General features: G+C 41.7%; 1 protein-coding gene, 2 long non-coding RNA genes and 1 other non-coding gene across 4 annotated transcripts; 3 read left to right on the top strand and 1 right to left on the bottom strand.

Moving 5' to 3' along the window:
• Positions 1-6,064: 6,064 nt before the first annotated feature.
• On the bottom strand, positions 6,065-20,716 carry LOC144579229 (uncharacterized). The gene is made up of 3 exons (XR_013526341.1): positions 20,584-20,716; positions 9,849-9,960; positions 6,065-6,202 (listed from the first exon to the last, which is right to left on the bottom strand). It is a non-coding gene; the product is annotated as an uncharacterized LOC144579229 (long non-coding RNA).
• Positions 20,717-29,127: 8,411 nt separating this feature from the next.
• On the top strand, positions 29,128-61,536 carry RNF149 (ring finger protein 149). The gene is made up of 7 exons (XM_002757429.6): positions 29,128-29,689; positions 43,228-43,478; positions 44,939-45,007; positions 47,579-47,661; positions 51,097-51,193; positions 55,803-55,995; positions 60,822-61,536. The coding sequence occupies exons 1-7, from the start codon at positions 29,230-29,232 to the stop codon at positions 60,863-60,865; spliced, it is 1,197 nt and encodes a 398-aa protein (XP_002757475.4). The 5' UTR covers positions 29,128-29,229; the 3' UTR covers positions 60,866-61,536.
• Positions 61,537-61,682: 146 nt separating this feature from the next.
• LOC128929566 (uncharacterized) lies at positions 61,683-66,790 on the top strand. Its single transcript, XR_013526340.1, has 4 exons — positions 61,683-62,506; positions 64,016-64,273; positions 65,464-65,548; positions 65,969-66,790. It is a non-coding gene; the product is annotated as an uncharacterized LOC128929566 (long non-coding RNA).
• Positions 64,062-64,177, top strand: LOC118147615 (small nucleolar RNA SNORD89). Its single transcript, XR_004734056.1, has one exon. It is a non-coding gene; the product is annotated as a small nucleolar RNA SNORD89 (small nucleolar RNA).
• Positions 66,791-72,089: the final 5,299 nt, after the last annotated feature.

Below are 72,089 nucleotides of genomic sequence, written 5' to 3'. Positions count from 1 at the left end.
CTGGCTCTTGAATGTTGACTGGGTAAACAACGAAATGAAGGCAGAAATAAAGAACTTCTTCGAAACCAATGAGAACGAAGACACAACGTGCCAGAACCTCTGGGACACATTTAAAGCAGTCTCTAGAGGAAAGTATATAGCAATAAGTGCCCATATGAGGAGAATGGAGAGATCCAAAATTGACACCCTATCGTCAAAATTGAAAGAGCTAGAGGACCAAGACCAAAAAAACTCAAAACCCAGCAGAAGACAAGAAATAACTAAGATCAGAGCTGAGCTGAAGGAGATTGAGACACGAAAAACCCTTCAAAAAATCAATAAATCCAAGAGCTGGTTTTTTGAAAAGATCAACAAAATAGACAGACCACTAGCCAGATTGATTAAAAATAAAAGAGAGAACAACCAAATAGATGCAATAAAAAATGATAAAGGGGAAATCACCACAGATTCCACAGAAATTCAAACCATCATCAGAGAATATTACAAACAACTCTATGCGCATAAACTAGTAAACCTGGAAGAAATGGACAAATTCCTGGATTCCTGTGTCCTCCCAAGCCTAAACCAGGAGGAAGCTGAAACTATGAATAGACCAATAACAAGGTCTGAAGTTGAGGCAGCAATTAAGAGCCTACCACACAAAAAAAGCCCAGGTCCAGACGGGTTCACAGCCGAATTCTACCAGACACACAAGGAAGAGCTGGCACCATTTCTTCTAAAACTATTTCAAACAATCCAAAAAGAGGGAATCCTTCCCAAATCATTTTATGAGACCAACATCATTCTGATACCAAAACCTGACAGAGACCCAACAAGAAAAGAAAACTTCAGGCCAATATCCATGATGAACATAGATGCAAAAATCTTCAATAAAATATTGGCAAGCCGATTGCAACAGCAAATCAAAAAACTTATTCATCATGATCAAGTAGGATTCATCCCAGGGATGCAAGGCTGGTTCAACATACGCAAGTCTATCAACGTAATTCACCACATAAACAGAACCAAAAACAAAAACCACATGATTATCTCAATTGATGCAGAGAAGGCATTTGACAAAATTCAACAGCCCTTTATGCTAAAAACCCTCAATAAACTCGGTATCGATGGAACGTATCTCAAAGTAATAAAAGCTATTTATGACAAACCAACAGCCAATATCATACTGAATGGGCAAAAACTGGAAGCATTCCCTTTGAAATCTGGCACTAGACAAGGATGCCCTCTTTCACCACTCCTATTCAATATAGTACTGGAAGTTCTAGCCAGAGCAATCAGGCAAGAAAAAGAAATAAAGGGTATTCAAATAGGAAAGGTGGAAGCCAAATTGTCTCTATTTGCAGACGACATGATAGTATACCTAGAAGACCCCATTGCCTCAGCCCAAAAACTCCTGAAACTGATAAGCAACTTCAGCAAAGTCTCAGGATATAAAATCAATGTGCAAAAATCACAAGCATTCGTCTACACCAATAACAGACTTAAAGAAAGCCAAATCAAGAGCGAACTGCCATTCGCAATTGCTACAAAAAGAATAAAATACCTTGGAATACAACTCACAAGGAACGTAAGAGACCTCTTCAAGGAGAACTACAAACCACTGCTCAACGAAATCAGAGAGGACACAAACAGATGGAGAAACATTCCATGTTCATGGTTAGGAAGAATTAATATCGTGAAAATGGCTATACTGCCCAAAGTAATTTACAGAATCAACGCTATCCCCATCAAGCTACCATTGACTTTCTTCACAGAACTGGAAAAAACCACCATGAACTTCATATGGAACCAAAAGAGAGCCCGCATAGCCAAGTCAATTCTAAGCAAAAAGAACACAGCGGGGGGCATCACACTACTGGATTTCAAACTATACTACAAGGCTACAGTAATCAAAACAGCATGGTACTGGTACCAAAACAGAGATATAGACCAATGGAACAGAACAGAGGCACCGGAGGCAACACAACATACATACAACTATACAATCTTTGATAAACCTGACAAAAACAAGCAATGGGGAAAGGATTCCATGTTTAACAAATGGTGTTGGGAAAACTGGCTAGCCATGTGCAGAAAGCAGAAACTGGACCCCTTCCTGACACCTTACACTAAAATTAACTCCAGATGGATTAAAGACTTAAACATAAGACCTGGCACCATAAAAACCCTAGAAGAAAATCTAGGCAAAACTATCCAGGACATAGGAGTAGGCAAGGACTTCATGAACAAAACACCAAAAGCATTGGCAACAAAAGCCAAAATAGACAAATGGGACCTAATCAAACTCCACAGCTTCTGCACGGCAAAAGAAACAGTCACTAGAGTGGATCGGCAACCAACAGAATGGGAAAAAATTTTTGCAGTTTACCCATCTGACGAAGGGCTGATATCCAGAATTTACAAAGAACTCAAACAGATTTACAGGAAAAAAACAAACAAGCCCATTCAAAAGTGGGCAAAGGATATGAACAGATACTTTACGAAAGAAGACATATGAAAAAATGCTCATCGTCACTGATCATCAGAGAGATGCAAATCAAAACCACATTGAGATACCATCTCACGCCAGTTAGAATGGCGATCATTAAAAAATCTGGAGACAACAGATGCTGGAGAGGATGTGGAGAAAAAGGAACACTTTTACACTGTTGGTGGGAGTGTAAATTAGTTCAACCATTGTGGAAGACAGTGTGGCGATTCCTCAAGGCCTTAGAAATAGAAATTCCATTTGACCCAGCAATCCCATTACTGGGTATATATCCAAAAGACTATAAATCGTTCTACTATAAGGACACATGTACACGAATGTTCATTGCAGCACTGTTTACAATAGCAAAGACCTGGAATCAACCCAAATGCCCATTGATAATAGACTGGATTGGAAAAATGTGGCACATATACACCATGGAATATTATGCAGCAATCAGAAATGATGAGTTTGTGTCGTTTGTAGGGACATGGATGAATCTGGAGAACATCATCCTCAGCAAACTGACACAAGAACAGAAAATGAAACACCGCATATTCTCACTCATAGGTGGGTGATGAAAAATGAGAACACATGGACACAGAAAGGGGAGTACTGAACACTGGGGTCTATTGGGGGGAAAAGGGGAGGGCCAGTGGGAGGGGGAGGTGGGGAGGGATAGCCTGGGAAGAAAAGCCAAATGTGGGTGAAGGGGAGAAGAAAAGAAAGCACACTGCCATGTGTGTACCTACGCAACTGTCTTGCATGCTCTGCTCATGTACCCCAAAACCTATAATCCAATAAAAAATTAAAAAAAAAAAAAAAAATTAAAAAAAAAAAAAAAGATTTCTAAAATTTTTCCAAAACATCTGTATTTATTTAAATAATTAAACTCTCAAATACTGTTCTGAAAATAAAGCCTCTCTGGAATAATTTATTGATGCTTATTTGATTGCTATAACAGAGTCAATTATAAAATTTGAGTTGTAATGATGTGATTGTGCCATGTAATGCATGTAGAATGCAAAATCTGTTTTCAAAACTAGATCTATTTAATCAAAGACTATTTCATTCCTGATATGATTTGTGTGTTTGATTAAATGACATTATGATATGAATATATAGTCTTTTTATGTCATACTACAAATTACCATTGCTAGATTTCTAAAAAAAAAAAAAAAAAAGACACAACTACAGAGAATCAACAGTTAATTTTCCAATAGAAAAGAAAGAATTAGGCCAGGCACAGCGACTCACACCTGTAATCCCAGCACTTTGAGAGGCTGAGGTGGGTGGATCACCTGAGGTCTGGAATTTCATACCAGCCTGACCAACATGGTGAAACCCTGTCTCTACTAAAAATACAAAAATTAGCCAAGGGTGATGGTGGGTGCCTCTAATTCCAGCTACTCATGAGGCTGAGGCAGGAGAATCACTTGAACTTGGGAGGCGGAGATTGCAGTGAGCCGAGACTGTTCCATTGCACTCCAGCCTGGGCAACAAGAGTGAACCTCAATCTCAAAAAAAAAAAAAAAAGGAAAGAAAAGAAAAAAGTAAAGAAATAATTAGCTGAGTTACTTTCGTTGGTTTCTTAAGGCTCTGAGTAAAATGCACCTAATTTGCAGACTTGAAAATGCCAGTGTAGCCACACTTTGGTATTCCTACTCTTGAAATGTTTGCCATTTTAAATGTCGTTGTTATTCCTAGAGTTCAGGGCTAGGAAAAAGCCCCATCCCACTGATGAAAAAACATGCACAAGGGGTCACACATATAAAGTGTGGCAAGAAATGATATGTGCCCATGAGGTCAATCCTGGGTAGCTTCCACAGACCACCTGCCAACACCCTGGCTTCTCCAGGATATTCTTGTCCTCCGCTTAGGGTGACCAAATGGCTTGATTCATCTAGGAATGGGGAGGTTCCTGGAACGTGGGACTTTTGGCCATAAAGTCAGGAAAATCCTAGCATACTGAGAGAGGTTAGCAACCCCCTCAATGCCACCTTAGTCTCCCACATCCTGGGCCACCCCCTGGAGCAGGCCATCTCCAGGGCGACTGACTTCTGATCACACACTCAGACATCTCCATCTGCCTTTCCAGCCTTTCTCCCCTGCCGCCAGAGCACTTGATCAGGAAAGTGGCCGACAGCAGGATGGAATTGCAGTGGAGAACATAGCCAGGCCCTGCACTCAAGACACATATGGTTTCTAAACAGTAAGTAAACAAGCACGTTTGGACCCCAGGTCATTGTTCTGTAGATTCAGTGCCCCGTCACTTCAGCCAGTATTCTCACTGTTTTCATCAGAACCACATGGCAAACTCCAGCCTGGATAAATTCAGCACTCATCTCTGCAGCTGAATAACATTCACAAGGATTGCTTCAGCCTTAAATCCAAGGGCTGCCATCCCTGACTAGGCTCTGCCTGTCGCAAGGCTGTCCCTGCAGCTGCCTTCCGCCCTCTCCTGTGTGCTCCCAGAGACCTGGGCTCTCTCCAATGAGCACTCACTCCCTCAACTCCTTGGAGAATTTCTCCAGTGGTGACAGCCCCTTCCTCCTCCTACCTGCCCTGCTGGATGGTTTTCTGGGGCTGGGTTACTCTGCCTGGATGCGGGCAGGAGCAGGTAGAGACAGGTGTGATGCAGGCTCATCCCAGGTAGAGACAGGTGTGATGGAAGAAGGGGAAACAAAGGGGAATTAGGGTGTTTTTTTTTCTTTTTCTGAGATAAAGTCTCGCTCTGTCACGCAGGCTGGAGTGCAATGGCATGCTCTTGGCTCACTGCAACCTCTGCCTCCCAGGTTCTAAGTGATTCTCCTACCTCAGCCTGCCGAGTAGCTGGGATTACAGGTGCATGCCACCACACCTGGCTAATTTTGTAATTTTAGTAAAGACAGGGTTTCACCACATTGGTCAGGCCGGTCTCGAACTCCTGACCTCAGGCGATCCACCCACTTCAGCCTCCCAGAGTGCTGGGATTACAGGCGTGAGCTACTGCACCCGGTCATTTAGGGTATTTTCTAAGAGTGGCTAGGGCAGGAAGGAAGGTACTGCAGGCAGCAGGTGGATGTGACAGCTGCAGCAGGGGACCTAAGCCCACAATCTGGAAGGCTCAGCATTGTCCACAGAAAGACATATGAATGCCTAGTTCCAGAGAGATGACAGCAATGACAAGGCCAGGCTGAGGCTGTGGCCACGGACGGTGGAGGTGACTGACTGGGAACATGGTGCCTGGGGTGAGCCAGATGCAGGTCACAGTGAAGGTGAGGAGGAGGGGGCAAGGCCAGCAGGGAAGAGGAAAGAGACTGACTGGGAGCCATGGGGGTGTGGGAGGGTACTGCCATCCTGCTTGTCAGCTATTGCTGAGAGCTACCGGCCTGAGTTTTCAAGGAGCTGGGTTGTTTTGTGTTGCTTTCCCAGAGGAGTGATCTGTAAAGCACGAACACAGCTTTATAATAGACTAACTAGCTTGAATCCACTGTTTCTTAGCTTTGTGAATTTCGGGAATGAGTGAATCCTTCAAATCTCAGTTTTGCTTTGTGTAAAATTGGATAATTATTATTGCTATACCTGGCATGCTATAAAGGTTACAGACATGGTGGCGTTATAGGACTTCTCATTTGCACATCGTATAGATGACATCTGTCCACGTGTCAGCCTTCTTAGCAAGACTAGGAGCCGGAAGAGGAGCTGACTTTGCACACGGCCGTTTCTGGCTTCAAGTAGGTGCTCAGCAAATGTCTAGAAAGAAGGGACGAGTTCGTTTTCTGAGGGCTTTGGTCCAGAGCCCCTGCCCAGGTCTCCGTGGGTAGCCTTGCGGACACGCCTTTTTTTTTCCTCCTCCCCCGTGACTCTCCTCCCTCGCCTTCTTACCCGGCCTCACTGAGGTCTCCCACCCGCCTAACCACTTCCAGATTAGCTGCTGAGCCTCCCGGAGGTTCTGACCCAACTCGTTGGTTTGCAAGCCTGGCAATTTTCACTGCAGCCAAGGCAAAGGACCATTGCGCCCCCTGGTGGCTCCATCTTGGAAGCCTCGCCTTTCCCGGAGCCTAGCATCCTGTCACGAGCTAGGTGCAGACAGGAACCGCATCTAGTGTTCACATCCGCCTTGCAAGAAAGAAATGCTTCAGTTTTTCACATGGGAAACCTGAGGTTCAGCAAGCTCACAGATCAGCGCTCTGGGCTCCCACGGCCAGGGAGGAGGCTGAACAGTTATTAAACCCAGGACTGACTCCAACCTCCTTTCTCCTCTCAGTTTCCAGAGCGCTTTGGAGGTTTCCAGAGCGCAGTCAGACCTATGTTCCCCTCCTGGAGTTTTCCTTCTCTTCCTTCCGTTCTCAGCACCCCACCCTCTCCTGCTCCGGACAGTGGCCAAGACCAGGCTCCATCTGCATCCTTCACAAGCCGCGTCTTCCCTGGTCCTACTGGCGACCCTGTGAGACAGGTCCTCCTACTCTCGCCAATTGCCAACTCAGAATCACAAGGCTATGGTCCATTGTGAGCCTAAATTCATGCTCTGAACCACCACCCAATAGTCTTACCCTGGAGTATTTATGTATTTTTTGGTATTCAATTGTGATTGACATTTTGATTTTAATTCAATGATACAAGAACCGTAACTTCAGTGTGGACTCATGATGGCCTCTCGCCAGGCTGGGGAGCTTGGACCCCGCCCCGGCTCCTCCCCTTCCTTTCTTAGGTGTTTTGCTTTGCCAGCCCTACTAACCTCTCTATAGCGAATCCCCTAAATTAAACCTCTGTTTGAAACAGTGTGTCTGTTTTCCTGTTTGGACGCTGACGACATGCCTCCTAACAGACATTTTCAGCACATTGATCTCTTAGTTTCTCGTGGAATGAAAGCATTTGTTCTATCATGACATTTCATATTTCGTATGTCATCTTATTATATTTTAATTATTTCTGAAACCAGGCTCTGGATCTGTCTTAATATGAAAGCTACTTTTAATAATTTTTTTTTTTTTAACTGAGTCTGGCTGTGTCACCTAGGCTGTAGTGCAGTGGCGCGATCTTGGCTCACTGAAACCTCCGCCTCCCGGGTTCAAGGAATTCTCATGCCTCAGCCTCTGGAGTAGCTAGGATTACAGGCGCCCACCACCACGCCCGGCTAATTTTTCTATTTTTATTAGAGACGGGGGTTTTACTATGTTGGCCAGGCTGCTCAAGCTCCCGGCCTCCAGTGATCCTCCTCCTGCCTTATGCTGATATTACAGGCGTGAGCCATCGTGGCTGGCCAAGATACTTTTGAAAGAATCATGTAGTTGACCTGTAAAAGTACTTGGGTACAAAAAAAAAAGGTACAAATGTTTTGGGTTTTTTTTTTTTTTGGTTTTTAACAGAAAAATTTTTTATTGTATTTATCGATGGTGTATTATATTCTGCAAAGCAGCTGGTGATATTTTTATAAAGACCCAAATAATTCTCCTTCCAGGCACTTTGTTGAGAAAGTTAAAATCAAGTCAAATTGAAAAAGGAAAAATCTTCCCTGCCAAGAATCAGGCTAACCTAACAGACACAGACAAAGGCAGCTGCAAAGGTAACTGGAAACAATGTTTCTCCCAGGGTCATGCTACATCCCTAAAATGTCACCAACCCAGTTCTGAGTGATTTCTGCTTCCTGCCTCAGTGAGAAACCTTGTTGTAAAGTCTTAGGCAGTCAGAACCTTAGCTGCTAGAAATCAAATCAGTAAAAATGAAATGAGGCCAGGCGCAGTGGCTCACGCCTGTAATCCCAGCACTTTGGGAGGCCAAGGCAGGTGGATCACGAGGTCAAGAGATTGAGACCATCCTGGTCAACAAGGTGAAACCCCGTCTCTACTAAAAATACAAAAATTAGCTGGATATGGTGGTGCGCGCCTGTAGTCCCAGCTACTCAGGAGGCTGAGGCAGGAGAACTGCTTAAACCCAGAAGGCGGAGGTTGCAGTGAGCCGAGATCATGCCATTGCACTCCAGTCTTGGTAACAACAGTGAAACTCCGTCTCAAAAAAAAGGTACTGATTTTGGTGGGCATGGTGGCTCACACCTGTAATTAGGAGGTTGAGACAGGCAGATCACAAGGTCAGAAAGTTCAAGACCAGCCTGGCCAATATGGTGAAACCCCATCTCTACTAAAAATTTAAAAATTAGTCAGACATTATGGGACACACCTATAGTGCCAGCTATTTGGGAGGCTGAGACAGAAGAATCACTTGAACCCGGGAGGCAGAGAATGCAGTGAGCCGAGATCACGCCACTGCACTCCAGCCTGGATGACAGAGTGAGACTCCATCTTTAAAACATTTTTTAAAAGATACTGATTTTAAAAATAAACCAGGTAGTAAAAGTTAAACAAGAAAACAGGGGAGCAAGTGCATTTTAAAATGTACAAGGGGGACAGGTGTAGTGGCTCACGCCTGTAATCTCAGCACTTTGAAAGGCCGAGGCGGGTGTATCACCTGAGGTCAGGAGTTTGAGACCAGCCTGACCAACATGGTGAAATCTCATCCCTACTACAAAAACTAGTTGGGCATGGTGGCGTGTGCCTTCATGTTAGAGACATGGACAGGAATGTCTCCCAGCAGTCTCTCAGCTACTTGGGAGACTGAGGCAGGGGAATCACTTGAACCCGGGGGAGCAGAGATTATAGTGAGCCAAGATCTCACCACTACACTCCAGCCTGGGCCACCAACTAAGACTCCATCTCAAAAAAAAAAAAAAAAAAAAAAGAAAAAGAAAGAAAGCTGAAGTTCCAGGCTTCTGAAGGGCAGAAACAGAGCAACTCGGTTTATACAGGAGCCCAGGGAGTGACGCTCTAGGGTTCTGTCCCCTGCATTATTCGTCAATAATTTCCAGTTTTGTGCTGCTCCAGCTCAGGTTCAGAGAGAGGGCCCTGCTTTCCACTACATTGAGTTACTCACCTAACCTTTGACCAAAAAAAAAAGGAAGCACTTAGTGCTGTTCATCAAGACTAGTCCTGTGTGGAAGACTATTTCCACAAAGCAAAATAGTCGTGCTTGTACCAGAAGAAAAGGAAATAGGCCTGGCCAGGAATGCCTAGCAGACACCCACTACACTGAGCTCACTGGCCTGATCCTGCTGGGTGGAGACAGGGAGACTTGCAAACGTGCTAAACAAGGGTTACGTTCTCCCACTGATCTCAGAGTAGGTTTAGATAGCAGGGCTCCAAAGCTGGTGCGGAAGCCTAGCCCTTCTCAGCTTGATCCATCTCTGCTTCCAGGCCAACTGCTCTAGGGGAGTATCTATTTCTGAGTCAGAGGGAAGGAGAATTGGGTCTGCAGACGTACTTGCTTGTTTGTGAATGATGTTTTGCTGATTTCCAAATGCATAAGCCTATGCTGTTGGCTATAGCAATGCTATGGAAACTCTCACCTGTCATCAGCCTCTCAGCTTCTGGGTTCTGATGCAAATGTTGTATGTCAGTCCAAGTCCTCCAAGAAGCAGACTCCAAGATGGAATGAAAAGGGCAAGGACTTTATTATGCCTGTGAGAGATAACAGAGAGGAAGCTGGGAAAGGTTGAGAGCAACATTAGACCCCATGCAAGTCTGATTTGAGTGAAGGAGAGAGGGCAGAAAGACTGGCTGGATGTGTCCTAGATGCTTATGTGAACTAAAGAAGATTTCACAAGGCCAAAGGAGAGCCTTCAAGCCAAAGCAGGCCATCAGAAGTCCCCATCTTCCAGGAACTGCCTTAAAATACCTGGCTAAAGTGGCCGGTCCTTAGCTTAGAGCAGCCAGAGCCCTGGTCATTTATGCCCCTGTAGTTTGAGGTCTGTAATATGCCTTCTATGAGCACAGCAAGTTCAAACTCACTTAACCTTAAGAGTATATTCTGTCCAGTAATATGAAATTCTGAGAATTTAGGTCTGTAGACTCAAATATTCATATAACATCTAAATAATTTTTAATTTCATCTTACACCTTCCTCATGGCATCTTTGCTTTGTTTGGTTTTTGTCTGTTTTTGTTTTGAGAAAGGCACCTATCTTTTGCTAAAATATAAAATATTTATGAATAGGAGCTCTAGGTTCTATATTTCTTTACTTCAGCCTTAGCAATGTAGAAAGGTAGTTTCTGGAAGAAGCATAATTACAGAAAATTGCCTCTGATCCTGATGCTAATGCCCAGCTGTGCAGCTTTAGAACCTGTTTTAACTCACCCATGAGTTGCTATGCCTCCCATGAACTGAATTCACACGACTAGTTTATACACCATCATGACAATTTATTAATGTTAAAAGCAGATAAAATCTTTGTAGGGAACCACAATTGTGGCCTTGGTGTCATACCTGTTAGGTTTTCAGGCAGCCAAATTAGAGCTCAAGATTGCAAGATAAGCATGGCGATTTACGAAAGAGGGTGGAGAGCTTTTATGGATCGCTTCTGTGGCATAGACCAGGCAGGGTGAGCATCTGTAGGCAAGGGGAGAGGAATGCAAGGTTCTGGGGCCTTCTTTCTGGCTGGTGCTGACAGGTTACTGACTCAGCGTTAATAATAACACTGCTTCTCTCCTTCTAGTATCTCCTTCTGCAGTTAACAAGCACTTTAATCTTGCTGCACACTTCATTCATTTGTTCAATAAATATGTATAAAGCATGAGTGTGGGTAATTGTCTTGGGTATTGGGAATACAGTGATGAATAAGGCATGAGCCTACTTTTTATTTACAGAATAATGTGAAATATCCAGATGGCTGACTAGTTGTATCTCAGGGAGGTCCCACCATCCGCTTTCTCTATTTCACGAGGGTAATGGCACCAATTGTTTGTTTGTTTGTTTGTTTTCGAGACGGAGTTTCGCTCTTGTTACCCAGGCTGGAGTGCAATGGTGCAATCTCAGCTCACCACAACTACCGCCTCCTGGGTTCAGGCAATTCTCCTGCCTCAGCCTCCTGAGTAGTTGGGATTACAGGCACGCGCCACCATGCCCAGCTAATTTTTTGTATTTTTAGTAGAGACGGGGTTTCACCATGTTGACCAGGATGGTCTCGATCTCTTGATCTCATGATCCATCCACCTCGGCCTCCCAAAGTGCTGGGATTACAGGCGTGAGCCACCGCGCCCGGCCGGCACCAGTTGTTTATACTGCACATTCTGGAATTTAGACTCAGGGGAGCTCAGTGGTCTTCAGAAACCTGTTTACCCATTTCTGGAGGACTCCTTGTCTCATTCCTGGCAGCTGTTTTGCTCCTTCCCTGTTCTCTAATCCTAACACTTGCCCCATCTTAGTTTCTGGTGACCTCACTTCCCATTCTCCTGAGAAGAGAGAGTCGCTTGCCCAGAACACCCTCAGCTTCTCTCTGTACATCAAAAATGTCTGTGTCCACACTGACCTTTTCATCCTTTTACCTTGTGTCGAAAAAGGAAATATACTTCCTTCCTCCCAGAGTCACCTCTGTACGTCAACCCCATCCTTTTAGCTTATTTTGCAAACTTGTCCCCTCAACCACTTCCTCTAATCTCCAGTCTCAATCTTCCCTTACCCTGGTTTCTTCTTTTCAGTCTACAAACATTCCTGTCTTCCACTCCCCAACAAAAAATACACTTCCCTCAATTCTTCTGCTTCCTGGAATTATTGTTCTTGCTTCTTCTCAAACAACCTAAAGTGGTCTACACTTATGACCCCCAATACTTAGGCCAATACCAAGACGCTGCAGCACACGACATTGTTCCCATTGCCTTCTTAGCCTGTCCTGCCTTGGATTCCATAAAGCTGTACTGTTTTTTTTTTTTTTTTTTTTAAGACAAAGTTTTGCTCTTGTTGCCCAGCCTGGAGTGCAATGGCTCGATCTTGGCTCACCGCCACCTCCACCTCCTGGGTTCAAGCGATTCTCCTGCCTCACCTTCCAAGTAGCTGGGATTACAGGTATGAGCCACCATGCCCAGATAATTTTGTATTTTTAGTAGAGATGGAGTTTCTTCATATTGGCCAGGCTGGTCCCGAACTCCCAACCTCAGGTGATCCACCCACCTCAGTCTCCCAAAGTGCTGGGATTAGAGGCATGAGCCACCGTGCTCAGCCTAAAGCTGTACTCTTTAGGGTCTTCTTCATTGAACATTTATCTGCCATTGTCAGTGGCTCCTTTTCATTTCATTTCCCTTCCCAGCCACCACTCCTTCTTTCCCCACCCGATTGCCACAGTTCTCTCCTGGCTAAGAGTCTCTTTTGTCTGTAGTCTCCACCACTGCTAGTTTAAGTCCTCATGGCTCCATAATCATCTCTGTGCTTTTGCTTCTCAAATTAGGATTGTGAGGGTTTACCTTTCTTTGAAGTTGCTGACCTACATTGTCTCTGCAGCAGACTTGGATGTCTTGCCAAGCACCTCAAGCCAAATTCATCATCTTCCCACCAAACCGGTTCTTCCCGCTGCCTTACCTAGCTCAGTTTTTGTACCATCATTATTTTCAGGCATCTTTCTTTTCCTTTGTGCATATTTGAGCAGTTTTCAGGACCTGTAAGTGTTGCCTTGATCATCTCTCCTTACATGCTGTCATTCCTTTCAGATTTCTTTCAGGACACCAATTCAGTGCCTCATTATTATTTAAATAGCATCCTGGTTAGTCGTGTCCTTCACTAATCTTTTACTCTTTTGCTGCCTTCTCAATGTTATGAGGTTTATCTTTTATTTTTATTTTATTTCTTTATTTTTGAGACAGAGTCTCGCTCTATTGCCCAGGCTGGAGTGTAGTGGCATAATCTTGGCTCACTGCAACCTCCACCTCCCAGGTTCAAGCAGTTCTCCTGCCTCAGCCCCCTGAGTAGCTGGCATTACGGGTGCCTGCCACCCACACCTGGCAAATTTTTGTATTTTTAGTAGAGATGGAGTTTCATCACTTTGGCCAGGCTGGTCTCGAACTCCTGACTTCAGGTGATCCACCTACCTTGGCCTCTCAAAGTGCTGGGAATATAGGGGTGAGCCACTGTGCCCGGCCAGGTATATCTTTTAAATCAGAGTAGAACCATGTCATTTCCTGGTATTAAAAAAAAAGTCAATAGCTCCCTATTATCTACCAAATGGAAGAAAAACTCCATGGTATAGAATCCTAGTCCTTTGTAATGTGTCCTCAAATGCTTTCTGACCTTGCCTTACTTGATTTAACCTGTGTACCCTATTTTTCATTCAAAATTGACTACTTACTAGTCTCAAACACAACCCCCATTTTCCCACATCCAAACCTTGGCTTATTTTGTGTCTTAGCTCAAATGCCTTTCCTTTTCATCCTGGCTACCCCATCAAAATCTTAACTATCATTCAAAGTTGACTTCAAATTCACTGCTTCCAAGAAGCAGGGCCCCATTTTTCCATTTGGAAGCTCTCATTGTTTGGAGTATCTTGTGGTACTTAGTACAATTTACCTAATAACAGGACACACTAAAATGAAGGTCTTATCTCTGCTACTCATTTGTAAATAAGCTTGTGTCCAATTTCTCTTTGCATCTCCTCATTCAGTGTTTCAGACGCTCAAAGTATGTTCTACATCATTAAGCACACTGTTCAATTCAGCTGAAGTTTTTTTTTTTTCTTTACTTTATATCAAGGCTATTTGGATGAAGTCAACAGTGAATTGATGTACATTCTGGAACAAGCTCCTTATCTCATGGCAGATTAGTACCAAACATTTCATTGACTGGCACCAGACCACAGTTCACATGTTAAGTAGTATTCCCTTAGGAACAGTACCTCTCAATAGATGTTTTTAGAAGATTTATTTTAGGTTCACAACAAAATAGAGCAGAAGGTATAGAGAGTTCCCATACCCTCTCTGCCCTGACACAGGCCTCCCTGACTATCGACATTCCCCACCAGAGTGGAACATGTGTTACAAATGATGAGCCTACATTGACACATCATTATCACCCAAAGTCCATAGTTTATATTAAGATTCACTCTTGGTGTTGTATATTCTAAAGGTCTGAACAAACGTATAATGACACATATCTACCACTATAGTATCATACAGAATATTTTCACTGCCCTAAAAGTCCTCTGTGTTCCACCTACTCTTCCTTCTCCCTAACCCCTAGTAACTATTGGCCTTTTTATTGTCTCCATGGTCTTCCCTTTTCAAGAATGTCATATAGTTAAAATAATACAGTAGTCTTTTCACATTGGTTTCTTTTTTTTTTGAGACGGAGTTTTGCTCTTGTTACCCAGGCTGGAGTGCAATGGCGCAATCTCGGCTCACCGCAACCTCCGCCTCCTGGGTTCAGGCATTTCTCCTGCCTCAGCCTCCCGAGTAGCTGGGATTATAGGCACACGCCACCATGCCCAGCTAATTTTTTGTATTTTTAGTAGAGACAGGGTTTCACCATGTTGACCAGGCTGGTCTCGATCTCTTGACCTCATGATCCACCCGCCTCGGCCTCCCAAAGTGCTGGGATTACAGGCGTGAGCCACTGTGCCCGGCCTCACATTGGTTTCTTTTATTTAGCAACATGCACTTACATAGCCTCTATGTCTCTTCATGACTAAAGAGCTCCATCTCATAATATTCCATCATCTGGATGTACCACAGTTTACTTATCCATTTGCCTACTGAAGGACATTTTGGTTACTTCCAAGTTTTGACAATTATTAATAAAGCTGTTTGCTATAAACATCTATATGCAGATTTTTGTGTGGACCTAAGTTCTCAACATCTTTGGGTAAATACCAGAGGGCACAATTGCTGGATCATATGGTAAGACTATGTTGAGATGAGAAAGGGGAAGAAAAACTAATTATAGAAATAGTGGCCAAAAACTTCCCAACTGGATGAAAAACATTATTCTACAGATCCAAGGAGCTAAACAAAATTCCATTGCTCTTTATGAGGATAAACTCATAGAGATTTACATATAGACATATTATAATTAAACTGTTGGGAAACAGAGAGGATCTTGAAAGCAGCAACCGAATCTTGAAACCAATAAAGAGCAGTGACTTATCACTTCTCTTTGATCCTCAATAAGATTAACGGCAAATTTCTTATCAAAAACCATGGGGGCCAAAAGGCAGTGGGAAATGACATGTTCAAAATGCTGGGAAAAAAAAAGACCACTAACCAGAATTCTATGCCAGCAAAACTGTACTTCAAAATGTAGGAGAAATTAAGACTCTCCCAGATGAACAAAAAAGTAGGAGAATTTGTTGCTAGCAAATCTGCCCTTGTATTTAGAAATACTAAAGAAGATGCTTCAGATTGAAATGAAAAAACATTAGATAGTAACTCTAATCCATGCAAGAAATAAAGAACACTGGTAAAGTTAACTACAGAGGTGTGTATAAAAGACAGTTAACTGTATTTTTTGTTTGTAACCGTATTATTCTCCTGATAGATTTTTAAACAACCACATAAAACAATACATATAAAATGGTGTTGATGGGCTCGTAATGTACAAAGATATAACTTGTATGACAATTATAGCAAAAAAGGAGGGTGAAAGAAGCAAAACTATAAAGAAGCAAATTTTGTATTCTTTTGAAATTTAGCTGGTATTATTGAGAACTAGATTGATATAAGTTGTTACTTGCAATCCTTAGGGCAATAAGTAAGAATATAAGTCATATATGTAGATAGCAAGAAAAGTGACAAGTGAGTTAAAGTTATGGACTAGAAAATATCTACCTAACACAAAAGCCAGAAAAACATGACATTTTTATAAAACAAACAGCAAATTGGCAGATGTGAATCCTACTTTATCAGTAATTACATTAAATGTAAATTTAAAAGGTCGATGTTTCTTCCTTCAGTTCTGTTGGGTTTTGCTCCATGTATGTTGGGACTCTGTTGTTGAGAACAAGTCAACAATAACTGAAGACTTTGCCAGGCACCGTGGCTCATGCCTGTAATCCCAGCACTTTGGGAGACTGAGGTGGGCAGATCACTTGAGATCAGGAGTTCAAGACCAGCCTGGCCAATATGGTGAAACCCCATCTTTACTAAAAATATAAAAATTAGCTGGGCACAATGTCATGTGCCTATAATCCCAGCTGCTCGAGAAACTGAGGCAGGAGAATCACTTGAAACCAGGAGGCAGAGGTTAGAGTGAGCCAAGATCGTGCCACTGCACTCCAGCCTGGGCGACAGAGCTAGACTCTGTCTCGAAAAAAATAACAGTAATAACTGAAGACTTCAATACCCCACTTTAAATAATGAAAAAAAAAAAACAACTTAAGAGAAGACTTGAATAACACCGTAAACCAAGTAGATCTAACAGATATCTACAGAAGACTCCACCCAACAACAGCAGAGTACACATTCTTCTCAAGTGCACAAATAATGTTCCCAGAATAGACTGTATGTTAGCTCATAAAACAATTGAATTTTTAAATTCAAACACATTTAAAAGTATTAAAATTACTGGCTGGGCGTGGTGGCTCATGCCTGTAATCCCAGCACTTTGGGAGGCCGAGGCAGGCAGATCACCTGAGGTCGGGAGTTTGAGACCAGCCTGACCAATCTGGAGCATCTCTTAAAAAAAAAAAAAAAAAAAAATTACATAAAGTATGTTCTCCAACCACAATGAAATTAAATTAGTGCCAGAAGTAGTGGCTCACATTTGAAATTCCAGCACTTTGGGAGGCCGAGGCAGCTGGATCACTTGAGGTCAGGAGTTTGAGACCAGCCTGGCCAACATGGTGAAACCCTATCTCTACTAAAAAACACACACACACAAAAATTAGCCGGGTGTGTTGGTGTGTACCTGTAGTCCCAGCTACTCAGGAGGCTGAGGCATGAGAATCACTTGAACCTGGGAGGCGGAGATTGCAGTGAGCCAAGATCATGCCACTGGACTCCAGCCTAGGAAACAGAGCAAAACTCCATCTCAAAAACAAAACAACAACAACACCAAAATTAAATTAGAAATCCACAACAGAAATTGCTTAAAAGTTACAATTTCAGTTTGGGAAAATGAAAAAGTTCTGGAGATGCATAGTGGTGCTTGTTGCATAAAAAAATGAATGTACTCAATGCCATTGAGCTGTATACCTAGAAATGGTTACTATAGTAAATTTTACGTTATGTAAATTTTGCCATAATTAAAAAAAAAAATCTTAAAAAAAAAGAAATCCACAACAGAAAGTAGTTTGGGAAATTCACAAATATATGAACATTTAAAAAACTCATTCCTAAATAACCAACACATCAAAGGATAAAAAAACAAGGAAAATTAGACAATACTTTGAGATAAATTAAAATGAAAAAATACCAAAACTTATGGGATACAGCTAAAGCAGTACTTAAAGAGAAATTTATAGTGGTAACACCTTTATCAAAAAGAATATCTCAAATCAATAACTTAATCTTTCACCTTAAAAAACTGGAAAAAGAAAAGCAAACCAAACCCAGAACAAGCAGAAGGAAGACCACAACAAAACCTAGACCAGAAATAAACTAGAGAATAGGAAAAAACAATAAAGGAAATAAATTAAGCAAAAGTTGACTCTTTGAAAAGATGAACAAAATTGACAGAACTTTAGTAGACTGTCCAAGAAGACAGTCCTCACTTTATTAAATCAGGAATGAAAGAGGGACGTTGGCCAGGTGCAGTGGCTCATGCTTGTAAACCCAGTAGTTTGGAATGCCAACATGGGTGAATTACCTGAGGTCAGAAGTTCAAGACCAGCCTGACCAACATGGTGAAACCCCGTCTCTACAAAAAATACAAAATTAGCTGAGCATGGTGGTGCATGTCTGTAATCACAGCTACTTGGGAGACTGAGTCAGGAAAATCACTTGAACTCAGGAGGCGGAGGTTGCAGTGAGCCAAGATTGTGCCACTGCATTCCAGCCTAGGCAACAAGAATGAAACTCTGTTTCAAAAAAAAGGCCCGGCGCAGTGGCTTATGCCTGTAATCCCAGCACTTTGGGAGGCCGAGGAAGGTGGATCACAAAGTCGGGAGTTTGAAACCAGCCTGACCAACATGATGAAACCCTGTCTCTACTAAAACTACAAAAATTGGCTGGGCATAGGGGTGCATGCCTGTAACCCAGCTACTCAGGAGGCAGAGGCAGGAGAATCGCTTGAATCTGGGAGGCAGAAGGTGCAGTGAGCTGAGATCGCGCCACTGCACTCTAGCATGGGTGACAGGACGAGACTCCATCTCAAAAAAAGAAAAAAAAGAGGCACATCACTACTGACATTACAAAAATAAAAAGGATTATAAGTGAATCTTATGAGTAATTATATGGTAATATATTAGATAACCTAGATGAATCAAATTCTTAGAACAACAAATATAACACAGTTATCTACACTAGAGAGCTATATTTATTTACCTGTTCATAAACACATACTTCCAAAGAGTAAATGAAAACTACAGAAGGAGATAGCTGCATCTTGAATATTGGCAGATGAGTGTGTCACATGTCTTCTTCTTTTTTAAATTTTTGTTTGGAGAGCTTTGCGGCTACAACTGATTATGTAAGATAAATGAAGTACAGTTGAAGAATATTGGCTTTTCTTTTAAACAACCTCAGGAGAGTGGCTCGTTAAATAAGTATAAAGGGATATGCTACGTGTTTCCAGGAGAGCAGTGCAGTCCACAAACTTGAGGAAATGGAAGAATTTCTCACTGTGGTGGGCTGTCTTTATGTTATAGGCTCTGCAAAGACAAGCTACAATCACTTCATGACCTGGTAATAGGAATGTACTAAAGAACTTATAAACTGCAGCCTGCACCTGCAGATAATACCTTAGCCCCTGTTTATGGGCTTCCAAAACCATTTATAAATCTGTGTATTTATGGGGTTCGTAGGATTTCATAGCTTGCTTTTTCCACAAGGATAAGAAAGGGTTAATACAAATGTTTCGGTAAACATGTAACTTCATAATTTTTCATCATCTGGTAAATTTTTTTTCCATATACTGAAGTTAAATTTTCAAATGGTAGTAAGGCTAATTTTTCTTTGATCCATTTTGCAGTATTTGTGAGAGAGTCACATTTTAAACAGAAAATACTAGGTACGTTAAAGTCCTGGGAATTAAGATCTTTGGTACTTGAGAAAGATGCTTGATTCTTCACCAAATGTTAGAAAAGATCTTTGAAGACTGAGTGTAACATGAAAGCCCAGTCATATTTTGAATTCATTAACAAATAATATGTTCTTGCTAAATACAATAGCAATGTCTCAGAAAATCCACTTGCATTTACCTGGCCCTGCATTTGTTCAATAAGACACATGTGGCTGTGGCTGGGTGCGGTGGCTCAAGCCTGTAATCCCAGCACTTTGGGAGGCCGAGATGGGTGGATCACGAGGTCGAGAGATCGAGACCATCCTGGTCACCATGGTGAAACCCCGTCTCTACTAAAAATACAAAAAATTAGCTGGGCACGGTGGCATGTGCCTGTAATCCCAGCTACTCGGGAGGCTGAGGCAGGAGAATTGCCTGAACCCAGGAGGCGGAGGTTGTGGTGAGCTGAGGATCGCGCCATTGCACTCCAGCCTGGGTAACAAGAGCGAAACTCCGTCTCAAAAAAAAAAAAAAAAAAGACACATGTGGCTGTTAAGCACCTGAAATGTTGCTAGTCCAAATGGAGATGTGCTGTAGGTGTGACACATGGAATTCCAAAGACTTAGTATAAAAACTTGCAGGGCTGGGTGCAGTGGCTCATGCCTATAATCCCAACACCTTTAGAGGCTGAGGCGGGTGGATCACTTGAGGCCAGGAATTCAAGACCAGCCTGGCCAACATGGTGAAACCCCATCTCTACTAAAAATACAAAAATTAGTGGGGTATAGTGGTGCATGCCTGTGGTCCCAGCTACTGCCACTCAGGAGGCTGAGGCACGAGAATAGCTTGAACCCAGAAGTGGGGAGATGGGGGTTGCAGTGAGCTGAGATACTCTAGCCTAGACAACAGAGACAAAGACTGTCTTAAAAAAAAAAAAAAAAGAAAGAAAGAAAAGAAAAAAAGAAAAAGAACACAAAAACCTTGTAAGTGATCTCAAATTTTTTTATATTCCTTACATGTTGAACTGTTTTTGCATAAATCTGGATGAATAAAATACATTATTAACATTAATTTCCTCTGTGTTTTTTTTTTAGCTTTTTTAATGTGGCTACTCAAACATTCTAAATTATATATGTGGCTTATCTTGTAGGTATTTTGGACTGCAAATACCTAGTCTTATCTATCACAGACTACATGATGCATCCGCTGGAAAATGCTGGAATTGGCATCACAGACTTGCAGGGACCCCCCAGGAATGGCTGCAGACGTTTTCTTCCTGAAAATTCATCATAGAGAACTTGCGGAATGCAATTCTTCATCATTTTTTAAATGCTGGCAGTGTTCAGAAAGTTAGAAAGTAAAAACAAACAAACAAAAAAACAGGCTACTATGTAAAAGGGTGTCCAGGCCTGGGTCTCATTATAGTTTGATTTCACCCCTGTAAAGGATGTTTGATAATGTTCCAGCTTATGGCCTAATGACAAACATTATCAAATTACCCCCTTACATGCTTTGGTGCCATATTTACAGGCTCTTCCATTTGTACTCATTTCAAACAGAGATTAAAAAGTTGAGAGGCCTGCAGGCACTCCTGACCCATATTAGAACCTGGTCCATACTCATCTAGGCCACTGGAGACCTAGATGAGCCTGGGGATACTCCTGCTTCTCAGGAGCCACCCTAGATTTTCTGGTTTTAATATAAGCCAATTGAAGTCGACTTTGGGGCCTCTCTGCCAATCCGTCTGAGAGATCACATGCCTCGTGCCTTTCACGCACTCAACAAAATAGCCTAGAAAAGATCCATTCTTTGTACCTGCAAGTGTCCCTCACCCTATATTCCTCCCCCAATATACACCTACTATCCCAAACAGAACAAAAATTTTGTGGACCTTTCCAGGTTTTTGTTAGGATTGTAATTTTTTTTTCTGAGATGGAATCTCACTCTGTCCCCTAGGCTAGAGTGCAGTGGCATGATCTTGGCTCACCAAAACCTCTGCCAGCCAGGTTCAAGTGATTCTCCTGCCTCAGCCTCCCAAACAGCTGGGATTACAGGTGTGCGCCACCTCCAGCTAATTTTTGTATATTTAGTAGAGATGGGGTTTCACCATGTTGGCTAGGCTGATCTCGAACTCCGGACCTCAAATGATCAACATGCCTTGGCCTACCAAGTGCTGGGATTATAGGCATGAGCCATTGTGCCTGGCCAGAATTGTAATATTTATTTTATTAGCAATAAAATCATGTAAGGACATTAAAGAAAATGTCTGAAATAGAGAAAATAATTTGTATTTTATTTGTTTATTTATTTATTTAGAGACGGAGTTTCGCTCTTGTTACCCAGGCTGGAGTGCAATGGCGCGATCTCGGCTCACCGCAACCTCCACCTCCTGGGTTCAAGCAATTCTCCTGCCTCAGCCTCCCGAGTAGCTGGGACTACAGGCGTGCACCACCATGCCCAGCTAATTTTTGTATTTTTAGTAGAGACGGGGTTTCACCTTGTTGACCAGGATGGTCTTGATCTCTTGACCTCATGATCCGCCCGCCTTGGCCTCCCAAAGTGCTGGGATTATAGGTGTGAGCCACTGCGCCCAGCTTGTATTTTATTTTAATTTTTTTAAAGGGAGGGTCTCGCTCTGTCACCAGACTGGAGTAACAGCAGCGTGACCACGCTCACTGCAGCTTTCAACTCCTGGGCTCAAGCAATCGTCCTGCCTCACCTCCTGAGTAACTGGGGCTACAGGCATACACCACAACACCTGGCTAACTTTTTACAATTTTTTTGTAGAGATGGGGTCTCCTTGTATTGCCCAGCCTGGTCTCATACTCCTGACCTCATGTGAGTCTCCTACCTCAGCCTCCTAAAGTGTTGGAATTCCAGGCATAAGACACTACATCTGGCCAATTTTTAAAATTTATAATAAAATAAAACTAAATTCAGAAAAATTTTCACTCAGAGCAATTTCAACACCCAAAGTGACCACTATTAGCAATTATATGATAGCATATAATTTTCACACACATGAGTTCTGTGAAGGTGTACTGAGTACTAGCTCAGCTGGGAGTCCTCACCCAGGTGGCGCTGAAGGGAAATGAGAGGCAGACACCCAGATAGAACAACAAAGTGGGCCTATGGGGGTGTGGAGGGAAGCCAGCAGCCTACTGAGCTGAGAGCCTCAGGGGGTGACAGCTTTCCAGGCTGAAGGCCCCAAGCAGATTCTGATCCACATAGTTATGCCCTCCTAACAGGTGATAATTATTAAGAAACAGGTTTATCCGCCTCCCACTAACTGCAAACTAAAAGGTATTCTCCACATGGGAGCCATGGGGGCAGGGTAAACTTAATGTTTCTCAACAAAGGTAAATGTGTGTGTTTTAATATTTTAATATTTGATAACAATAAGTTATCATTCATTCAACCCTATGCTCATCTGAGTACACAAATCCAAAAGCCACACTCCCTGTCATCATGAGGGCCCCCTGTCTAGGAAAATGAGTTTTAAGCCTTTTTAGAAACTTCTTTCTTCCCAGTTTCAACAAAATGCCAGTATGTATACAGTCTACATATAAATCAGATGAGTGATGTTTTATTAGTAGAACCTAATTTCCATTTGGGAATATTTATTTTGAAATACTAATTTGTTTGTTCTCCCCTCTATGCCCATATCATCCCACAGCCAGTTCAAGCAGGTGCCAGGTTTGATGGTCTCCTGACCCAGGAAGATGCGCATAGTGGTCAGCAGGAGCGGTTCTAAGGCTCTTCCAGCCTCTGAAGAGGGCACAGACAGTGTCATGGAAAGGAAGACTCTCTAACGGCGCTGCAAACTCATTAGCAGTGGGAACAACCGGGCCTCCCAGACCTCTGGAATCAGAATGTCTGTGAGTGAGATTGAGGAACCTTTTATAACAAGTTCTTCAGGCCATGAGTATGCACATTAAAGTGTGAAAACCATCAGGTTAGAGGAAGGATTCCAGAGGTGGAGGGGTGAGCTCACCTTTAGGGCGAAGAACGAAGAGACAGAGTAAGCCCCCTGGACACATGAGGCTCCAGGTCTGCACCCGAGGGGGTGTTACAATCTCAGGTGAGGTGGCACTCAGGATCCCAGCCCAGCAAAGCCTTTGCCTGCCACATGCTGCCGAAAACAGGCCAGGAAGCAGTCCATGGACAGTGGGACTGGCAATGTGTCCACTGGGGCTGCTGATCAGAAGCCCCTGCCAAAACCCCCAGTCCTGGCCTCTAGACCCCATGGGGGCCTACCACCTTTTGAGGGACCCCTATACTGACTGAGACACCCAGCATAGGATGGATCCCACAGTTCAGTTGTTTTGTTTTTTTTTCTTTGAGACAGAGTCTCACTCTGTCTCCCAGGCTTGAGTGCAGTGGTGTGATCTCGGCTCATTGCAACCTCCGCCTCCGGGGTTCAAGTGATTCCCATGCCTCAGCCTCCCAAGTAGCTGGGATTACAGGCACACACCACCATGCCTGGCAAATTTTTGTAGTTTTAGTAGAGACGGGGTTTCACCATGTTGGTCAGGCTGGTCTCAAACTCCTGACCTTGTGATCCACCTGCCTCGGCCTCCCAAAGTGCTGGGATTATAGGTTTGAGCCACCGCACCTGGCCTCAATTTATTTTTATTAAAAACAAGGTGGGCAAGCTGTAGTCCCAGCTACTTAGGAAGCTGGGGCAAGAGGATTGCTTGAGCCTGGAGTTTGAGGTTGCAGTGCACTATGACTGCACCTGTAAATAGCCACTGCAGTCCAGCCTGGGCAACACAGAGGAAACAGCAACAAAATATACCACCTCCCAAAAGAATAAGGAACTGGAGAATTCTTGTATAGCTGAGATTGCAAACTGAGAATCTTCCTCCCCACATGTATTACAAGGTTAATAAATGGGACAACAAACTATTTTGTTGAATACAAAATTCTTCATTTGGAGGTTGTGAATGACATGTGCCATTCTGTATCAGCCTCACCCCCTAAAGCACTTTTTTATTGGAGGCTGTTTTTGCATATTATGAAGGTAATACTGTGTTCAGCATGAGGATGTAAGGAGCCAAATACAGAATGTGGGAAATTATACAGGAAAAAGCATCCAATTTCTTAAAAAACTGAAAAGAGGCCGGGCGCGGTGGCTCACACCTGTAATCCCAGCACTTTGGGAGGCTGAGGCAGGTGGATCACGAGGTCACTCTTTATCTCTACTAAAAAAAAAAAATACAAAAAATTAGCTAAGCATGGTGGCGTGCACCTGTAATCCCAGCTACTCAGGAGGCTGAGGCAGGAGAATTGCCTGAACCCAGGAGGCGGAGGTTGCCGTGAGCCAAGATCATGCCATTGCACTCCAGCCTGGATAACAAGAGCGAAACTCCATCTCAAAAAAAAAAAAAAAACCTGAAAAGAAAAAAAACCTATAAATAAAGGAAACTGGAGGGACCTATCAACCAGGTGCAATGTGTGAATCTTGATCCAAACAAACTAAATGTAGAATAACATTCAGGAGTCAATCAGAGGAAATTTGTGTGCTCACTGGATATTCAATGATATTAAAGAACTGTGGTCATTTTTTTTAATGTGACAATAATATTGTGTTTTTATGTTTTCACAGAGTCCCTGTGCTTTAAAGGTACATATTAAAATGTTTACAAATAAAATGATATAATATCTGGGATTTCCTTTGTCAACCTTAAATCATGAGATTCAGAACATATAGTTTATAGACTTTATTCAAGTGCAAAGCTTGAGGATGGTCATACAGAAACAGAGTCCAAATGAGCAGGGTCAGTGTTGCAAAGTAGAAAAGTTAAGGTTCTGGCCGGGCGCGGTGGCTCAAGCCTGTAATCCCAGCACTTTGGGAGGCCGAGGCGGGTGGATCACGAGGTCAACAGATCGAGACCATCTTGGTCAACATGGTGAAACCCCGTCTCTACTAAAATTACAAAAAATTAGCTGGGCACGGTGGTGCGCGCCTGTAATCCCAGCTGCTCGGGAGGCTGAGGCAGGAGAATTGCCTGAACTCAGGAGGCGGAGGTTGCGGTGAGCCGAGATTGCACCATTGCACTCCAGCCTGGGTAACAAGAGCGAAACTCCGTCTCAAAAAAAAAAAAAAAAAGAAAAGAAAAGTTAAGGTTTTACTTGTTTAGGTAGAGACAGGGAAGTTTTAGCAGGATCACAATATTTTCCATATCAGACCAGTGCATATGTTTGCTACGTTCTAAGGAGGATTTATTTATTAATTTACTAGTCTGTGAAGAAGGGCAAAAATCTGCAGGGGGTCTTACCTCTGGTGCTGCTTGGTCTTCTCAGTTACTTACAGGAAAAAGGGCAGAAGTTGCAGCTGCCATGTCATGTGACTCAGGTTGCCCAGCCACGTTCCTCTCAAGGCTCAGAATACTATCAAGTTCCAACAACTTTAAGTTTGAATTATTTAATTTCATACCTTCCAGATAATCCATTGGAGGAGATAGAAGGGGCCAGCTATATACTTTAAATCAAACTAGCCATGAGTAGATCTGCAGCCACCTTCATAGGTTTAACAAGAATTCTGGATAGAAATATGGTTATAGGTAAGCATTAATCAGGCTGCACTTTGACCTACAAGTCATGTGGCAGTAGACATTGATCATTTGTAGCTCTGTTGGTCCTATTGATACGACTTCTAACGTTAGGGTCAGAAGGCTTTTTGTTTGAGAAATGTGTATGTTTTTGAGATCCCTAATTCCAGGGAAACAACTGACGCGAACCGATTTGAAGACCCCCACAGAGGAACAGAATCATCATGAAAATACAATTTCTTCAGCTCCCTATCCCATGATTTTACTCTGTACTCTTTAACTAATCAATGACCTCCACACTTTAGCTCACTCTAAAACTCTTAAGGACCCTAGGCCCAAACTCCTCTGGGAGATGGATTTGAGGTTTCTCCCATCTCCTTGTTCAGCAGCCCTACAATTTAGCCTCTCTCTGCTACAACCTGGTGTATCAGTGTATTGACTCACCATGTGCTTCGGGCAATAGACCTATTATGGTTACGGATTATTGCTGAAGCTAAGTTACAAGTGCATAAAGTTTCATTATACCAGTCTCTCTGCTTTTGGAAATATCTGAACATTTCCACAATAAAATGATTAAAAGAAAAGATAATGACACCTCTTGCCCCTTTCTCCCCCTCCCCTGACCAAAGAGTTAGAGAGAAGGCTTATTATTCTGGGACAGTGCGGAAGGGGAATTGACAAAACTGGGTGGCCCCTGGCAGCCAGTGTAGGGAAAGAAGGTCCTGAAGGTTTGAGGTAGTGGTGGCAAGTTTGGATCAGGAGAAAACTGAGGCCTGGAGCTGGTAATAAAAAACAAAGACCAAGAAACTGTGCTGGACCTAAGAACTCAACAGCTGCAAGGTCTGTTCCTATTAGCCTGCTGGACTTTGCTCAGCAAGCCTGTAACCAATCCTGAGGACTGAAATAACTCTGGAATAGTTGAAAGAAAAAAAAGAAAAGGCCGGGCATGGTGGCTCACGCCTGTAATCCCAGCAGTTTGGAAGGCTGAGACGGGCGGATCATGAGATCAAGAGATCTAGACCATCCTGGCCAACATGGTGAAACCCTGTCTCTACTAAAAAACAATACAAAAATTAGCTAGGCGTGGTGGCACGATCCTGTAGTCCCAGCTACTCGAGAGGCTGAGGCATGAGAATTGCTCGAACCTGAGAGGCGGAGGTTGCAGTGAGCTGAGATGGTGCCATTGCACTCCAGCCTGGGTGACAGAGTGAGACTCTGTCTCGAAAAAAAAAAAAATTATCAATTCCACACACAACATTGTGCTAGGTCAGGTAGGCTCATGCAAAGAGCGAGGACACAATCCTAGCCCTTGTGAAGCTCACAACATTAAAAGAAGGCCAAAACATTGGAAAGCAGTATTGCTGGTACAGCATGAATGTACAAACATAATATACACAAGCAACATGGAAAACTAGAGGAGCACCCAAGTTTGCCTGTAGTTACCCAAGGCAGATTTCACTGAAAAAACAGCTTTTGAGTCAACACATGAAGACTAACTGTTTACTGGGACAAGAGCCAGGAGCAGGAGGTCACTGGAGGAAGAAGTAAATGAATTTGCAAGACCTAACATGAAATTGCAAACACACATTTTTTGGGAACTACAGTATTTGTTTTGCTGGAGCATAAAGGGTGGTGATGGAGGGGTTCCTAAAACCTGTTTCAGCCTGCATACACCACGATAATTTAAGCCTGGGCCTTTTGGCCCTTTTAAAATTCAGTTTCCTGGTGGGAAAGGAGAGGAGATCCAACTTCATGGAAAATGTATGGGTTGTGGGTCAGGCTGCATTTTGGATCACAGAGGCAGTCCAAGAAAGACAGTAACAAAGAGGAAATGGAGAGGGTTTAAGGCCCAGTGAAAACATGTGGTGCAGGCCGGGTGCATTGGCTGAGGCCTGTAATCCCAGCACTTTGGGAGGCCGTGGTCAAGAGTTCAAGACCAGCTTGCCCAACATGATGAAACCCTGTCTCTAATAAAAATACAAAAATTAGCTGGGCGTGGTGGTGCGCCCCTGTAATCCCAGCTACTTGGGAGCCTGAGGCAGAGGAATCACTTGAATCTGGGAGGCAGAAGTTGCAGTGAGCAGAGATCATGCCACTGGGTGACAAGAGTTAGACTCCATCTAAAAAAACAAAAAAAAAACAACGAAATAAACACGTGGTGCGGCAGCAACAACCTACTTTCTACAATTATAGACCCTTAATGCAGGAAGATGAGTCAATCAGAAATCAGTGCTCTGAACTGCCTGACACCAGTAGGCTTTGTACTCAAAGCAGTTTTACACGGATTCTGTATCACTGGCTATTCTTGTCCAAACAACAAATCTTTTTCTCCTTTTTGTTGACATAAAACCTAAGTGCTCATTTAGGTAGTCTAATGCCTAAATGAGCATTTAGGATGTATGTCATCAGTAGTAGGTATCAGACTACCTAAGTAAGCACTTATGTTGTATGCCTCTGTTTATTCAAAATTACATATTTTATAATACTGTAACAAAAAGGGTTGTTGTAAATATACTTGAGAAGCTATAAGGAATCAATTATCATAATATTGGTAGCAAAAGGCAACTGGATAATGTGTGCGTAGCTTTGGATTTTTTTAAATATAAAATGTATTTGGATTTTTTTTTTAATTGACAGTCTCACTCAGTCGCCCAGGCTGGCTCACGGCAGCCTCGACTTCCGGGGCTCAGGTGATCACCCCATCTCAGTCTTCGGAGTGGGAACTATAGGCGGGCGCCACCAGGCTTGGCTAATTAACTTTGAAACTATTTAGACAAGGCTTCTGCCAAGTGCCTTGCACAGTAAACTCTCCACAAACATCAGTTTCAGTGATTTTACAGAACCACGGTCCCACACCTGCTTTCGGGGAAGCTTCCCGTTTCTCTGGAGTTACTTCACCTCACTCCGGGGACGCTAATCGTCCTATTGCGCAAACTCGGCCCCTGGCCCCAAGGGGTCCGACCATGGCGCAAGCTGTGGGGTAGGCTGCGCGGCCCGCCTCGGCCCAGGTGCGCCAGACTTCTGAACCGCTCGCGGTCGGAGGCTGGGCGGCGCTTACGCCTGCGCACAACGCAGCCGGTCGTGCGGAGGCGGGGCCAGGTGCGGCCACGCCCTCGGCAGCTCCGCTAGCTGCGCGTGCGCAGCGGCCCCGCCCCGCCTCAGTCTTCCTGGGCGGCAGTGTGCGTCCGCTTGTCTGCATTTCTCTGCTGCACCGCACTAGGGCGTGAGTTTGGCCCCTCCTAGTCAGCTCTGTGGAGCTACCATGGCGTGGCGGGGGCCCGATGCCGGCGTGGGGGCCCGCAGCGCACTGGCTTTGGCGTTGCTCGTCCTGGCCCTGTGCCCGCCCGGGGCCCGGAGCCGGGCTCTCGAGTGGTTCTCGGCCGTGGTGAGCACCGAGTACTTGGACCCGCAGACAAACATGACGGTGTGGAGCGTCTCGGAGAGCGGCCGCTTCGGCGACAGCTCGCCCAAGGAGGGCGCTCAGGGCCTGGTGGGCGTCCCGCGGGCTCCCGGCGGAGACCTTGAGGGTTGCGAGCCCGACACGCGCTTCTTCGTGCCCGCGCCCGGCGGCCGAGTGTCTGCGCCCTGGGTCGCCCTGGTGGCTCGCGGGGGCTGCACCTTCAAGGAGAAGGTATTGGTGGCGGCGCGGAGGAACGCCTCGGCCGTGGTCCTCTACAACGAGGAGCACTACGGGAACCTCACCGTGCCCATGTCCCACGCGGGTGAGCGGGCCAGAGCGCGGAGACAGGAGGGGGACTTCTGCGCGGCAGCCGAATGGCGGGGTCTTCAGGCTTGGCTCTTAATCGCAGGCCGCTAAGCGGTCCTGGCTCTACTTTCAGACCTCTGGCTTTTGGAACTTTCAGGGGAGCCCTCGTTTGCTCTTTGCGGCTCCCCTAGTGCTGTTGGGAGGGGGGCAAGTTTGTAGACAAGATGCGATCTTCGCCTTTGGTCGATAGGGTGAAGGAAGTACTAAAGACGTTAGAATCCACAGAAGGAGGCTTGTGGTTCTAACAGGTGGGGAATCTCATGATTCCTAATCATGGGCCCCTTTCCGAAATTCACCGTTTCCCAAAGTTGGGGGGGTGGGTAGGAATCCACGCTCTTACCCCAGCGCGCTTCGGGATCGGGTTGTTCTTTCACCAGCATAAAGTGTTGGCTTGCTGGCACTCTGGTTTCTTCACTTTTTTCAGTCATGTCTTAATATTCTAAACTCTGAGTCAGAAAATCTGGATCTGATTGAGTCAGTAAACCTTGACCTATGCTTTCTAGTGACTAGCTAAATTTAGGGTTATAACACTGGCTCTATGGCCAGTCAAGTTCACCGAGTCTTGAGTTATGATCAAATTTTTAAAATTACTGTATTCATTCAAGAAAAGACCTTGCTGCTGGGCACAGTGGCCCACGCCTGTAATCCTAGCACTTTGGGAAGCTGAGGCAGGAGGATCGCTTGAGGCCAGGAGTGTGAGACCAGCCTGGCCAACATAGTTGTTTCTACAACTTTTGTAGAGACCCACATCTCTACAAAAATTTTAAAACATCACGTGGGTGTGGTGGGGCCTGCCTGTAGACACAGGTACTAAGGAAGCTGAGATGGGAGAATCACTTGGGTCCAGGAGCTCGAGACTGTAGTGAGCTGTGATTGTCCCACTGCACTCCAGCCTGAGCGACAGAGCAAGACCTCAAGGAAAAAAAAAAAAAAGACTTTACTATATGCTAGGTGACCGACCTTTCCTACACATACCATTCCCCAGGGCAGCCGGTTGTATCTTCAGGTAGTAATCATAGTTTAAGTCTGCAAAATATCCTTGAAACTAAGTTCCAGGTAAAATAACCGGTACACAGAGAGTTAACATATTCTGTTATGTAAGATAACGTCACTTTATGCATCACACACAACTAGTTGACTCATTCTCAGCTTTATGTGGTTAAATTTTTTTTTTTTAAGTTTCCACTGCTACTAAGTCAGGCATCATTTTTCCTGTACTTTCTGTTTTTTGTTCTGTTTTGGCTTCCTGAATGCAAGTTCAGGACCTAACAGTAAATTGAAGACAGAAAAATAACCTTGAAATTGCCTATTTTGTGACATGATGGGAAAGATAGTTGAGAGACTTAAGAAGTAAGGACTGAGGCCGGGCGCGGTGGCTCATGCTTGTAATCCCAGTACTTTGGGAGGCCGAGGCGGGTGGATCACGAGGTCAAGAGATCGAGACCATCCTGGTCAACATGGTGAAACCCCGTCTCTACTAAAGATACAAAAAATTAGCTGGGCATGGTGGCGCGTGCCTGTAATCCCAGCTACTCAGGAAGCTGAGGCAGGAGAATTGCCTGAACCCAGGAGGTGGTGGTTGTGGTGAGCCGAGATCGCGCCACTGCACTCCAGCCTGGGTAACAAGAGCGAAACTCCGTCTAAAAAAAAAAAAGAAGTAAGGACTGTTAGGACAGCTCTTTCAAGACGATTGAGGGAGATGCAGAGGAATGTGCAGAAACTGGGAATACGGGAGGGTGGGACCGAGTTGGTAGGGTGTGTTTGAAATTGGGTGGGAATGATCTGCTAGAGTCTTCCAGAAGGCAAGAAGGCTGGGTTCAGAACACTGGAGGCTTGGCCACAGGTGGTCCAAGGACAGTTCCTCAGTTGCAGCAGAAAGGAGGGTGTGGGAATGAGAGCAGATGTCCATGTGGTGGCATTGGGCTAGGCACCACCTTAGGTGCAGTTATTCCAATGATTACAGATCTATTTAATTGTCATGGTACCCAGGCTGTGTTTCCACAAGACTGTCATGAAAGATCTTGTCCGATTTGACATTGCACTCCAGATGCATCCTGTCAGTAGTGTTCCCCACTTTAGCAGTTCTGTCAAAAAAAAGAGGTTAGTTTGCAATGATTCTCTGATGCTGGGTCCTTATACACCCATCTTAATGTAGACTTTTTTTTTTTTTTTTTCAAATGGCAGGTTCATCAGCCTACAGTTTTCCAAATCTACTTACTGCATTTTTTATAATAGCATTAAGAGACACCTTTTCAGGCTAATAGCACTTGTTCGGCTTATATTATTGACATGTAATTTATCCAGGCCCAGAAAAACACCTCTGATGTTCATGTGAACTCCATTTCTTGGGGGTTTCTGTACCCATAATTGGTGTCCATTCTAGTCTTTTTAGTGAGAGAATAATTCTGTTTGATAGAAAAGACCAACAAAACAACTTAAAGATACATGAGGTGTCCAGTCTGCAGACAGCTCACACAGCTTAGTGTTCTGCATAGAGTGACTCACTCTTCCCAACAGTCTTTAAGGTAGGTATTTGACCATATAGTACATACAGATGAGAAAACTGACACTCAGGGAGTTTAAATGACTAGCCAGAGACAACACAGTCATCTAGGGCCAGGTCATTCTTTGTTTTCTCTCTCTCTCTCCCCTTCTTCCTCTCCGTCCCCACCTCCCCACCCCATGTGTGTCTCTGTGTGTTGGGGCTGTAGTTGTCTTGTAGGTGGTTGTCATTGTAGTATATCTTAGCTGCATCCTTGGCCTCCACCCACTAGATTCCAGTTCTGACAATCAAAGATGTCTCCAGATATTGCCAGATGTTTAAAGAGTCGGGAAGGGGCCGACAAACTCATCCAACATTTTGAAGCACTGGCCTTAATGGGAAATTAGTTTGGTTATTAGTGTGACAGATCGATTAAACAGAGCAAAAGCTGGAAATGCAATCCACTTAGACTGCACTGCTAGTCTAAGTAGAACTTAAGGGCCAGTACTGAGTGGTGACTGCAGAAATGAAAAGACTCTTACATAATGTGGCCCCATTGAGTATAATGGTACAATGTATTGTGACTTTTTGAGAATGGAATTAAGTCACAAGGTGACTGTGTACAGACAGCCTTGAGGACAGCTCAGACTTAGGTTTCTGTATTTAGTCAAGTGTGACTAGAGCCCAGAAAAACCACTGATTCAGTGGTTCTCACTGTTCTATGTAACGTTGGTTTTCTATGAAACAGATAGAGGTGGCCTGCCTATAAAATTTAATACTGCTAGTCTCTTCTCAAGTCTCAGGAGAAATTTTCCAGTTTTTCTGAAATCTATCACTTGGCTCTACTACAATCCAGTACGCGACGCTTTTTGGATTTAAATCAGTATTTTATTGTGGCTCTAAAAAAGTTGTGACTTTAATTTTCTGTCAGAACAACTGTAAGGACTGTTAGTAATGCCCAAAGTCAGTTCTGTTTGCTTTGGCAGACATATGCTCAGCAGCCACTTGGGGCTAAGTATTGTACCTGCTCAGGGATAGAAATGCCTGAGACACAGGCCTGCCCTTGAGAGGTTTATGGTCTAGTCGGAGTGATACACAGAACTTTCCAGACAATATGGTTTGGACCTTATATCATTCTAGTATGCACAGGTGCTTAGGAGGCATGATGGAAAGGCTTTTTGTTGTTGTTTTTTGAGGCAAGTTCTTGTTCTGTCACCCAGGCTGGAGTGCAGTGGCATCATCTCAGCTCATTGAAACCTCTGCATCCTGTGCTCAGGCGATCCTCTCACCTCAGCCTCCCAAGTAGCTGGGACTGCAAGCATACACCCCCATGCCTGGTTAGTTTTTGTACTTTTTGTAGAGATGGGGTTTTGCCATGTTGGTCAGGCTGGTCTTGAACTCCTGAGCTCAAGCGATCTGCCTGCCTTGCCCTCTCACACTGCTGGGAGCGTAAGCCACCCCACCTGGCTAAGGAAAGGGATTTAATGCAGATATTGCAAAGGTATCAAAGTTAGTTTGACCAAGGTGGTGGAAATTAATAAATGTCAAAGCATTACAACAAAAACTTTTACAGAATATTGGCCTTAAATTAACATACATATGTTTGTTAACCAATAGGCTGATCTTAGCTGGGCGCAGTGGCTCATGCCTGTAATCCCAGCACTTTGAGGGGCCGAGGTTGGCAGATCATGAGGTCAGGAGTTCAAGACCAACATAATGAAATGCTGTCTCTACTAAAAATACAAAAGATAGCCGGGCATGATGGCGCGAATCTGTAATCTCGGCTACTCAGGAGGTTGAGGCAGGAGAATGGCTTGAACCTGGGAGGCAGAGGTTGCAGTGAGCCGAGATGGCACCACTGTACTTTAGCCTGGGCAACAGAGCAAGACTCTATCTCAAAACAAACAAACAAACAAACAAACAAACAAACAAACAGTCTGAACCTTTAGCTGAAATCTTGGCGTGGTCTTTTAAGAATGGCAGTTTCATTTTTAATAATTATTTACTGAGTGCCAAGTATTGGAAAGGCTTGGAGCTATCTTTAGGAATCTGCCAGAGTTGGAGTGGGTGGCAAGGAGGTTTCAAAGATGTGTAAGAAATCCCTCCCATTGATTAAAGGTATAAAAATAAAATTAAAAAAAAAAAAATCCCTGACCTTTAGAGAGTTCACATATTGAGAGGTGTGCATTTTGTATTTGCAGAGCAGGGTAAATAGTCTTTTATGAATGAATAATGAATTCTTGATTACCCGTAATGCTACAGTGTCACAAATGATCTAAAAATTTAAATTGAATTAAAAATGTATTTTGAATTTAAAAAGTATTTGATGGCTCACGCCTATAATCCTGGCACTTTGTTATTTTTTTTTTATTTTTAAATTTTTTTTTTAAACGGGGTTTCACCATATTGGTCAGGCTAGTCTCGAACTCCTGACCTCAGGTGATCCGCCCGCCTCAGCCTCCCAAAGTTCTGGGATTACAGGCGTGAGCCACGGCGCCTGGCTAATATCCCAGCACTTTGGTAGGCTGAGGCGGGCGGATCACCTGAGATCAGGAGTTTGAGACCAGCCTGGCCAACATGGCAAAAACCCCATCTCTACTAAAAAAAAATATAATAAAAAAATATTACCCAGGGGTCAAGGCACGTGCCTGTGGTCCCAGCTACTCAGGAGGCTGAGGCATGAGAATAGCTGAAACTGGGAGGCAGTGATCTGAGATTGTACCACAGTACTCCAGCCTGGGTGACAGAGCGTGACTCCATCTCAAAAAAAAAAAATGTATTTTTGTGCTATAGGAAGACAGAAGTGGCATCTCATAGCCTCATAGAGGGTGAGATTAGTTAGGACACTTCCCAGAAAGGTTGAGTTTTTTCCGTTTGGTTAGTTTTTGGGTTTTGTTTTTGTTTCAGAGACAGGGTCTCAGTCTGTTGCCCAGGCTGGAGTACAGTGGCATGATCATAGCTCACTGTAGCTTTGCCCTCTGAGGGTCAAGCAATCCTCCCACCTTAACCTTCTGCATAGCTGGGACTACAGGTGCATGCAGCCACACCTATTTTTTTTTTTTTTTGAGACGGAGTTTTGCTCTTGTTACCCAGGCTGGAGTGCAATGGCGCGATCTCGGCTCACTGCAACCTCCGCCTCCTGGGTTCAGGCAATTCTCCTGCCTCAGCCTCCTGAGTAGCTGGGATTACAGGCCCGCGCCACCATGCCCAGCTAATTTTTTGTATTTTTAGTAGAGACGGGGTTTCACCATGTTGACCAGGATGGTCTCGATCTCTCGACCTCGTGATCCACCCGTCTCGGCCTCCCAAAGTGCTGGGATTACAGGCTTGAGCCACCACGCCCGGCCCACACCTAATTTTTAAAAATGTTTCTTAGAGGTGGGGTTGCCCAGCTGCTTCCAAACTCCTGGACCCAAGCTGTCCTTCCACCTCAGCCTCCCAAAGTGCTGGGATTACAGGCATGAGCCACCACACCTGGCCAAGGTTGAGTTTTGAAGGACAAGTTAAAGTCAATGGGGAAGGTATTTTGTATGTGGTGGGCTAGAGGTGAGTGGGCTAGAGGACGTTCTAGGTGGCAGAATTTTGCAATATTGCAAAAGGCTGAAGGTCTGAGATAAAGCATTTGGGAAAGCTGCAAAAGAGTTCTTAACATTGTCGAGTATTTTAGTATTCAAAAATGCAAAATATTTTTGAGCAAGCCAAATTGTCTAAAACATAATTTAAAATTCTATGCCAAAAGGAGAATTTCACTTATGTTAGGGTCCTCCTAACTCACCCTAACCAACCATAAAAACGTTTGTTTTGCGTTATGGCTTCAGATTTCCATGATACTTACATTTATATTGATGAATTCACCAAATTCACCTGCTAGGGAATCGCCTTACTGGGAATTCTCCTTATTGGCTCATTTTCACTATAATAGCACTAGAAGATGAGCCAGTTTTTCAGATTGACTCATTTATGTAGAAGCCTTTTTTTATGAGCCATTACTGCTTGATGCTAGGGCTACAAAAACTAATAAATAAGAACAAGTAGTACTTGTCTAGTGAGGGAGACCTATAAATAAATTATAGTAGGTGTGCAGAAAGAGGTATCTGAGAGGCAGATGGTGCTGAAAAGCCTTAAGTTGAGCTTATGCTGAACCTTAAAGATTTGGCCAGAAAATCTGAGAGGAGGGGAAAAAAGTAGAGTGTTGCAGTTAAGTTACTGGGAAAAAGAAAACCTGGAAGTTTATGGTATTCTCTTTTTGGAACTTTAAAATGTGATTTCTTGCTGCCTGAATTAGTTTTCTAGAACAGAAATCTAATCCATTACTTTAAATGTTTCAGTAGCTCCCATCTCCTTCAAGAGAATGTTGAAATATACTTTGAATAGATTTCTTGGGAAGAGAAATAGTACACTAGACTCATGTCATCCAGAAGAATTTTAAAGCTGCTGACCAAGTCAGAACTTTTTTCCTTTTTTAAAATTATTATTATTTTGACAGAGTGATAAGAGGAACACAGAAATTTGAAAAGAAACAGAAGTAACACAGCTTTAGTTTTTGGCACAGAAGAAAGTTAAATTATGTTACGGGTAATTTGGTTTGTTAAAAATACTATCTTTGAGGTGGGACATTGTGGTACCTACCTGTAATCTCAGCACTTTGGGAGTCTGAGGCAGATTGATTGCTTGAGACCCCTGGGCAACATGGTGAAACCCCCATCTCTACAAAAAGTACAAAAGTAAAAACTAGCTGGCTGTGGTGGTGCAGTCCTAGCTACTAGAGAGGCTGAGATGGGAGGATTGTCTGAGCCTGGGAGGTCAAGGCTGCAGTGAGCTGTAATTGTGCAGTTGTACTCCAACCTGGGCAACAGACTGAGACCCTGTCTCAAAAAAAAAAAATCCAAAAAACTATATTTGGTATTTATTGTTGTTCAGCGAGTAGATTTATGGTTATGTACTATGTGCAAAGATACGGTGCTAAATGTAAAACAGAAATAAAACAGGAATTGCATTCAAGAAATTTTCCTGTCTAATGCTGAGGTGTATAAGTTCTTTTGGGGAAGAGGGATTGTGCAGGTGACTTTTTTTAGTCAAGCAGTATTGGTGACAACGTTAAGGCTTGAGGAAGGAAATGATAACCTTTAAGGGCTTTTCCTGTCATCCCAAGTCTTTCAGTTTCTGTGAAGAAATGCAGCCATTTATTTTGGAAATAAGCTGTGATTTGGTCTCATGTGCCAATTAAAGCAGGGTTGTGCACAATAACTTGAGCAGCTTAGCTCTTTAGTATTGGCCAGAGAGGCAGTGATGCAGCCAGAGGCGAGAGTAGGGCCCGCAAGGTGCATGTGCCTGGCACCTGTTGGGGTTGTGCACATACTGACCCCTGACCTAATGTTTTTACCCAACTGCCCAGCCTCCAGTTTGTCCCCAGAAATGTTCTGGAAAAGCAAATCCCAGGGTCTTCATTCCAGGTTTTGTTAATTTAAATTAATTCCCAGAAACAGTCTTGCTGCTATGATTATAATGTAGTAAACTGTTGAGCCTTCATGCTAACCAGGTTATTTTTTTGTTTGCTTTAATAGAGACAGTGTTTTGCTATGTTGCCCAGGCTGGTCTCAAACTCCTAGGGTCAAGCAATCCACTCACTTTGGCCTCCCAAAGTGCTGCGTTTACAGGCATGAGCCACTGCATCCAGCTAATGCTAGGAATTTTTTAAAAAATAATTTCTTTTAACTCAGTGAACTAAAATTAATTTCCTAGGTGAGAAATTTCAGATTGATACTGCAGGTGTTTTCTGCCCAGTGTCCTGATACTTCTGGCAGTATCCCTTCCCCCACCCCCAGCCTTGAGATTGAAGGTGTTGAAGAACCTTTTTAATCTCAGTTAATCTTCTGTCTCCCACTCATCTGTTCACTTATTCAACAAGATACCTTTGCATGTATCTTAGTCACCAGCCCAACTGGGCTGGTCACCATCCTAAATATGTTTTGTTCTGGTCTGCAGTCTAGAAACCTTCTTTTCCTTTTCTTTGTAAACGTTTTCTCTCCTTTAAGATTTGGCTCCGGTGTGCCTCCTGGGGAGATTTCCCTCCACTCCAAACAGAATTGTCCCCTTACTTCTGTACTGTAGCTCTTTGTTACTCTACTTGCTTATTGAAAAAGTGCTGGTCCAAAATAGAGGCATTCTCATCCCCATTTTGTAGCTGCAGAAGCATTCTCAGCAAGCATGGATTTGTCCAGCCCCCTGGCAGTGGGTAACAGGGACATTTGCACCCAGGTCTGTCTGGCTGCAAAACCTATGATCCTATGAATGGGGGTGGGGAAGGGACGCTACCTTGGACCTGGGTCTTCAGGCTTTAGAACTGGCTCTTTCAGGTGGTATGTGACATTGAGCAACTCCCTAAGATTTCTGAACACTCAGCTGTAGAATGATAGTGTGGCCTTTTCCTGCTTCACGTGAGATATAAACGTGAACATGTTCTTCCTTGTTATCACACAAAGAACGTGGTATCACCACCAGAAATCGATTCAGCTGTCATCATAGCATAGTTTAGTTTTTCTGTATAAAAGCATTTAACTGAGATGGGAACATGAGATTTCTTTGTACTATTATTTCTACTTTGTATGTGCTTGAAATTTTCCATAAAAGCAGGTTTACAGAAAAGACTTCCAGCTTGCAAAGTGCCGTATAATTATAACAGCTATAACCATCGTAATTGTTTCTATACATGTCCTTCTTAACTACTAGATGTTTATTTTCCTGACTGCAGAAAATACCTTCCTCCTCGTTGTGTCCCCTGGTGATGACATGGTTGGTTATGTGGGTGATACAGAAACTACAGTTCTTGCTGAGGGACCCTTTTAGACAGGACAGCTCATCAGATCATAGGATCAGCTTCTACACAGGGACTACCTTAGAAGGGTGCCCTTCTGGTGTTTCAGTAACTAAATTCCAAAGCTTGAGATCCACAGTGGATTTGCTGCGGATTAAATTTCTCTTCACAAGAAAATAGTGTTAAATGTGGTTTTAGTGTAATGTCAGGGAACATTCTTTATATACCCTTTAAAGTTATTTTTTTTGTTTTGTTTTGAGACAGAGTCTTGCTGTTGCCCAGGCAGGAGTGCAGTGGCATGATCTCAGGTCACTGCAACCTCCGCCTTCTGGGTTCAAGTGATTCCTCTGCCTCAGCTTCCTGAGTAGCCGGGATTACAGGCATGAGCTACCATGCCCAGCTAATTTTAGTAGAGATGTGTGTGTAATTTTAGTAGAGACAAGGTTTCACCATGTTTGCCAGACTGGTCTTGCACTCCTAATCTCAAGTGATCCACCTGCCTCAGCCTCCCAAAATGCTAGGATTATAGTCGTGAGCCATCTCACCTAAAAGTTATTTTTTGAATAGCTAATATGTGCACATGGTACAAAATTCTTACTGTGCAAATAAGACCTGCTCCCCCCAACCCCGACTCCATTCTGCATCCCCTAGCGCCTCTCCCCAGAAATAGTCATGGTCTCCAGTCTCTGGGATAGCCTTCCAGAGGGTAGTATGTGTTGATAGGAGCATATAGCTCTTTGGGTTTTCTTTTTTTGGACAACATGCTATTCACACAGTTTTATATGATATGTGTTTTTTATCTTGAGTACTATTAGTACTTACAGAGCTGCTACTTCAACCTTCATACACATAATTTATATAGCTGTTTTCCTTTTGGTAGACATTTAGATTGTGATAGCAAGAACTTAGGAAAAAATATTGGCAATAAATCATTTTTATGTTTATTTAATTTTTTAAAATTATTTTTGAGACAGAGTCTTGCTCTGTTGCGCAGGCTGGAGTGCAGTGGCACAATCTCAGCTCACTGCAGCCTCTGCCACTGAGGCTCAGGTGATCTTCCTGCCTCAGCCTCCCAAGTAGCTGGGACTACAGGCATGTCCCACCACACCCAGCTAATTTTGTGTTTCTTTTAAGTAGAGATGGGGTTTTGCCGTGTTGGCCATGCTGGTCTTGAACTCCTGATCCGCTGCCTTGGCTTCCCAAAGTTCACAGCCTTTATAGGCGTGAGCCACTGTGCCCAGCCAACAATAAAGCGTTATAGATACCTCATTGGGTACATCTGTACAATTAAGTTCCTGGACACAAAATTGCTGGGTCAGAGAGACATGGACATTTAGAATTTTTCCAATGCCATTGACTTCCATAGAAGAGTGTAGTAATTTATTCACTCCCCCAGTGGTGTGCGAGAGTGCTGATTTCTGCCTGCTTTTGCCAATATAGCATATCAGACTTTTTGATCTCACTCTTACAGGAAGTGTTTTAATTTGTTACCAAGGAAGACTTTTCATGTGTTTAAAATCCCTTTTGCAGGGAGTGACTGCCTGTGGACACAGGGTTTCTTTTTAGGGTAATGAAAACATGGAATTAGATAATGTTGATGGTTGTACAGCCTTATGAATCTGCTAAAAATCACTGATTTGTACACTTTAAAAGGGTGAATTTTGTGGTAGGTGGATTATATCTCAATAAAGCTGCTATTTTATTTTATTTTAAGGCAGAGTTTCGCTCTGTCACCCAGGCTGGAGTGCAGTGGCGCAATCTCAGCTCACTGCAGCCTCTGCCTCCTGGGTTCAAGCAATTCTCTTGCCTCAGCTTCCTGAGTAGTTGGGATTACAGGCACCCACTAGCACATCTGGCTAATTTTTGTATTTTTAGTAGAGATAGGGTTTCACCATGTTGGTCAGGTTGGTCTCAAACTGGTCAGGTTGGTCTCAAACTCCTGACTTCATGGGATCCTTCCACCTTGGCCTCTGAAAGTACTGGGATTGCAGGTGCGAGCTACCACACCCAGCCTAAAGCTGCTATTTAAAATAGCCATTTGGCCAGGCATAGAGTGGCTTATGCCAGAATTCCAATACTATGAGAGGTTGAGGTGGGAGGGTTGCTTGAGGCCAGGAGTTCAAGGCTAGCTTGGGCAATGTAGTGAGACCCCATCTCTACAAAAAATGAAAAAAATTAGCCAGGTTTAGTGGTGTGTGCCTGTGGTCCCAGCTACTCTGGAGGCTAAGGTGGAAGGATCACTTGAGCCAAGGAGTTCGAGGCTTCAGCGAGCTAGGATCCCACCACTGTACTCCATCCTGGGTGAGAGCAAGACCCCATCTCTTTAAAAATAAAAACAAAAAGCCTTTTTAATTTTCTTTTATGCAAATTAATTTCATTTTCTCTGTTTTTCTGTTATTTTTATAGAATATTAGTTTTTTTTGTCCTTGTTATGTTACATTTATTTTTTCCAAGTTGACCATTTGCTCTTTTTGTTTGTTTTTTTGTTGAGATGGAGTCTTGTTCTGTCCCTGGACTGCAGTGGTGCCATCTCGGGTCACTGCAACCTCTGCCTCCCAGGTTTAAGTGATTCTCCTGCCTCAGCCTCCTGAGTAGCTGGGATTACAGGCATCTGCCACCACATGTGGCTAATTTTTTACTTTTAGTAAAGACGGGGTTTCGCCATATTGGCCAGGCTAGTCTCGAACTCCTGACCTCAGGTGATCCGCCTGCCTCTGCCTCCCAAAGTGCTGGATTACAGGTGTGAGCCACCGCACCTGGCCAACCATTTGCTCTTTTGACCTTTGTTTTGCTTTTACTCATGGAGAAAATTTTCATTTTTATATAGTTAAAAAAATTTTTTTTAAGAACCTCTGAGGTGGCTTTTATATATTTGGAGAAGTTTTTCTTCAACGTGTATTTTTTAATTCCCATGTTTCTTCTGGCCATTGTATGTTTCATATATATATATATATATGTTAAAATATTTGATTTTAGTTGTAATTTATTTTGGTGTAAGTTGTGAGAAGTGGATGCAGCTTTCTCCCGGCCCCACCAATGATACCCAGTTGCCCACGTGATTTTTTAAATAACTAATTTTGCCTCATGAATTTGGAATACTGCTTTTATCATGCACTAAATTCTTTCGTGTATTTGGCCCTATTTCTGGACTTTTATTTTGTCTTATTATTCTGTGGGCGTCCCCATATGCTACAGCCACAGTGTTTTCATTAATCTGTAAAGACCAGTCCAGCTTTCACTGTTTAAAATGTTCTGATTATTTTATTTTCCTTCTAGGTAAACTTTAGAAGCAATATTTTTAGTTCTTTCTGAATCCTATCAATATTTTATGATTATTGCATTAATTTGTAGCCAAATTCATGTAAAATTTTTTATTTTCGCCCTTCCTTTCTGTGTCTCTTAATTTTTGTCTTATGTCTGCTTATGCCTTCAGAGCAGTGCTGAATAATAGTGATCATAGTAGAAATTCTCATGTTGTCTCCCTGATTTTAGTGAACATGCTTTAGGCATTATATATTAGTAATCCTAAGTAGAATGGTCTGTATAGTGTTTGGTTTGCTTTTTGTTGAGATGCAGTCTCACTCTGTCACCCAAGTTAGAAGTGCAGTAGCATAATCCCAGCTCACTGCAGCCTCAGCCACCTGGGCTCAAACAATTCTGCCTCAGCCTCCTGACTCATTTTTTTCTTTAAATTATTTATAGAGACAAGGTCTCGCTTATACAGGCTGGTCTCCAGTTCCTGGCCTCAATTGATCTTCTCATCTCAGCCTCTCAAAGTGCTGGGATTATAGGTGTGAGCTATCACATCTGGCTTGTATGGTTTTTTTGTTGGTTGTTTATCACCATATTTGGTTTTATTACCTTAGAAGTAATTTTTAAACTTTGTTTTTAAATCTGCTATGGAACAACTTAAATATCATTGGTATTACTTGTTCCTTAAAGATTTGGTGGTAGACTTCACCTATAAAACTGAACGGTGCTCTAGCTTTGTGGGGAGGAATAGTTCTTAGGGATTTATTCTACTACCTCTAATGTAATCAGTTTCTTTTGGAACCAGGTTTGGTAACTTACATTTTCCATGGAATTTTTCTAATGTATTTACGTATGTAGATGAACATAGTACCCTTATATTTATTATAATGTTCTTTGTATTGTATTTTGTGTTCTTCACATTTGATTTCTTTGTTCTTCCCTACAGGAACAGGAAATATAGTTGTCATTATGATTAGCTATCCAAAAGGAAGAGAGCTTCTGGAGCTGGTGCAAAAAGGAATTCCAGTAACAATGACCATAGGGGTTGGCACCCGGCATGTACAAGAGTTCATCAGCAGTCAGTCTGTGGTGTTTGTGGCCATTGCCTTCATCACCATGATGATTATCTCCTTAGCCTGGCTAATATTTTACTATATACAGCGTTTCCTATATACTGGCTCTCAGATTGGAAGTCAGGTAATGATGGATAACCCTGAATTTTGCTTTTTAAGAGATAATTCATAAATATGCCCCATGTATATTGTTAGAAGTTACATTTGACCATATGCTTTATTTTTACTTACATTATTTAAGTATTCACATGACTTTTTAAATATAACTTTTTAATTGGATGATGTTAAATTTTTTGTTTTGTGGGGAATTAGATAGTTTTAAATATAGGATTAGCTGGGCACGGTGGCGTGTGCCTGTAATCCCAGCTACTCAGGAGGCTGAGGCAGGAGAATTGCCTGAACCCAGGGGGCGGAGGTTGCGGTGAGCCGAGATCGCGCCATTGCACTCCAGCCTGGGTAACAAGAGCGAAACTCCGTCTCAAAAAAAAAAAAAAATATGTAGGTTACTTTTTGCACATTTGGTTCCTGCAGGAACCCTCTTGGTCCTTTGTCAGACATAACAGAGTGATGAAAAGGCCTGAATTGGCCAGGCATGGTGGCTAACACCTGTAATCCCAGCACTTTGGGAAGCCAAGGCGGGTGGACCACAAGGTCAGGAGTTCGAGACCAGCCTGACCAACATGGTGAAACCCTGTCTCTACTAAAAATCCAAAAAAATGTTAGCTGGGCATGGTGGCAGGCACCTGTAATCCTAGCTCCTCTGGAGGCTGAGGCAGGAGAATTGCTTGAACCTGGGAGGCAGAGGTTACAGTGAGCTGAGACCACACCATTGCACTCCAGCCTGGGAAACAGAGCGAGATTCCATCTCGAAAGAAAGAAAGAAAGAAAGGGAGGGAGGGAGGGAAAGGAGAGAAAGGAAAGAAAAAGAAAAGAAAGAAAGGGCCTGAGTTAAGGGTGTTACTGTCCTTAGGTAGCCCTCATTCTCTGACGAGGTGAGAAGCAGAGAGGAAGTGGGGGCATCTCTGTCTCTATCATGGAGCCACAGTAAAGCCATTAATCTCTCTCAGTGATAGCGAAGAGAAGGGCCATCGAAGAGCTAGTGGCTCCCCAAGGGCAGACAGACCTTTTGAATGTCCCACGTATTTCTGTCATTGTGGAAAGTTGACTGTTTTGTCTTGAGGATAAGAAAGAGGACTTTTCCTTTTAGATACTTGAATAGATGAGCATATGGTACCCTTATCCTCAGCTCCTTACTTTCTTGCCAATATTTAAACATAAGAAGTGGTTTCTTCTTCAGACATGGAATTAAAATCAGTGCTCTTCGTCAAAGCACCTCTTAATGTTACATATGGCTATTCTGCTTATTAAGACTTAAGTGGCTTTTGTTTTGAGGCTTTTTTATTAAGTTGGTGCAAAAGTAATTGGTTTTTGCCTTAAAATGTTATTTTCAGTGTAGTCATTTGACTTTGCCTTTTAAATGAAATTTTTTTTCTGTATGCTTATGTGTATTATGTTTGTGACTTTTAAGAAGAATTGTGATTAAAATTTTTCAATAACAATTATATTAATATTTTCCTACCCAAGAGCCATAGAAAAGAAACTAAGAAAGTTATTGGCCAGCTTCTACTTCATACTATAAAGCATGGAGAAAAGGTAATATTTTCATGGTTTTTCTTTTGTTTTATGGTTTAGAGAATATGCTGTACATGTTTATTTTAAAGAAGGATTGGCAGAAATATTTTGCCATTGAAAGAGCCTTCTAGTCCTGCACTGTCTAATATGGTAGCCACTAGTCACTGTGGCAATTTGCATTTAAATGAATTAAATTTAATTTAAAATTGAGCTCCTCACAGGTAATACTTCAAGCACTTTAGGAGCCACAGTGGTTGGTTGCTGCGGTACTGGACAGCCTGGACATTTTAGCAGCGAAGAAAGTGGTACTGGTCAGAGCCAGATAGCTAATAGCTTCAGTTCATTTCTGTTAAATCTGAGACTATGTGTCCACTCCCTGGGGTCCTTTAGTTACAGGGAGAAAATGTTGCCATTTGTGGAGAAGGAGAGAAAAGATGTTTTTAAAACTACTTTTGGAAAAACAAACGTTTTGACATGGCCAAGCTGAGACTTAAAACTTTCAAAATCACACCAGAATTTTAAAACATTTTTGAAATAGGACAAATCCTGAATCTAGAAGCTCAGATTCTTGGAGGATAGGTGCCTTAAAAGGAAAACTGTTGCTAATGCGTAGTGTTTATTCTTTTCATAGTTCTGTGAAATGTTGATAATTGTGTTGACTTGCCACTATGACTTGGTTCAGCTATTTTGATTTTCATGTTATCTCCATAAATAAAAAATCTGTTTCGCCCTCCAATCTCTACTCCCCTTCAGAAAGAAAGAGTACTTGCACTTAGGTATCTATTCTTTGACCTTAAAGGATTAAAGCAAAAATAACACATTAACTTACAGACCTTTGATTTTTTTTTTTTTTTTTTAATTTGGAATTGATACTAATGGGGCTTTGAGAATTGTATTGGTGGCTACCATTCCTTTGCTGACTCTCAGATTGGAAGTCAGGTAATGATGGATACTTGCTTTTGTAGTACAGTTCAATTTTAATAGTTTGTGCAAGGTATTATTTTCTTTTCATACAAATTTATCGAACAGAAAAAGTAAAAAAAAAAAAAAAAGATTACATCTCATGGCTTAAGATTAGTGTCTGATTTGCAGATCACTCAGTCCTTGGGGATAGAGTTTCCAGTTAATGCCTGTGGCAAACTGCACGCATTCAGCATAGTCAGTTACTTGACAAGCATGTGGTTTATGTTCCTCCTGAAACATGCCTTCTTGGCCTCCTTAGCAAGAAATCGCAGCTCTTAAGTATGAGAAGATGTAAATGTATCTATTTAATTTACTGAATTGAATCTTTGAGAACACAAGTAAATTGATATTATCCTCTTCTCATATAGAACAGTTTTGAAAATATGCTTACAGGGACTGTTTCTTGAAAGTTGTCAAAATAATGGTTAAAAAGCAGAGGATACCTTGCAGAACAGCCTTATGGTGTATATTTTTTAAGAGGATTCCTAAATGATTTGTGAGGTATATACAGATGGTCCCCATCTTCCAGTGGTTTGACGTAACAATTTTTCAACTTTCTGACGGTGTAAAAGCAATGTACATCCAGTAGAAACCATACTTCAGGTGTTGTGTTTTTCACTTTCAGTATGGTATGCAGTAAATTATATGAGATAGTCAACACCCTACTATAAAACAGGCTTTGTGTTAGACTATTCTGCCCAAGTGTAGGCTTCTGTAAGTGTTCTGAGCATGTTTATGGTAGGCAGGCTAAGCCATGATGTTCAGTAGGTTAGGTACATTAAATGCATTTTAAACCTAATGATATTTTCAGTTTACAATGGGTTTGGTAGGATGTGACCTATGGTGAGTTGAAGAGCAACTGTACACAGATTTTTTTGCAATTTTACATTTTAAACTATACAAAAAAATGTGTTTTCTTCAGTCTATATCGTATGCCATTCTAGAGAGATTAGTGTTGTCTAATTTTTATTTTCTTATAGATTCATTCACAGTAATGTATAAACTTGGAAACCATTATTAGAGACTTTAAAAAGTATCTCATCATTCTTACCCCGCATATGATAAATGATAATACTTACTTTCATTGAAACATACAATTTTAAATGTTGTTAAATGTTCATTTTAATATAGTCTTTGATAACAGTGTCTACATATAAAATCTAATGTGGTCTGGTGCAGTGGCTCACGCCCATAATCCCAGCACTTTGGGAGGATGAGACAGGAGGATCGCTTGAGTCCAGGAGTTCAAGACCAGTCTGGGTGACATGGTGAAACCCTGTCTCTTAAAATAATTAAATAAATAAAACTTACTGCTTTTATATTGACAGAGGATACACATGGCTAACTGTCTTTCTAAATACAGTAATCACATAAAATAATAAATAAATAAATTAGTATTTAAACACTGTTCATTTCTGATTAGGCAGACAATGAAATTTTTTCCTTTTCGATCATATTATTAAGATAATCCTCTAATAGTGGTAAATGCCAAGTACAGTTATTTGTGTTTTGGTTTCACCAGTTGTACCATAAGGGAATTCATCATTGTTTTAGTAACGATATAGTGAGTTTACCAAGGGATATACTATGTACCAAGGGTATAATAACTCTTTTTTTCTCTTTTTACAGGGAATTGATGTTGATGCTGAAAATTGTGCAGTGTGTATTGAAAATTTTAAAGTAAAGGATATTATTAGAATTCTGCCATGCAAGTATGTTATTTTTACCTACTGAAATGTTAAAAATTGCTTGACAAGTTTTAGGTGTCTGACAAAATAGTTATTTGTGTTTTATGATACAAATATCTCGTTATCTGTGATCATCTCCTCTTTTTTAGAAAAGCAGCTTGGACTTTAAATGTAATATCTTCATGGCTCTTTAAGATTGCTTTGGCTAGGAGATTCTTGGGTGACATTAAGATTCGTTAAGTATCTTTGTCATAGATTGGCTTTTAGTCTTCTAAGCAAGGCTTTATCAGAATCCTAGGAATTCCATTATACATTTAGCAGTGCAAAAAGTAAGCTGTGTTTGGAGCAAGAAAAATGAGGGACTAGGGAAAAGGGCCTGAAACAGCCTAAAGGAAGTGGGTTGGGGAGGGCAGTAGTTTGCTGTTATTTGCACCCTGGGCTTTTGTTCCTTCTAAGGTTGTTTAAAATCAATATGCCTAACCATACACAGTGGCTCACACCTGTAATCCTGGCATTTTGGGATGCTGATGCAGGTGTTCTTCAAGACCAGCCTGGTCAATATGGTGAAACCCCATCTCTACTGAAAATAACAAAAATTAGCCAGGCGTGGTGGTGCTCACCTGTAATCCCAGCTGCTTGGGTGGCTGAGGCAGGAGAATTGCTTAAATCTGGGAGGCAGAGGTTGCAGTGAACTGAGATCACGCCACTGCACTCCAGCCTGGGTGACAGAGTGAAACTCCATCTAAAACAAAAAATGCTTTTTTTTATTTGGGTTACACTGAGGGTTTTGTTTTAGTAGCAGGAAGTTTTTTTTTTTTTTTAAAAGAAAAGGCTGGGCGTGGTAGCTCATGCCTGTAATCCTAGCACTTTGGGAGGCCGAGGCAGGTGGATCACCTGAGATCAGGAGTCGAGACCAGCCTGACTAACATGGTGAAACCCCATCTCTTAAAAAAAAAAAAAGAAAAAAAAAACAAAAACAAAAACAAAACACTGGGTGTGGTGGCTCACTCCTGTAATCCCAGCATTTTGGGACGACCAGGCAAGGCAGATCACTTAAGGCCAGGAGTTTTAAACTAGCCTGGCCAACACGGTGAAACTCTGTCTCCATTACAACAAAAATACAAAAATTAGCCAGGCATGGTGGTGCCTGTCTGTTGTAATCCCAACTACTTAGGAGGCTGAGGCATGAGAATTGCTTGAACCTGGGAGGTGGACCTTGCAGTGAGCAGAGATTGTGCCATTGCACTCCAGCAAGACACTGTCTCCATTAAAAAAAGTAATGGGATACTTTAATTGATAACTTTTTAAAAAGAATTGCTTTGTTAAAGGGTTTATTTTGTGTATAGAAATTGCATGTTTTAAGTCTGATGAATTTTAATTCACACCTATTAGAAGCAAGTCACAAATCAGTATATAATTACATTTTGCTTTGTTTGCAAAGTACTTTGGTGTATATTCAGGTATTTTATAATATATTGATAATTCTGTGCAGGAAATGAAGGCATGAATATCAGGGTAACAAAATGAAAGTTTCCTGAATAAAGGTGGCTGGCTTAAACCTACAAACATTTATGTGTGATTGGTATAGTGGGTACTGAATGAATTGGGTTGGATCAGTGTAAGTTGATCATGTCCTGTAGAAAGTTACTAAAGTAGAGAAAAGAATTTTTACTTCAGGCTGGTTTAGTCTTTCTGACTTGAAACTGATGCTTGGGAAGCTGCACAGATGAGCAGCATTAGGTCATGCTGGTGGCTGAGCTGGAGTTTGGACCTGACCCACAAACACAAGTTCATATGCACATTTCCCCACAAACACAAGTTCATATGCACATTTCCTGGTTTCCTTATTGGGCTTTTGACTTTCTCCTATTTTCTCCTGTGCTTTATTTATGTAATAAATTTCCGAGTAAAGCCAACATGTTCCTTTTATGTTTTGTAAAAATTATTTCTTAAGTACTGTTTTTTTGTTTGTTTGTTTGTTTTGTTTTTTTTTTTGGTTTTTTTTTTTGAGATGATATTTTGCTCTTGTTGCCTGGGCTGAAGCGCGATGGTGTGATCTTGGCTCACTACAGCCTCTGCCTTCTGGATTCAAGCAGTTCTCCTGCCTCAGCCTCCTGAGTAGCTGGTATTAGAAGTTTCCACCAACAAGCCCGGCTAATTTTTGTATTTTTAGTAGAGACCAGGTTTCACCATGTTGGCCATGCTGGTCTCGAACTCCTGACCTCAGGTGATCACCCACCTCGGCCTCCCAGAGTGCTGGGATTACAGGCGTGAGCCACTGTGCCTGGCTGCAAGTACTGTTATGTTTTTGTTTTTGTTTTTTTGAGATGGAGTTTGACTCTTGTTGCCCAGGCTGGAGTGCAATAGCGTGTTAGTGGCTCACCATAACCTCCGTCTCCCAGGTTTAAGTGATTCTCTTGCCTCAGCTTCCTGAGTAGCTGGGATTACAGGCATCCGCCACCACTCCTGGCCAATTTTGTATTTTTAGTAGAGCCAGGGTTTCTCCATGTTGGTCCAGCTGGTCTCAAACTCCTTACCTTAGGTGATCCTCCCACCTCAGCCTCTTAAAGTGCTGGGATTACAGGCGTGAGCCACCACGCCCAGCCAAGTACTGTTATTTTTAACTCTACTAGCAGATTTCTGTTTGTAGAACAAGGTCTTCAAACAACAGCAATAATACTAAACAATTACTAAGTATGCTCTGTGCCTGGCGCAGTTGTATGCACATTGTATGTGCCCCTCAGCCCCTGGTGTGAGGCAGAGAGCATAGGAACCTAGTTCAGAGTCCCAGCTGGCTCATGTCTGAGCTCAGCCTGTCTGGCTCCAAAACCCATACTATACTCTTAACTCCTCTTCTTCATTACTTGCAGAAAATAGATTTATCATAGAGGAGGAAAAGTTAGCCAACTGAGACAAATCAGCAAAAGAGTAAAATATATATGCCTTTTTTTTTTTATTCTGAAAGTGATAGGTGCTCATTATAGAAAAATGGAGTGTATACAAAAATGTGTAAGAGAGAACTAAGTGTTGCTTAAGCCTGCCACCCCAAGATGATTTGTTAATATTTTTGTTGTATTTCCATTTGAGTAATTTTATGGACTTATATAAGGTACTGCCAGCTTAGTATTACTTTACTTATTACTACTAGTTGATTTATGCCACATTTTTTTCCTAAAAAGCTTTAATAACTTACAAAGGCACATAAAAATGTACAGCCTAGCGTGAGGGCATAAATAAGCCATGGTTTTTGTAGAGTGAAGGGAAAATTTCCCTAGAAGTGCCAGAATCTATTTCACATGAAAGAGAAAATAATGACTTATGATAAGTAAGTAGACTAGAATGTTGATTTGACGTCAGCTAACTTGTAATGAGAAGATAAGTTGGTAGAATATCTTATATCCTTTATAAGTTATATAAACCTTGTTTTTTAAAACATTAACGCATACTTAATTTTTTTAGGCATATTTTTCATAGAATATGCATTGACCCATGGCTTTTGGATCACCGAACATGTCCAATGTGTAAACTTGATGTCATCAAAGCCCTGGGATATTGGGTTTGTTACGTTTTTGTCTATATTCAATCTCTGCCCCAGTTCTTCCTGAGTGATTCAGTTTCATTATTGACTATAAGCAAGAGGAACGGGCAAAATGCTCCTTCTAATATCTTTATGGTTCTCTGAAGAAAATTTCCTCATTATTAAAAATGAATTTTTAAGGTAGTCCAAAAATATCAGTGAAATAAATATATGATGTTAGAATAATATGCTCGGATGTTTCCCAGAGAGTTTGTAATTACTTAGAACAATATGTTTTGGTATGCTGCACCACAGAATGTATATATGCTAGTTAGTTTTGTATAAACAAGAATCATAAAATATTTGAAAAGGAAGGAGCCTCATAGTTTGCTGGCTTTAAGTGTGTATTTTATGTGTGAGGAAACCAAAGCCAACACTTCTTAAAATCAGTTCTCCCTATTCCTAGGTTTCAAAATCAAATCGTTTGGGGGCTGTTTGTCCTGTAGTGAATTTGTTTCATCACTGATGGTCAGAGGACCTTCCACAGAAGACATGGGGGCTAAATGAAAAGGAAATCATAGTAGTAGCTAGCCATGTGCTGAACAAATGTCTTCCATACCTTGTTATGTCTAATCCTCACAGCTGTTATATAAGTACTGTCACTATTCCCATCTAATTAGAAACGAGCTTAGAGAAGCTAAATAACTCACCTGAGGTCATACAGTTAGTTAATGGGGAATCATGTTTCAAATAAAGTTTGCTTAATTCCAGGGTCTAAGCATTTAACTATTACCCTACCCAAAGAGGGGAACATAGAGGGAAAATATGTATTTGTTTAGGTTATTTTTTTCTTTTTAGAATGTTCATAAAAATCTATTAATGTCTCAACATATTCTCATTTAAATGATAAACAGTTTTAGGCTGGGCACAGTGGCTCAGCCCTGTAATTTCAGCACTTAGGGAGGCCAAGGCGGAAGAATCACTTGAGCTCAGGAATTCAAGACCAGCCTGCCCAACCTGATGAAACCGTGCCTCTACTAAAAATACAAAAAAAAATAGCCAAGTATGGTGGCACACTTCTGTAGTCTGAGATACTTGGGAGACCAAGGCAGGAGAATTTCTTGGGCCCAGGAGGCAGATGTGCTGAACCAAGAGTGTGCCACTGCACTCCAGCCTGGGCAATGAGAATAGAACCTTGTCATAAGTAAATAAATAAATAAAACAGTTTTAAAATAAAGATCTTTGGGGGAAAATAATATCAAATATAGTCTTGATGTAAACATTTTTAGAGTTTTTCTTAGATAGGGTTTATTGTAGAATTAGAAACTACAGTTTGGGTTTTCTTTTTATGATGATCATTTAATGCCGCTTTAAGCCATATGGTCGTCTGAGCTTCTGTAGTGGCATTACTAAAGAATTGACCCATGAAACAGACTTATTTCCCAAACTGCAGTCTGCTTAAAAATGCCCCCTCATCTTCTAGCTTAAGAGACTGCTTCCTTAATAACTACTGTCATTCTCTATGAATTATGGTCTATTTTTAATTGAGACAGCCTCGCTTTGTCACCCAGGCTGGAGTGCAGTTGTGTGATCTCGGCTCACTGCAACCTCTCCTTTCTGGGTTCAAGTGATTTTCCTGCCTCAGCCTCCTGAGTAGCTGAAATTACAGGTAGATGCCACTATACCCAGCTAATTTTTTGTATTTTTTGTAGAGACAGGGTTTTACCATGTTGGCCAGGCTGGTCTCAAATTCCTGGCCTTGAGTGATCTACCCACCTCAGCCTCCCAAAGTGCTGAGATTATAGGCATGAGCTGTTGCACCTGGCTGCCGAATTATATTTTCTAAGTGTGAGTTCCAGAACACCTTCACTGTGTGCTCACAGGAAGGTGGAGGTCAGTGTTCAAGAACTGTCGTACTAGAAACAGACTGTTTTGATGTCTAGAAAAGTTCCGTCTATCTTCTAGAATTTCTTCATGTATTCATGATTTTTGATAATTGTATCTGTGTTTAGCATGGCATAACATGCTTTCTTTTTGAGACAGAGTCTTGCTCTGTCACCAGGCACCAGGCTGGAGTACAGTGGCGCGATCTCAGCTTACTGCAACCTCCGCCTCCTGGGTTCGAGCAATTCTCTTCCCTCAGCCTCCCGAATAGCTGGGACTACAGGCGTGGGCCACCACACCCAGCTAATTTTTGTGTTTTTTAGTAGAGATGGAGTTTTACCATATTGGCCAGGATGGTCTCCATCTCTTGATCTCATGATCTGCCTGCCTTGGCCTCCCAAAGTGCTGGGATTACAGGTATGAACTACCGCGTCTGGGCCATAATATGCTTTCTTAATGAACCTGGCTCCCTCTTTACTCCAGAAACTAGCTTAGATGAGAGGATGAACCTTTATGAGACAGTCAAATAATAGAATATGATGAATTTCTTTCTTGGCAAGGTTTTAGAATTCTTTTCCTTTATTAGATACACTCTAAAGCGTATTCTCAGTTGTTTTCTTCATTAGTCAATAGTTTTAAACATGCTTTTCATTTCTGGATGTTTGTATGAAAGGAATTTCACTGACTGTAGCACAGGGACTTTAATCCTCATGAGTTTTGTTTTTGGAAATAAGCTACATATGTATTTCTTTTTTTTTTTTTTGAGACGGAGTTTCCCTCTTGTTACCCAGGCTGGAGCGCAATGGCGCGATCTTGGCTCACCGCAACCTCCGCCTCCTGGGTTCAGGCAATTCTCCTGCCTCAGCCTCCTGAGTAGCTGGGATTATAGGCACGCGCCACCATGCCCAGCTAATTTTTGTATTTTTAGTAGAGACGGGGTTTCACCATGTTAACCAGGATGATCTCGATCTCTTGACCTCGTGATCCACCTGCCCCGGCCTCCCAAAGTGCTGGGATTACAGGCGTGAGCCACTGCGCCCGGCCCTATATATTTCATATATTAAAAATTAAGATTCTTCATCTTATATAAGGTTGAGTTGCTTTCTTAGAATGTTAATTTCAGAAAGCTAGAATATATATGTTCAGAATGCCTAATTTGTTTTTTGAAGAACAGAACCTGTAGTAACTTTAAATCCTAGAAACTTACTATCTTGCCTTTGACTTTTGCATCTTTAGACAGTACACCCTTTCTGTGGACCTGTTGACCCCTCCTGCAGTGGATGCTTTAGTTAACCATGCTGCTCCCTCTTGTAGTAACTAGTTCTCTATTTCTCTGTAACTGTAGTGAGAGTCACTGTCAGTCTGCCACACAGGCTTAAAGGTTTACAGTTAAAACTACTTCAGTGTGTCCTTATCACTTGTTTTCATTGATTTGGCAAGGATGGGTCAAAGAAATGCCACCTAAGATGCTAGATCTGAACTTGGCTCTGGGGAGACAAAGATGGGTAAGACACAGCCTCTCCCTTCATGGACTCTTGAGGATTTTACTTTCTGGACTGTTTGGGGTTCAGGGCATGCACACAGATATGACATGGCCAAAGAGGCCTGTTTGAATTGTTGCCTGTGGGAGCACAGAGGGAGGGGTCATGTGCCCTGCTGCCGGGTAGAAGTTGGAAGGTGGAGCAAGTGCATTTGAGAGGGCACCTGAGCTGGGTATTGCATTATCCATCAGACAAACCAAAGTGTTGAGGTTGATGCTATGTCTGTGGAATGAACAGACAGGGTTGGAGGCTGGCAGGTATTTAAGTTGGCAGATATTTAGGTTAAAAGGTTGGGACTAGGCTGAGCAGAGAGTTTGGGTATTGTGGTGATGTCACAGCCACAGGATTTGTTGCTTGGTGTGTCAGGAGCAGGAATAGGAGGGTGTTACGTTACTGGTGAGGCAGGAGAGGCAGGTTCTAGAACACGGGTGGAGCAGGGCTATTGGGGGCACAGCCCAGTGGAGGGAGGTGGAATGTCTGTGAGTGGTGTTTTTACCTGAAGCAATGGTGAGATGCTGAGCCAGGTGGTCATAGTCAACCTACAGTAACCCTTCACTTAATAAGTCACTTTACCAGGAGTTCCATCTACTTACAATGCAGCTTTGACTCTCTTATTAATCAAATAAGGTTTCTAACTGTCCCCCAAATGTTGAGACATAATGTAGTGATGCTGTTAATGTCTCTGGTCCCCCACTTTCACTGTCTTCCTTTCTTTAAAGCAACATATGGAAGCGGGAGGAAAGGTAGAGCCAAACTACAGCTGATCAACACCCTGTCCATACAGAAGGAGTCAGAGTGACTTTTTATTTTTTTTTAAGAAAATAATACAGTCTGAAGGGTTCTGTTGTTCAAAAGCCTTGTTTATCTCTGAAACCCTCACCATAAACCAGCACAGGGCAGTAATCAGAGGTCATGGCTATGGCCTCAAATCCTCTGTCCAAGAAGGCAAGAAAGTGGAAGAAAGCTTCACTTCCTGTCAATAGTTTAAAAGGTGGCATTGCTTGTATCAAAAAGAGAAAATGTTTTTTAAAATAAAAAACATGTAGGCCTTAGGAGGTTCATTGTCAAGAAGGAATTCATTTTCTCATGATACTAGATAAGGGAGACATTGATGTGCTTTTTGCCAGATTCATTATATACAAGTACATAATACCATGTGTGAATTATGAGCCAGATGTTAGATAAGATTTGATCATGTTTTTTCTTCTGTTCTGATTCTCAAGGGAGAGCCTGGGGATGTGCAGGAGATGCCTGCTCCAGAATCTCCTCCTGGAAGGGATCCGGCTGCAAATTTGAGTCTAACTGATGATGATGGAAGTGATGAGAACAGTCCACCATCAGCCTCCCCATCTGAATCCGAGCCACAATGCGACACCAGCTTTAAAGGAGATGCAGGGGAAAGTACGGCGTTGCTAGGTGAGCAGTGTGCAGATTATAAAACAATGAAACGTGGCCAGGTGTGATGGCTTGCTCAGACCTGTAATCCCAGTGCTTTGCGAAGTTAAGGTGAGACAATTGCTTGAGTTTGAGCTACCAAGAATAAATAACCAAGAATTTGAGTCAGGCTAACATAGTGAGACCTCGTCACTACAAAAAAATTTATAAATTAGCCAGGTATGGTGGCATGCTCCTGTAGCCCCACCTACTGAGAAGGCTGAGGCAGGAGAGTAGCTTGAGACCAAGGGCTCCAGGCTGCAGTGAGCTATGATCCTATCACTGTACACAACCTGAACCTGGGTGACAGAGCAAGACCCTGTCTCTTTAAAAAAAAAAAAAAAGGAATTAGTAGCTGTGAAAGAAAATTTAAAAATACATAAAATGTAGAAAAGTATAAAGGAAACAAATGAAAACAATCATCCCACACCTAGAAATACCATTTTAACACTTTGATAAATTGTTTTTCTGGAAATTGAAGGGTGTTTAAGGGTGGGGGAGTACTTATGGGCTGTTAGGCAACCTACTTCTTACCTAATGTATGGCATTTTTTCTGTGTTGATAAATAGATAATTTTTTATAGCTACATATTAATACATTTTGGATTTTCTATAATTTCTTGAAACTATTAATGGTTGGTTGTTATCAGTAGCACTTTGAAATCATTATGTATACATAACTTACCCCTTGTCTAATTGTTTTCTGTCACTCTAACAGGTAAAATATAGTGAACTGCATTTGTGTCTGTGTGTTTTGTTTTTTTGAGACAGGGTCTTGCTCTGTTGCCCCAGCTGGAACATAGTAGTGAGAACACAGCTCATTGCAGCCTCAAACTCCCAGGCTGAAGCAGTCCTGCCACCTCTGCCTCCTAAGTAGCTGGGACCACAGGCCTGTGCCACCATGTCCAGCTAGCTTTTTTGTTGTTGTTGAGATGGAATCTTGCTCTGTCACCAGGCTGGAGGGCAGTGGCACAATCTCGGCTCACTGCAACCTCGCCTCCCAGGTTCAACTGATTCTTCCGCCTCAAGCTTCTCAAGAAGCTGGTACTATTGGTGCGTGCCACTACACCCAGCTAATTTTTGTATTTTTAGTAGAGATGGGGTTTCACCATGTTGGCCAGGATGGTTTTGATCTCTTGACCTCGTGATCTGTCACCTAAGCCTCCCAAAGTGCTGGGATTACAGGCATGAGCCACTGTGCCTGTTCCCAGCTAGCTTTTCAATTTTTTTTGTAGAAATGAAGTCTCACCATGTTGTCTAGACTAATTGCATTTTTTTTTTTATTACTGATGAGGTTACCCTCTTTTCACATTGTTGGTCATCTTTGTTCTTTGATTAATTGCTTATTTTATCCCTAGCTTACTTTTTTATGGAGATAGTAATTTTTCATATTGATCCTTAAAGAGTTTTTTATACACTGAAAATACTAAGGTCTGTCATGTATTTTGTGTATTTCTCCCCCCATTTCTGTATTGTTTGACTTTTCACTGTATTTCCCAGATAGAAATTGTGTAGTTTAGTTTCCCATTCTCTCATGATTCTGCCTTTGATTGCATGCTGACTTAGGAAGGTCTTTCTTATCTCAGAATTATAAAGATATTGACCTGTACTTTGCTCGTATTTGTGGTTTTGTATTTTACATTTAAGGCTTAATATACATAGTTTAAGGTGTGAGGGGAGATTTAACTAATCTGTTTTTTTCTTTTTATTCCACTTATTAAACCTAAGTGTTTAATCATTTGTCCTAATATTGTTTAGTGAATAATTGCAAATAATATGTTTTGATATGGCCGGGTGCGGTGGCTCAAGCCTGTAATCCCAGCACTTTGGGAGGCCGAGGCGGGTGGAATACAAGGTCAAGAGATCGAGACCATCCTGGTCAACATGGTGAAACCCTGTCTCCACTAAAAATACAAAAAATTAGCTGGACACGGTGTCGCGTGCCTGTAATCCCAGCTCCTCAGGAGGCTGAGGCAGGAGAATTGCCTGAACCTAGGAGGCGGAGGTTGTGGTGAGCCGAGATCACGCCATTGCACTCCAGCCTGGGTAACAAGAATGAAACTCCGTCTCAAAAAAAAAAAAAAAAAAAATTTCTGGGCTATTCTACATCATCACCATTATTATTATTATTACATCATTATTATTGTTAGAAATGGAGTCTTGCTCTGTCGGCCAGTCTGGAGTGTAGTGTCACGATCTTAGCTCACTGCAGCCTCCGCCTCCTGGGTTCAAGTGATTCACCTGCTTTAGCTTCCCAAATAGCTGGGATTATAGGCACACATCACCATGCCTGGCTAATTTTTTGTATTTTTAGTAGAGCCAGGGATTTCACTGTATTGGTCAGGCTGGGTCTTAAACTCCTGGCCTCAGGTGATCTGCCCTCCTCAGCCTCCCAACATGCTGGAATTACAGGTGTGAGCCACCACACCTGGCCTGTTCTACATTTTTTAAAGCTTAACTCTAAAATCATTTTACCAAATAAAAGAAAATCTCGTCAGAATTTTTATTAGAATTGGATTCACTTAAGGTTTATTTTAAGTGGGACGAATTGATGCTTCAGATTTTAGATTTTGTCATCCTGGAAGAGGAAGCATATTTTTCCAAAGCAGTAGGATTCAAACTAAGTCTTTTTCTTTGTAGGACATTTAGGATCTGTAAGGCAAAAATAGGTAGAAATATTAGAATGTAAGTATTAACCAGTAAAAGAATGCACTGTGGAAAAGAAAAGGAGAATAGATTTTAGAGAATTATAAAATTGTAGCAATTGATCTGTGTAGGCATTCTCCTTACCAGCTCTCCAGCTAAGCATGTTCTGTTGGTAAATGGCTCTTATTTTAAGAATCTCTTTATGTAGAGCCAGAGTGCATACCACTGTGATTTTTCCCATTGCCTTCCAACTTCAGAAAGAAAACCAACTTTGCCTTCTCTAGTACAGGAGCACCCTTTAAATACTAAGACTCTTATTCTGCTAAATGTCCTTCAAAAGCAGCCTCCAGATTTTTCTGCATTTTTGCTACCTTATTAACTTGTAGCGTATTACAGTTGACCATTTTCTATCCTGAAATGCCCTCTTAGAACTAAGATAGTATAATTTGATTTGAAATCATGGGTAGAAATGAAGGTAGAAGAAGCAGCTAGGTTTACAAAGCATCAGAATGTCAAATACATTCTGAAGCAGCCAGATTCCCCTACGTCCTCATCCCAACCCATGTGGGGCTCACATTCTATTTTTCTCTTTGTCTTTTTTTTTAATTCCCACGTAGTATGCATCAGTACATTAACTTTATCTGTTAATGTTCTTTCAGCCTTTTTTCAGTAATAATATAAATTGAAAAACATTAAATTAGAAAAAATCAGGCATTAATACTTCCAGAAAAAAATGTAGTTTCATTTTTAATTGAGAAAACATTTACTAGACTCTTGGGAGCAACTAGGAAATGAGTGTGGAAATTACTAATGGTAGACCCTGGAGAAGGTGTTTCCCTGCGGAGTGCACCTTCCACTGTCCAGTTACTTCACTCTCCACCTACTTCACCTCCTTGAAGGGGAGTGCAAAATATTTGGATGGGTGTTGGCGGGGATTGGAGAGAGATTGGTCAAAAGGTACAAAGTTTCAGTTAGACAGGAGTAAGTTCAAGAGCTCTTTTGCACAGCATGGTGACTGCAATTCATAATAATGTATAATATTGAAAGATGCCAAAAGAGTAGATTTTAAGTGTTCTCACTACAAGTATGTCGGGTAATCACATTAATTAGTGTGATTTAGCCATTCCACAATAATACATGTTTCAGAACATCATGTTGTACACCATAAACATATAGTTTTTATTTATCAATTTAAACAGTAAATACAAATTTTATATTTATAAACATGTACTTATATTTATAAAACAAGAGGAAGTGTTTTATGAGATTACTTATGTTATTTCACCATTTAACAGAAACTTTAGGCTGGACATGGTGGCTCACACTTGTAATTCTAGCACTTTTGGAGGTGGAGTGTTGGTGAGCAGATTGCATCACATGAGACCAGCCTGGGGAACATTCAGAAACCCAAAATATTAGCTGGGCATGGTGGCATGTGCCTGTAGTCCCAGCTATCTGGGAAGCTGAGGTGGGAGGATCACTTGAACCAGGAGAACGAGAATGCAAGTGAGCTGTGGTCATGATCATGTTACTGCATTCCAGCCTTTCACTATCACTCTGGATGACAGAGTGAGACCCTGTCTCAAAAAAGAAAAAAAAAAAAAAAAAAAAAAGAAACTTTAAATTGGCAAAATAAAAAGTAGTGGGTTCTGCTGCTATCTTTAAGGACATATTCTAAGAGCCTTTTGTGTACCTAGTAATACCAACTATCTGGATTTCAGTACCAGATCCTCCTCTTCCTTGCCATTTATAAACCAGGGGTGGTAACACGTTAATCTCTACCTCTCAGGGATAATATATAGTGCCTGGTAAATACTGGCTATTGTTTTTATTGGCGGCAGTATCACCATCACCTTAGCTACTTGTTCCAACTTTTGGGAACATCTGGTGCCACCATCTCTGTCTTTAAAAGCTGATCTGCTGATGAGATTAATGTTGGCTAGGCTAATGCTAGAAAAACCCTTATATGTGGAAGATGTTTACTGATTTTTCTTGTTGGCTGTCAGTGGAATGGATTGTCAATTTTGCATATATGTTTTATTTAATTAAAATGTTCTGTTTACCATATTGAATTATCTCCAAGTGAGTAACTGTGTTTGTGTAACTGAAGCTCGGAATATGCTGCCCTCTTCTGATGGAGTAGCTTGTGTTGCTCTCTTGCAGAAGCCGGCAGGAGTGACTCTCGGCATGGAGGACCTGTCTCCTAGCGTGCGTACCCACTGAAGTAGCACCAACAGAAGTTTGGCTTGAACTAAAGGACATTTTATTTTTTTTACTTTAGCACATAATTTGTATATTTGAAAATAATGTACATTATTTTACCTATTAGGTTCTGATTTAATATACAAAGGGCTAAGATATTTTATTCTTAAAGAGACTTTGATCAGTCTTCATATATTTATCTACTAAAATATAGTGTTTATGAACAGTGTGTTGTTTCAGACTATTACAAAGCCAACTGGGCAGGTACTCTAATGTAAAGGACAGATGATGTTTCTAAATAATAGACTGGCTGCTGTGGTACTGTATAAAAAGGTTAATTATATTTTTTGGCTAAGCACATCAATTTTAGACTAGTTGAAGTGGAATTGTATAATTCAATTCAATAATTGATCACATGGGCTTTCCCTGGAGGAAAGTTTTTTTTTTCCAAGAACTTGAAACTTGTAACAGAGATATCTGCAGCTTTCTTGCCCACTGTATTGTATGTGAAGATTTCAAAACCTGAGAGCACTTTTTCTTTGTTATTTAGAATTATGAGAAAAGCACTAGATGACTTGAGGATTTGCATTTTTCCCTTTATTGTCTCACTTCTTGTGACGCCTTGATGGGGAGGGAAATCTTTATTTTTTCCTACAAATAAAAAGCTAAGATTCTATATTGCACGTGAGCATTACATTCTTCATTGCCTTGTTAAGGAAAAGGAGTAGGCAGACTGAAAATCTGTTATATTTATTTGAGTTACAATTTAATCTTTAAAATTAAAAGGGTGATAGATGTAGAATTTTAATTTTGTGTCGACAAGAAATAACCAGTTTTCTTGATTCGTGTTTAAGCACATTTCATACCATGACCTTCCTTAACGATTTCTTCTTTTTTACTTGTTTGCTGTTCTTCTGGGTCAAGGGAGAAGGCTAATGCAAAACTTTTGGAAAGTGCTAAGTATTAGAAAGTGATTAAACACACACACCCTGCTGTTTTCTCACTTCTTGGAGGTAGAAGTCAAGGCGTATGAGGCAGTTACTTTTTAGAATGTGGAATTGTCTTTTGTTGTTCTGTGTGTCTTTACATTGTAGGTAAAAACGTTTATTGAAAAAAGTTTTAAAATTGTAAATTTATTCTTATAGCCATATGTAGGATATAAGGATTTATATAGATTATTTTCTCAAGCTACTTAATGCTTTGATTCTAGCTACCCATCGTGAAATAGTAAGTAAACAGTTTTAATGAAATAAACTCTATAGATAGATGCAGTATGAGGAGCTAGTAAAGTAGAAAATTTATTTTGCTTTGCACAAAAAAGTTTGTTTTAGCAGACAGCCTCAAGTAGGTTTCTATAACAGCCATTACCTTTGAAATCTATCTTCTGTAGTTTAACATAAATAGGAAAATATCCTGATTCTGTAGCAAGTAAATTGTTTGCTCTTTGTCTTTTAAGAAAAACTAGGGGAAAATGTTTCAACTAGTTATTCTTCCCAGTGGCTAATGAAGCTGACTTTTAAAAAGAAGGCTGTGAGCTTTGCAGATGCTGCTGCTGTGCTGCCTGGAGCCCCCTACTTCCAGCCATGGCCAACCCCACCATGTTCTTCAACATTGCCGGTGAACACTTGGGCTGTGTGTCCTTCAAGGTAAGGGGCCTGGAAACCAAGAAGTGATTGCTCATCTAATCCATGAAACTATGTTAACAGATTGGAGCTGTCTGTAGACAAGGTTCCAAAGACAGCAGAAAACCTCTGTGCTCTGAGCATTGGGGAAAAAGGATTTGGTTATAAGGGTTCCTGCTTTCACAGAATTATTTCAGGGTTTCTCTGTCAGAGTGGTGACTTCATATGCCATAACAGCATTGGTGGCGAGTCCATCTGCAGGGAGAAATTTGATGACAGGAACTTCATCCTAAGCATACAGGTCCTGGCTTCTTGTCCATGGCAAATGCTGGACCTAGCATGAACACTTCCCAGTTTTTTATCTGTACTGCCAAGACTCTGAGACTTGAGTGGTTGGATGGCAAGCATGTGGTCTTTGGCAAGGTGAAAGATGGCATGAATATTGTGGAGGCCATGGAGCGCTTTAGGTCCAGGAATGGCAAGATCAGCAATCAGCGAGATCATCACATTGCTGATTGTGAACAACTATAATTAATTTGACTTGTGTTTATCTTAAAAAAAAAAAATACTGTGACAGACCAAGGTAAATTGTTTTTGATAATTACAGAAGTGTGATTTCGTAATCAGCAGCTGTCAAACAGTGTTCCTTAATTTAAAAGCTTGAACACTAAATTATAAATTGAAGTGGTTGGAATAATTACATTCATATCTCTAGAAACAAGTCTTTAGTAGCAAAAAAGAAATTAGCAAGAGAAGAAAACTCTTCAGAACTTTGGAAGGAAATAGTTTTTGTGATAGAAGTTTTCTTAGATGGAAATTAACATGATAAAGAAGTGACAGGCCGGATGTGGTGGTACATGCTTTTAACACCAACAGTGGGAGGCCAAGATGGAAGAATCCCTTGAGCCCAGGAATTCAAGACGAGCCCGAACAACACGGCAAAACTCCATCGCTACTAAAAGTTTAAAAATTTAGCTGGACATGGTGGCACCCACCTTTAGTCACAGCTACTTGGGAAGCTGAGGTGGGAGGATCACTTGAGCCCAAGAGGTCGAGGCTGCAGTGAGCTGTGATCACACCGCTGTACTCCAGCCTGGGCAAGAGTGAGACCCTGTCAGAAAAAAAATAAATAAGAAAAAAGGAAGGGCCAACTATTATGAGAGTTTCTACTAAAACTTTTAAGTTGATAAGATGCAGAGAATTGGGGGAATGTAGAGTATAGTAAATCAGATTTCATTTAGTTATTTTACTTACCACACGAATCACTTTCCTCCTAACAGTTGTCGTAAGAGCCACGTGTTCACATGTACCATAGACCAGTATTTCACTGTGGAAACCACGGGTGGCGTGGCAAAGGAGATGGTGTCCGTGACTGTGCCACTCTCTGCGGCCCCCTGCCGGCTGTCCTGCTTTTTCCACTCGTCGGTGTCTGGTCTGGCATTCTGGGTTTCCCAGCAGAAAACCAAAGGGCCAGAGAGGTCTAAAAACACACTACTCGGCAGGTAATAATTTCCCCACATGCTGTCTTTTTAGGGATCTTGAACACACAGGCTTTCCCAAAAGACTGCTGCCTCCAGCTACTGAGGAATGATGACAAGAAAAGGCCGAATTGCAGTGTCTCTATCAGCAGTTTGCTCTCTCTTTGGGCACACAATGACAAAATATCCTGAAGCGAACCAATAGTCTGACCTCAGTAACAGGACTGGAAGCTTTGTGCCATGGGAGTGGTCAAGAAAGGCATCCCAAAGAGAACTGCGCGATTTAAAAATCATAATAGACCTTCAGGAACAGGTGATTGTCCCCATATAGTGAGGATGAAATACCCAATGTATCCAAATTCCCCAGTAAGATAGCTTAATTTGGCAATAGTCTCTTCCTTTGAACATGTTAAAGTTTATTTGCTCAATGAAGGCTGAAATTATAAGTCAGTATATATGTATTACTAACTAGAACTTGAGGTAATTATATGTTTTAGTCAAAAGCAGTTTCTGTGGGCTTGGTATAAATCCTACTTTGTGATTTACTAAAGCACAGGATGTTGACTCAAACCAAAACTAGTTTTGTAGTTAATATATGTTATGATTCTGTGACTCAGTAGTCAATTAGAAAAGCCACCTACGACATTCCCAGCTAATTTAGTTTTAAAAGTTTTTTTTAAAAACACTCGCTGGCCGGGCGCGGTGCTCATGCCTGTAATCCGAGCACTTCGGGAGGCTGAGGCAGGTGGATCACGCGGTCAAGAGATCGAGACCATCCTGGCCAGCATGGTGTGAGACCCTGTCTCTATAAAAAACACACAAAAAAGGCCGGGTGCGGTGGCTCACGCCTGTAATCCCAGCACTTTGGGAGGCTGAGGTGGGTGGATCACAAGGTCAAGAGATCGAGACCATCCTGGTCAACAAGGTGAAACCCCGTCTCTACTAAAAATACAAAAATTAGCTGGGCATGGTGGCACACGCCTGTATTCCCAGCTACTCAGGAGGCTGAGGCAGGAGAATTGCTTGAACCCAGGAGGTGGAGGTTGCAGTGAGCTCAGATCACTCCATTGCACTCCAGCCTGGGTAATGAGCAAAACTCTGTCTCAAAACACACACACACACACACACACACACTAGCCAGATGTGGTGATGCATGCCTGTAGTCCCAGCTACTCGGGAGGCTGAGACAGGAGAATTGCTTGAAACTGGAAAATGGAAGTTGCAGTGAGCCAGGATCACACCACTGCACTCCAGCTTGGTGATAGACTGAGACTCCGTCTCAAAAAAAAAAAAAAAACACGAACACTTGTCACCATATTTTCAAAAATACTAACATTTGGATTACTAGTTATAAAAGTGAAATTTCTATGGTGTCATAATCTGCCATGCAGCTGGAGACTTGCCCTCTTTCTACAGCGAAGTTGTGAAGAAAAGTGTTTGCACTACATTCATTTAAATATTAGGAAAAAAAGCCAACCCATGCATTTTTTTGCTGAGTTGTAGGGTTGTATTATGGGCTAGTGAGAAGTCTGGGAACACCAAGATTTTGTGTGGACTGACTGCAGATACCAGATCCAGGATTATACAGGTACTCTTGGATTTTTCTGATAAGAACAGTAGCGATTGCATAAAAACAACAAACAAGATGTACAGTGAAAGCAGTAAAATATCTTAGTAGACAGAGGGTGCTGGAATTTTAACAAATGTGTAAAGAGTTCTTCCTATGCATTAATTTTCCAGATACCCTTAAACTGTTTAAGGAATATCATTCAAAATACTGTTTAAAAGAGACATGTGACCATCATCAAGAAAATGTGAATCATTTAGTGTGCTGCTTAAACTTAGGTGTAAATGTATACGTACATTAGAATAAAAACTGGTATTTCTTTAAAGCTTTCTAAATGAAGAAACACTTAATTATTTGTAATAGTTACATTTTAGAATCCCAAACTATATTTGAAATAACTGCGTTCTACCCTCTTACTTATTGCTGTCTTCTTTTTAACAGGTGATTTGAAGATTTTGAAGCTAGAAATTGGAACTAGAAAATCCCAAGAATTCAAGGTGTCTTAACGTGAGGGTTGAATGCATTTGATTACACTTAAAAGTTTATTGCAGGTGCGGTGGCTCACGCCTATAATCCCAGCACTTTGGGAGGGCGAGGCGGGTGGATCACGAGGTCAAGAGATCAAGACCATCCTGATCAACAAGGTGAAACCCCGTCTCTACTAAAAATTAGCTGGGCATGGTGGCACATGCCTGTAGTTCCAGCTACTTGGGAGGCTGAGGCAGGAGAATTGAACCCAGGAGGCGGAGGTTGCGGTGAGCGGAGATTGCACCATTGCACTCCAGCCTGGGTAACAAGAGCAAAACTCCGTCTTAAAAAAAAAAAAAAGTTTACTGCAGTTATTGAATCTCAATTTTTTTTTTTTTTTTAAGGGCAGTGGTGCCATTGTAACTCACTTCAGCCTCCATCTCCCAGGCTTAAGAAATCCTCCCACCTCAGCCTCCAGAGTAGGTAGGATTACAGGTGCATGCCACACCCTGTTTTTTGTTTTGTTTTCAATATAAACGAAGTCTCACTATATCCTGCAGGCTGGTCTTGAACTCAAGTGATCCTCCCACCTTGGCCTCCCAAAGTGCTGGGATTACAGGTGTGATTCACTAAACCCAGCCACCAATTTTTTTTCCTTTAGGTAAACTTATTTTGAAGAAGCTTTTGTTGGTGTTAAAAGTGTAAATCTCAACTGTTTTATAAAATGTTCTATAAATATAACCACTATTCTTTGTAAGCTATTTAAAGTCTTTCAAGTAAACACCAGTATTGTGATTTTGATCGTCACTTATTAAGTCCATATTTGAAAACTTGCGTGCTCACTAAAATTTGTAACTCCAAACAAAATAATCACCTGCAGTCATTTTCAGACATGCCCAGAGCAGCGAATGAGCCAAGTTGCCTGACAAGCACATTCCTTACCAAGGATGAAAGAGGGGATGCTCTGCCTTGTTTCCTCTCCTACTACAAGTGTCCTTTCCTAATCTCTTAAGTACCGAATTCTTTGCATTTTTGCACCTTTTGTTGGCGATTTCACTATTTAAAATGGCCCCCAGGTGTAGCAAAGTTTTGCCTGTTGTTTTAAGGGCAACAAGGCTGTGATATGCCTCATGGACTAAGTGCCTGGTTCTTACATCAGCTTCATTCAGGCATGAGTGATGGTGCTGTTGGCTGTTAGTTCAATGTTTTATAATGCCAGAGAAACAAGAGGTCCTGGAACCTAAGGCTGGGTTGTTGAAACTGCCACTCAAAGTACTTCAATAAGCTATTTTTCCCCAATGGTAACGTATAAAACGTGGATACGTGCTTTAAAGCATAGAAAGAAATGATTTGTTGCCATCATTTTGTCTGAAGGCATTCTTCTGATAGATGGGCTTATTATTTTCTCTAAGCAAACATTCTTAACTATTTCTAAGAAAAACTACGAATTTGTTACAAATCTTTAGTACTGCTCTTTCTTTAGTGTTTTAAGATTAGAGCTTTTACATCTTAAAATCACTAGGTTTGGTTTCCTTTAAGTGTTTCAAAGTGTTAGTAATTCCTGTTGAACAGATTATCTCCCTGTAAATATGCTTTGGAAGTGCCTCAGGAAAAGGAATTTCTCATGATTTCTTAAAGTAAAAAAATATATCAGATAACAGAGTTGATAAAAAGAACTTTAATGGAAGGCACTGTTGTCCAAAATTATGTAAAGGGTAAGACCCCACACGGTATCTCCCGGCCCTACTTCTCAAACCCACATCTACCACCCAGACAGGAGGATGCAGACCCCACAGGAAATTACCTCCCAGAGCACTGACTGATGTTTTTCCTTAAAACAAAACGAAACAAAACAAAACAAAAAAAATGGCCATCTCAGACTAAGAACATCCTAAGAGAGAAAAAAAAGACCATACCAGCTATTACAGCCTGTTAACAGAAGCAGCTTTCTAAGAGCTCCTAAGTTTATAAAAGGCCCAAGAAATGCATTTATTCTGTTGTGTATTAAGCCTCCACAACAAGGAGAAAGTTGTAAGTAAATCCTTTGTTCATACTCTGCCTCATGAGGAGTTAAGAGCTGTGTCCATAAGCAGGTTCAAGAACCAAACTCCTGTTTGCCTCTTGACGGTTCAGGAACATTCAGCTGCTTTCACCTCAAGGACAGTATCACAAATGCTTAAGAATTTACTCTCAAGTATTTTCAACATTGGAACTTTATGAAAACTGGATTCCTGGTTCATCAGAAGCCTGTATTAAGGAAAAATGCATTTTGTTCTTTAGTGCTTAAAAAAAAAAAAACTACTTTTTTGCAGCAACTTTTTTTGGGATAGACATTCCTCCCATGGATTGTTATCAGCAAGAACCTAAAAGCCACGTTTTCTCCAGTTCTTATCAAAAATTCATTTCCCAGAAAAAGTCATCCAAGAAAGCAAAACTTTAAGTAGACAAAGTATTGTTTCTATGCATTAGACCAAGCAATCCACTCAGGGTTTTAACGGTGTAAAAACTAAATCACAGTACAGCTGAACAGTGAATGAATGGGATGGTTCTGATGAGGTATTATTTTGACATTTTGGTCTCAGAAGGTGTTTCCCCGGTATCCAGTGTCTTCAATAACCGGAAAAGACCAGCAGCTTCTCGTATCCTACTGAATTCAATACAGAATGCCTGCACTTCTATAAACAAATCCTGTACATTAATAATTTTGTTACGGATCAAGGATTGGAGAAACACACACACAAGACGCACCAAACGATTCTGAAAAACGAAAAAAAAAAAAAAAGTTAGTGTTCTCATTTACCTGGCAGGTATTTATAAAATTTACAAAAATTTCTATTACCTGCATATATTTATCCTTAATTTGTTCACAAGTAGAGATGCAATTTGATATATAAAGGTGAATAAACTCAGGAGGTAGATCAACAGCTGTAGTTAGTCTGTTTCATAAAAGAAAATTTGGGCCATTAATTTAATTTGCTAACATTGAAAAATACTTAACCATAAACAAAATTTGCTTTGGTCAAGTGGTAGAATTATCTGACATATCCAATTCCCTAGTTTTAAATACACTTGGGCAAGTAAACCTAAGAGCCATACCTACTTATTCATAAATAACAGTTTTTTAAATGTCTCTACTTATCATTACATACCGCAATTATTTTTTTGAACCCTGCCCCTGAGTATTCTTAGTTAAATCGTAAGTCAGGGTCAGGATGTGTTATCTGCCAAGCTACAAGATGTTACAGATAAGTGCTATGAGAGGGCAGTATGTCTGAGAGGAAAGCGTATGTTTGCTATGTAAACAGTACAATATATAACCAAATGCTAACATGAGATGATCTGGGAAAAGCCTTAAAAGGGCAAGTCACTTAAACCTGAGAAAAGAAGCCTTCTGCATAAAGATGTGGAATCTGGCATCAGCATGGCATATTCAGGAGCAGTGGGAGAGAAACAAAGGCATAGTGGTGACCCAGAATTGGAGTTTCAAGTCACAGTAAAGGCTAAAGCCAGTATTTTCCAAAGGATTACATGGAATGTTTTAAAGAAAGAGAAATGAGTGGGGTGGGAACAGGAATTCCATGCTCAAAGTATGAATTTCCAAAAGATTATGCTGCCTTTTCTAAACTTATCAGACCTCAAAACTATTTTCAATAAGGCATGAGGAGTGAGTGCTCCAAGGACCCCGCCATGAGCTGCTGCAGTCACTTGAGATCTGTGTGTTGCCAACAAACGTTTCATGCTTCAGGATGACGCACTATGATAGGTGTTGGGGAAAAACACGCAGGACTTTGTCCTTGAATTCCTAGATACTGAGCAGACAGAATCACATTGATAAAAGTATGTAGTTATTCTACATGTTGGACTCAGGGCCAAATGTCTGTAGAGACAAGAACTGCTACAAGAATATGGTGAAGGGGAAGTGAACACTCAGCGTGGTCAATCCTAAGGACTTGCACAGAACTGGGTTACTGAAAGAAGAGTGAGTCTTCACTCAGTAGGGGAAAGACTAGAACAAGGAGGGATAGAAATGCAGCAGCATATTTTCAACAAGCAGCTAGCCAGTTTTGCCAGTGACCAAGGTTAAAGTTAAAATCAATTTGGAAACCTCACACTTCCTCCCTCTCCTAACCCTAATAGAACCCTCTCTCCTCCTATGCACATGCTTGCACTCCCTAGGCTTCCAGCTGGGCTTTCCCCCAACCCCCAATAATTGATGAAAAAAGGACACATCCTGTAGGTCAATTTCACATGGATTTTTCAAAAATCTCCAACTTACAAACAAGTGTTCAGAAACTGTGCTCTCACTGAAGTTTAGTTGGCTAGCACTCAGAATGGATTTCCTCATATAGGAAGACCATATAATTTATCATCCAAAACAGGACACCATGTGAAAAGGAGCTCAGAATGCAAAGCCTCCACTAGGACTCTCAGGCATACCTGGACTTCTGGCCACCCCTGCACATAAACACCTTAACCCTCCAGCCCGCCTAATCCACAATTTACCTAAAAGATATTTGTAAGGGAAATACTATAAAATGCAAACACTGTACAGGACACATCAAGAAGGGAAGATGTCCTGCTTTCCTGATAGTCAAGGATGGCAGGCTCAGGAGACCAGGGGTCAGAAAGGCTGAGGAAAGCACTAGAAAGCTAGGACAGCATTCCTAGGATTCTCAACTCTTTAGGCCCATATTTTTCTACACTTAACAGCTGTTAGTCACTAAGAAAAAATATATTTGTATAGGGATAATGAAGATAGGACTATGTATAGGGAAATAAATTTCAGCAATTGGCTGGCATGGTGGCTCACATCTATAATATCTCTGCATTTTGGGAGGCTGAGGCCAGCGGATCACTTGAGGTTAGGAGCTCGAGACCAGCCTGACCAATATGGTGAAACCTCATCTCTACTAAAAATACAAAATTAGCCAAGTGTGGCAGCACACACTTGTAATGCCAGCTACTGGTGAGGCCGAGGCAGGAGAACTGCTTGAACCTAGGGGTCGGAGGTTGCAGTGAGCCAAGATCATCACTGCACTCTAACCTTGGCGACAGCGCAAGATTCCCTCTCAAAAAAATAAATTTCAGCAATTAAGTTTCATGTACACTTCTAACACTAAATATGTTTGAAATCCGACCCTCAATTCTTACTAACACATGCTAAATTGATATGTAGTGAATGCTAAGGCTCAGATTATTTCTTTAATGGGTAAATCTTACGCCAATAATATCACGACAAAAATCTGTTAGTTTTCTTTCCTGGCCATCTAATCTGTATCTATCCCCACATATTTGATCAAATCTAGAAACTTACCGATTTACAACTTCCATTGAATGTAAAGACATGTCCATATTGACCAGGACGGAGAAATACTCAGTGATCTGGCTTGACTGCATTAATTTCAGCAACATTTCTATAGCGACTAAAGGGTTGTTTTCCACAAGGTCAGGAAGTTTGGCTGGAGTGAGGCCAATATGGTAGACAAGTTTGGGGTCTTTTTCCAATTCACCAAGGAGCTAAATAAACCAGATTTTTAAAGAGAGGGAGAGAGAAAGAAGGTCTTGAGTCCATTTTTTTTTTTTTTTATGTATATGAAATAAGCATTTTATTTAAAAAAGCTACAAAACTATCTGCATTGAACCATTTTCATAAATTTCTTCCCTCATATCCAGGTCTTGACGTTTCTAAATTTACATTTTAATTTTGAAGATACTAAAATGCAGACACATCCAAGACAGTTTATAAATATGCTAGTGATTCCTCTTTCTGGACATCAAACCAGACTCCATACTGTGGTCAGATACAATACTATGTGGTTCTAACAATGATAAGTCCTTTGCAGATTTTTTTTTCCTGTCATTGGTTGAAATCAAAAATAATCTTAATGACCATCTAGTTCTCCCAAGCAACAGTCCTGCCTCACCCTACCCAGGTGGAAACCAGAAATATCTGAGAAGTGGGTGGGGTGGGAAGGGGGACAGCTGACCTGCTGCAAGGCATCAGTCTGCAGAACTTTACAGTTCATCACACCCACACTTTGTAATTTAAACAGGTATCCTCAAAACATTTTTTCCACCAAATAGGCACTTCCTC

Source organism: Callithrix jacchus, chromosome 14 (genome assembly GCF_049354715.1).
Source record: "Callithrix jacchus isolate 240 chromosome 14, calJac240_pri, whole genome shotgun sequence".
NCBI lineage: Eukaryota > Metazoa > Chordata > Mammalia > Primates > Cebidae > Callithrix > Callithrix jacchus.
Note: the sequence above shows the minus strand (reverse complement) of the source record. Positions and strands in the feature narration are given on the sequence as shown.

Excerpts from the sequence above, each read along its gene's own strand:
- RNF149 (XM_002757429.6), top strand. The coding sequence starts at position 29,230 with ATGGCGTGGCGGGGGCCCGATGCCGGCGTGGGGGCCCGCAGCGCACTG. Across the intron at positions 43,479-44,938 it reads GCTCTCAGATTGGAAGTCAG|AGCCATAGAAAAGAAACTAA; the intron begins GTAATGATGGAT and ends TTCCTACCCAAG. Across the intron at positions 47,662-51,096 it reads ATTAGAATTCTGCCATGCAA|GCATATTTTTCATAGAATAT; the intron begins GTATGTTATTTT and ends TAATTTTTTTAG.